We start from the raw sequence: 71437 nt of genomic DNA, 5'->3' as shown, positions 1-71437 counted from the left end.
TTGCTAAATTTTCAAAAGTTGATGAATGACTTAAAGTTTTAATACTGTTGTAGGAGTAGAATTAAAAGTACAAAGCTTGGGTGGAATGACTTACAGTTATAAATGCAATATTTGAGATAGGTAAAGTATCGAAATCTTCGCTATATGAACGGTTGTCAAGGTATTCAACCTGCTTTGCGGGGAAATTTATACATACACAACTATAGTGAGACGAACCACCTGATAACCCAGGAATGAAGACCTGAGGAAATTAAACATAAACCTATTAATAAAACTTACAATTAAGAATATTAAAATTATAAATCGAGATAATAATGGGTTTAAAAAGGTTACACATACCAAATCAGAATCTAGCTGAAATTGAGATACACAATCACTGACCCAAATGTCCCATGTTGTGAATATATCTTTAGTTAGGTCTAGCACTTCCCCCTTTTGTTTGGCTTCCCAAATTTGGAGTACAAGACTCTGTCATAAGATAGGGAACAAGTAAAAATTTGACACTTTGTTGTGAAAAGTAACTAACTGTGAAAAATGCGCACATACAAAGTGGCTAAGCCCAAAGAAACAATGGGAAGTTGGGACTGGGCGATTGTATCATCATGATCTTGTTGAGTAACATAGACCAAAGAATCGATAACATTGTTCGTGATCTCAAGATCGGGTTCTAACGACCGAATGTCCTCCCTCGGAATGAAGTACAGTCTTGTGTAGGATACGATTGTTTCCCTACAAAAAATGTGCAACTAGGAAGTCAATACAACAAAAGAAAGGGTATACAGTTCTTATAGGTAAAACAATATCAACTAATATAAAGTTCTTATAGGTGACTTACAGTTTACTATAGTTCTCATATTTATTGAAGATGTAATCCATTACATCCTTCCTCCTGCTAAAAACGGATGTGAATAGTCTGTTGTTGCGGCGTAAAACATCAGACACAAAAACCTGGCTCGGATCGGGTCCACCACAATCAAAAGAGCAACCGAGGTTCTCAGGGACAATGGACATGCAAGAAAGTTTGGTTTTTGAATGAAATAGGAATGGATGGTGAACACCATCAGTTTGAGGGACATATATTGCAGGAGCCTCTTTATTTGCCTCATCCAAACCTTGCACCATATCACATGAACGATGTTCAGGTACGTCTGCTGCAACCACATCCCCCGAAGAAAGCAACTCAATTGGAATCTCTTCTTCTCGCACCTCCTGGAGAATGGCATTTACTTCAGCAGTAGTATAAACCGGCGCAGAACCAATTAGTTGTGTAATAGACAAATCCGGTACTTTTTGTTGAATTCCTTGGACATCCCCAACAGCTTGTACATCCATCAAATCGATAGCATTATCCTTGTTTTGAATGGGTGTAGAAATTTCTATGTTGTTCAAGTGTTGGTCTGATGAGTTTTCAAGGAACTCACCATCAGCTTCACCTTCCATCGTATCAACCCCTTCCTCTACACTTGCAGAATGGTGTATGTCTTTATCTCCCGAAGTAGTATAATAGTCATTGGTGATCATATGAAGGGGCGATAATCTTTTTCAGCAGTAACAGACACTTCATCATTTTTGTCAGCAGAAAGTACAACAGCGAGGTCACATAAAACGCCACTAATCTGCTCCATTGATTTAGAAGCCTCATCTTGTCGATTTGGATTGGCCACAGGATCTTGCTTAAACACAGGTGCGTTGTCAAATACATCTTTCATTCGAACGGATATATCAGCTACCTCATCAACATGAAATTGAAGCTCATCATATTGGAAGAAGGCTTGTGTGGACTGTGAAGGAACAAGCTTGGTTGGATCAATCTCTGGAGTTGTTAGACGCTTAATCTTCGAAATCGCATCTAAGTACCATGCATGGAAGACGATTGAGTTACGCTGCATCTGTAGGTAAAGCTCATGTACAGCCTGCAATGCAACAATACAATCCAAATGTATTATTAGAATTGCAAAGTTAAGGTTTCAAATTCTGTATACTAGAATTTATGCCAAAGTGGTTTAAAGTTTCAGATAATGTTGTTAAAATTTCAAAGTACACCGTTAAACTTTCAGATAATGTTGTTAAAATTTCAAGTACACATTTAAACTTCAGTAGGAAGTTTGGGTGTTAAAATCAATGAAAATTGTTGAAGTTTCATATTGTGGTTATAACATTTCAAAGTTGACGGCTAAAGTTTCTAATGAATGCCCAAAGTTATCTGAAACTTTAAACCACCTGGCATAAATGAATGCACATAGTTTTAATGAATGCTCATCAGATTTACTCGGTTCTAATTAAACAGAATGATAGATTAACAATGTTGACTTACATCCACGGCTCTAGCATGCAACTCCTGGTCATCCTCAACACCAAGGTAGTTCGATCCAATGAACTTCTTCTCGTTATCAGGATGAGGTGTGGAAGCCAACAACAACGGACGGGTGGCATTACTTGAGATGAGATTATTATTATAGGTAGGGTCAAGGCAGCGAGGATAGACAATCGGGTGAAAATGTCACCACCCAAAGACCCACCAACCAGCTCACCATATAATCTAGAATTAATACTACTTTGATCTCAATATTTTATCAGTGGGAGCTCATGAGGTGAACTTTTGCCGCGGAAGACAAACCTCTGGAAATAGGTAATCATAAGAAAAGGAAGACAACCACGTAAGCAGGTCTTATTATTCCTGGACTCGAGACCGGCAGTGACAATGCCATCTAGCACATATGAACACCAGTCATATTGATTAATAAGACTAACATCTTCAACAGCTGAGAGAAGCTTCCAGTCGACACCGTTTGAGGTAGGGGCTAGGAATTCTGACATACTGAACAATACAAACAGTCTAATAAAGTCGTCCCCCCCGTCCTTGTCTGCCCTCATATCATCATATAGCTTACCTAAAGGGATGTATTGAGATGCAGTTGTCACATTATATCTTTTCCTCCATCGTTCCTTCAATTGCTTATTTAAAATCTCAGACGACTCCTTCTTACGACCAGTCACTACTAAATCAAGTTCCCTAGGACCTAATGGTAATAGGAAGCAGTCGTGTACATCATGCTTCGACACAACAAACTCTTTAGATTCACAAGCCCTAAACACATGTGAGCCGTCATTAAAAGCTTCTACAAACAGGTGCACATGATCAAGAGGGTACTTGTCAAGACGTAACTCGAGCAACCCACCAAACCCGACTCTCTTTACCGCTTCTCTTTGTGCATTAGTAAGCTTAGATATCAATTTCACAAGCCTCTTACCTCGACATTTTACGATTGTGGAGGGGGTAGGTTTAACAAATGGCTTCTACGACCTCACAATCACCTTCACCATCCATCTGAATAGAAATTAAAAAAAATGGGTTAAAGTTAAATTTCTTTACAAATTGGCCTGGTGTATTGAAGTTAGGTAATTGATGCTGATTGAAATCAAAAAATTCTAAAACTTTAAGCCTCAAATTTAAAATTTCAACACACTCAAGTTGAAACTTCAACTAAGCAGATGGTATATTCAATTATGAAACTTTGAAACTTTAAACCTCAATTTTGAAACTTTAATCCTTTAACTTTGAAATTTCAACTCACACACGTTCAAACTTCAACTAAGCAGATAATATTTAAATTGTAATTCAAACCCTTGAAACTTCAACTAACAAATTTAGAAACTTCAAACAATAATAAATCTATTTCAATACTTGATTAATAAATTCACAATAACAAAATCAATAGGGCATGAAAACTACGAATGCAGGTGAAGACAAAGATGGGCATGCGAGTTGAACCAAATGATGAAGAAGACAATAGAACTATGAAGGAGTTATGAAGATGAAACCTTTCAAGTTTTTGGCATGCAAAAATCGACTTTTGAAGATGAAGATGAAGACAAAAACAGAAAAAAAACAACTACGATAACAACAACAACAACAACAACAACAACAACAACAACAACAAAAACAACAACAATAAAACAAAAACGATAAAATAATAATACAAGGATGAGGATTAATATAGAGTTAATGCAATTAAAAATAGAAGAAATTGAAGAATGATTAAGTATACCTGAAATAGGATGATAATGAATTTGCAGAAGCCGAGTTGATTGGGAGTTCGCAGGATTAAACAGACGGATTTTTTTCAAATTAATCAGACGGTTTTTGGAAATGCAGAGGATGAAGAAGTTGAAACGTTGAAGAAAGTAAGAAAAAAAGAAAAAAAGAAAGAAAGAAGAAGAGTAAAAATTATCAACGGTTTTGGTAAAATTAAAATTTAGTAAAGTGTGAGGTAATGTTTATGGGGAAGAGGGTTATTTTGTTTTTCATCATTACTGCTGTGCATAGAAAATTGAGTTGGGTAATTATTTTGTTTTTCATCTCAGCCATTGATTTATTATGACCCAAGGGTGGGAAATAGGACTTAGGGACTCATCTAAGGTAAGTGGACTTAGATGAACCTAATTCTCTCTCTCTCTCTCTCTCTCTCTCTCTATATATATATATATATATATATATATATATTAGGGGAGTAGTTAATTAGAGAAATATACTAAGTACTGTAAGTAGTAGTTAGCGACGTGGGCGGAAAAAGTTTAAGATTTCTTATTTTTTGTAGTAAAAAGGAGATGCCAAGTGATTCTCTAAAATAATAATTATTGCATTATTGAAAATTTTTACAACTTTTAATTTATAATTTAATACTAACTTTATTTAATTTTAACGAAAAAATAATAATTATGAATTTAATAAAAAGATTAGAGTTATAATTATTAAAACATATTTATTGAAAAGATAATTTTATAATACTTATTTCCTAATTTAGGTAGATGCTTTTTGGAGAGAAAACTAAGAGAATTTCTATTCTCTTAATAGTAGGGGGATTTAAGTTTTTAACCCAACTTTTGGACTTTCAATTGAGTACGTCTTCCAACACACGGTAAGACCATTTTACATATTTCAAACAATGATGCTATGGATAATTAAATATGTAAACAAACTATGAATGAAAAAATTGATGGAACTTATTATGAAAATAGTAATTAAATTAACGTGTCAGTTTGGCGGCAATCAAAATATTCTAAAAGTACTACAAAAACGCGTAAAATGGTACAAAAGAATGGTTTCTCACTAATTTAGCGAGAGACCGCCGTTGCAACTTTTTCCGCACGAGATTCACGTCAAAGTCAAGTATTTAGGTTAAACTTTTAGTATATGGAAGTATACGAGTTATAGTCTAAACTTTTAGTATATGGAAGTATACGAGTTATAGTTTGACATCAACTAGATAGAAGTCAAACTAAACTCTTAATATGGATTTGAATTTTTTCAGCATGTGAAATAATATTTTATTGATTAAGTCTGGATCATGCTAGCGGGTACAATATTTTATAGCCAAGATTATAGCTATAATTAAAACTAAATAAAAAATTATTATATCTTAATTATGATTACCTTTACTGATTTACAATTGTAAAAACAGACCCGTGAATTTCACGGGTTTAAAACTAGTCTATTCATATAACTCTCCCCCTTTCATTTTCTTGAAACCTGTTAGGCCTGGAAATCCGCAGACCACCCTGATCAGCATTTCATCTAAACCTGACTGTCAGGCTCTCAGGGTGCCAGGCTCTCAGGAGACATGAAGTTAGGCGCCAGGCCATGAAGAGGACAACGGTCCAAATATCAGGACAATATTTGATCATATCCGCGTATATTAATGGAAATAAATACGCAGCATTAAGTATGAAAATTGTGCAGTAAACACGGTAATTAAGATGGAAATATTCAGCAATTATTACCAGCAATTATGGAGAATATTCAGCCTTCAATGCATGATCATGCAGCCGTTCAAGATGGGAAGCTATATAAAGAACACTTGAGAGATCTGAAGGGGGATCATTCGTACACAAGAAGAAGAACACATATTACATAGAAATACAAGCATTGTTGTTATCATAAGAATATTCTCTCAAATCATATAGTAAAATCCTCTCCTGGCTTGGTGCCCGTGGTTTTTTCCCATTCAAGGGTTTTCCACGTACAAAATTGTTTGTCTTGTTATTTTCGTTATCTTATTTACAGCTTAATATCGTACCCTGTCAACCTGACCAGAAATTTAATTAGAGCTAGTTAACCCTGCACGATATCACTCTGACCTGATTTCGCCTTGCGCAAAATCCACACAAAATAATTGGCGCCCACCGTGGGGCATCTAGCTCTTTAATCTTTTTTTTCTTATCTTACAAAAACTTAAAAACCTACAAAAATGGCCCAACCCACCGTTGAAGAACAATTGAATGCAGCTCTCCAAAAAATCGCTGAGTTGGAAAGCCTGAAAGAAAAAGTGGCCCAAATCAAGCGAGAAATCCCGCAAATCGAAAGAATCTGAGAGTCACCACAAGCAAAATTGGAAAAAACCCAAGGGGCAGGCTCTAGATTCCAACCAGGAACCCCATTTTTATCAATCATCAAAAACATTGATTTTTCCAGTTTTGGGAGCCCAAATACTCCTAAAATCACTAACGTAGATGGTGATGAAGAGCCGAAAAATGATGATAAACCTGATGAATCTGCAGCTATATCATGATGGCGTAGTTCAGAGATCAAGAAACTCAATGAAAAATTTGACAAGATACCAGGAGTACTTGCCAGTATGGAAGAAGCTGCCCCTGACAGCTATGCTGATTCACCCTTCATAGACGAAATAGCCAAAGTAGACCTACCAAAGAAGTTCATAATTCCATCCATGAGGGTCTATGATGGAACCACGGATCCACAAAATCACGTGGCTCTTTACAAGCAGAAGATGTTGGCTGCATCCATTCCTAGCGAGTTCGCAAGTTTGCATGTGCAAGGGGTTTGGAACGACCCCGACCGGCCCCGCCTGCCCGCAATGGTACATCAACCCGCCACCGGGCAGATCCATTCCTTTGCCAACCTGATTAACAGTTTCAACCAGCAGTTCGCAAGTAGCAGGGAGTTGGAGAAACGATCCAGTGACCTTTACCGAGTTACACAGAAGCCTGATGAAACTCTCAGGACATTCCTTGCAAGGTTCAACAAAGAAAAAGTATATATACCCGGATGTGACGTTGGAACAAAGGTGGAGCCATTTAGACAGGGGTTACTACCACATAGTGACTTATACAAAGAACTCACTTAGTATCCCCGCCACACCTTCGAAGATGTTCAGGCCAAGACCCTTGCCTTCATCAGCCGGGAAGAAGATAAAAGCTACAAGCTTGGATCACCCAAAGTGGACCAAGGGATCATGAAAAAGCAATAGAAAAAGAAACAGATGGAGCAATTACGGACCTACTCCATATTCCAGGCCGGATCGGTCGAGAAGTCAACCCGACTCATGAGTATCAAGGTAAGGCTAAGGTTTATCCACCTATCTCCGAACATAACTTTTGTGTTGATACTGCAGATTGATCCGAGGCTTGACAACATGGGAACAGGTGTTAGATGGCCCAGAAGGTAGAAAATCCAAATCCCGAATCGTACAATTCAAAATGGTGCGAATTCCACATGGATATTGGACACACCACGGACGATTGTTTCACTCGAGGAAGGAAGTGGCCTACCTGCAAATCGGGATACTTAAAAGACCCGATCAATTCAAAAGGCAGGAATGCAAACCAGGATAAAGAAAATCAGGAGCACAAGCAGGATCGCAGCCCCCCTCCACCACCACCACTCTATGAAGTAAAATTCATATTAGGCGGTTCAGAGATTTGTGGCCTGACAAGCTCGGCGGCAAAAAAGATAGCCAGGACACCGAGGACCGTGTCACCCTGCAAGCTGGATCCTGTTCCAACAATCACTTTCAATGATTGCGACCTGGTGGGCATCCCTGATGTTCATCATGATGGCCTGGTCATTTCTATGCAGATTGGAACAGCCACAGTAAGAAGGATCCTGGTAGATGGAGGCAGCTCAGTAAACCTGATCATGCTTGACGTACTGAAAGCCATGAAGATAAACGAGGATCAAATCACCAAAAAATCCAGCGTCCTAGTAGGGTTCAGTGGTGAAACCAAGAGCACTCTAGGAGAGATCCACCTCCCAACCTATGTGGAAGGAGTCTCATCCTATGAAAAGTTTGGAGTCCTTGACTGCTTGTCATCCTACAACGCCATCCTGGGCAGACCCTGGATTCACAATGTCAAGGCCGTACCATCAACCTATCACCAGTGTATCAAGATACCAACAGACTGAGGCATAGCCACAATCAAAGGGGATCACAAGACAGCCCAGGAGTGCTACACAGCACCCTTGAAGCCTTCCAAGGCAGGTAAGTCCCTGGCCTAGCAATTACAGTACCCTGTCAGGAGCACGTACGTAGCACCTACCAGAATGGAAACAGATCAGGTAATTCTAGACCCTAAGTACCCTGACAGGTATGTTTTAATAGGATCTGACGCGCCAGATAATGTCAGGCCTGAACTAGTAAAATTCCTTAAAAATAAATCATCTTGGTTTGCTTGGTCACATTTTGATATGACTGAATTAGTGCTTTGATATTATTACTCATAAGCTCAATGTTGACCCATCTTTTAAGCCTGTGCAGTGAGAAAAGGCGCAAATTTGCAAATGAAAGAAACACCATAATAAATGAAGAAGTAAAAAAACTCTTGGATATGGGGATGATCGGGGGAAGTAATGTACCCTGAGTGGTCAAGGCTAACGTAGTTGTTGTGCCGAAAAAGAATGGAAAGTGGAGAGTCCGTGTAGACTACACCGACCAACAAAGCTTGCCCTAAAAATCCATTCCCCCGCCTCATATTGATGCCATGGTAGACGCAACAAAGTCACGAAATGTTGACATTCATGGATGCTTCCAGCCGATTCAATCAAATAAAGATGCACCCCGCCGACCAGGAGAGTATCGCATTCATTACGGATCGAGGCATATCTTTGTTACACGCCATGCCTTTCGGCCTAAAGAATGCGGGGCAACGTACCAAATACCGGTCAACATGATGTTTAAAGACCAGATAGGTGACATCATGGAAGTATACATAGATGACATGGTGGTGAAATCCAAGAATGCATAAGATCATGTGAAGCACTTAGAAATAGCATTTGAGATATTAGAAAAATATAACATGAAGCTAAACCCTGCAAAGTGCCACTTTGGGGTCTCTGCGGGCAAATTTCTTGGATATATGGTCACAAAGAGAGGCATAGAAGCAAGCCCCGAATGGATAAAGGTCATCCTGAACTACGGTCACCCAAGTCTCAAGGATATCCAAAAATTGACAGTAGGGTAGCGACCAACCGCTTTATATCAAGATCTTTTGAAAGATGCAAAACATTCTATAACTTACTCAAGAAAAATAAACAATTCCAGTGGACGGACGAGCATGAGGCAACTTTCCAGGATCTAAAATCCTATTTATCATCTCCACCCTTATCAAGGCTAAACCGAAAAAGGAGAACCTTTGTCGATATACCTATCTCGTCCCGACACAAAGAATCGGTGCGATCCTGGTGAAGAACAGACGAGCAAAGAACATCCGATCTACTATGTAAGTAAAAGCCTGCTAGATCTTTGAGTTGAGGTATGGACTACTTGAAAAATATGTTTTAGCATTGATAATGTCCTGTACCAAGTCGAGACCTTATTTTGAAAGTCACCCAATTATAGTCGGGACCAATTTACCAATAAAATCATCCCGCGTAAACTCAACTTTCGGCAGGGATGGCCAAATGGTCGGTCAGATTAGCACATATGACATCTCCTTTGAACCCAGGGCAGCGATCAAATCGCAGACCTTAGCAGAGTTTGTGGCTGACTTCAGCCCTAACCTGGAACCAGACCTAATAAAAGAGGTCAACCAACTAGAAAATAAAACCCTAGACCAAGAATGGACCTTGTTCATAGATGGGGCATCCAATGCCAGGGGGACAGGGTTAGGATTAGTACTTAAATCACCCCAGGGAGATGTAATAGCTTAGGCTGTAAACTGTGAGTTCAAAGCTACCAACAACGAAGCAGAATATGAAGCCCTGATAGCAGGCTTAAAGGTATGTCTAGACCTCGGTGTTCAAAACCTAAAGGTAAAAACTGATTCACTCTTAATTGCCAATCAAATAAAGGGAATTTATACGGCTAAGGATGCAAAAATGATTTCGTATTTAGAATATGCAAAAAACCTTACCGCTAAATTTCCTTCATTTGATATCGATCAAATACCTAGAGACCTGAATACCCAGGCTGATGCTTTGGCCAGCCTAGGTTCGAACTTTACGCCCGCTGTTTTTGATAAAATACCAATTGTGCACTTATTAGAGCCGACCATCAAAAACCCGAACAGTCAACCCACAATCAGACAAAGAAACTCTTGGACTAAACCTTATTATGATTGGTTTCTCCGAGGTATACTACCTCAGGGAAGACATGAGGCAAGGGCCTTTAGAATTAGAGCGTCATCTTATGCTATCATCAATAACACCTTGTTCAAGAGATCGCAGGCTGTACCCTACCTGAGATGCTTGGAGCCTGACGAAGCCAAGCTAGTACTTCAAGAAATACATGATGGACACTGTGGCAATCATAAAGGAGGAAAGAGCCTAGCAAGCAAAGTTCTCGGGACAAAGCTACTCGGCCTACGCTGAGGGTCGATCGCTGGAATACTCTTCGAAATGCGAAGCTTGCCAAATCCATGCACCAATCATACATCAGCCATCTGAACTCCTTCATTCAATTTCCGCGCCCTTGCCATTTATAAAGTGGGGCATGGACATTGTGGGAAAACTGCCTGTAGCTCCAGGACAAAAAGTCTTCATGTTAGCCATGACTGATTACTTCTCCAAGTGGATAGAGGCTAACTCTTACAGGCAAGTAACCGAAAAAGAAGTAATATCCTTCATCAGGACAAACATTATTTGCAGATATGGAGTCCCATCAGAAATAGTATGTGACAACGGAACTCAGTTCGTGGGGAAAAGGACCCAAGCATTCTGCCAAGAATGGAATATTAACCTGGTAACATCAACCCCTGGATACCCAAAAGCTAATGGCTAGGCAGAGTCAAGCAACAAGGTAGTCATAAGCTGCCTAAAAAAGAAGCTGAAAAGAAGACGAGGCAGTACGAGTACCAACATCCAGATCCAGCCTGAACAACGTTGAAACAAACAAAGACCTGATGCAAGATAACTTAGTCCTGACAGAAGAACTAAGAGACGCTGCCAAAATCAGGATGGCATCATATCAACAAGCAGTTGCCAGGACTTACAATAAAAACGTCAGGGTCAGGGTCTTCAAAGAAGAAGACCTTGTCCTACGCAAAGTATTTCCAAATAAAAAGAAAAAATCAGCAGGCAAGCTAGCTCCCACATAGGAAGGCTCTTACTTAATTGATTCAATTGTTGGACAAGGAGCATACATGCTCCAAACACTAGAAGGGGAAATGATCCCAAGATCCTGGAATGTAACTCGTTTAAAACTATTCCATATGTAAAGATCAGATCAAAGCTACGATCAGTACAAATTCAATCACAACTCAACCTGATGTGCTATGTGATGAACTACATGCTTTATATGACTTGTCTGTATTTTATACCTGCTCAACTAACCCATCTATTTACTTTTTGAATCCTGAACAATTATACATAATAAAAGATTATACGCATAAATATTCAGGATTGAGGGCTACTCTACTATATATTCCTGAAACAAAAATTTTGCACTTAATCGTGCCTAACGAGTTGGTAACCACCACCGGATACGGTAAAAAGTCGGGACCAATCGGGCATGAAATAATTGCCTGACTGACTAGGTTTATCGCCACGGATAACAACCGGTTGGACGCAAAGAAGACGGTGCAAGGGTGTTTTATCCCGACCATCGATCTAAAATGCCCTCTCGACAAAGCCGAATACCAAGCCCTCCACCAGGCAGGGGACATAAGCCCTCCTAACAATGCCGGATTTCCCACCCTTCCAACCATTATAGCAAAAAAATATACTTGGTTGAAATACTTATGACAAAAAATTGAAACAAAAATGTGCGGTTATTTAGCCGAATCATGCAAACAAAATACTTGACAGTCCAACAGATGAAACTCACAAATCAAGCAAAAACAAAAGTAAAATCAGCCAAAAGAAGGCCATCATGCCTATATTAATAAACCTTTACCTCCTGGGGCAAAGGCGCCAAAATATTCATAAAAGCCGGGAGAGCCTCCCGACCCAAAACAGAAAATAAAGATAATGTCTCGTCCAGGACATCCCCCTAGATGGGCCAAAATACCAACCGAGAATTAAAAATATTATCGCTTCTCCTCGTAAGCGAACATCAACAACCCGCTCCCCACTCTTAGCCACTCACCAACGTTCTCGCTCCCCGGAGAGTCGACCTCCTGTTCATTTTCCAAATTATGCGAGTCGATATTTCGAGGCGGCAAAAAAAGCCATCTCACTGCAGGGTCCCATTTCTCCCCGGCCTCGACAGTTCGACATGGCAGCCGCCCTTCCCTTGATGTAGAAATAGAGGGAGGCATCATCCAACTTGAACTCCAAGTCATCCCTCTCCGGGTAAGCTCTTCATTCCTATCCAGGGCCTCCCGCAATGTACCGCGTGCTTGAAGCCGCCTTAGTCTTAGCAAAAGATCCCTCTCACCGCACCCTTGTCAAATCGGCAGTCTTGGCGGCCAAGTCGCCCTTGCAAATTCCAAATCGGACTTCAACCTATCATAATCTGATCTCATCAGATCGATCCTGGCTACCAAAGAAGTAGCATGATAGGCATTATGGAGACAGGTCGCGGCACCCTGACCAAAGACAAGAAAAGTATGAGTAACTTGTACCAACAATAGAAGACTACCAAAAACAAAACACATGGAAATGATTCCAACATACCTCCCTCACAAGAGCCAGGGCACCACCAAGAGGTCGATCAATGATCCACTCAAGCAAATCGCCGAGTAGCGGTCTCAACAGGGTCAAGGGTGAGCATGACATCTGATTTAGAAGCTGCATAGTCCCTGATTTTCACCCTAGCAGCCTCCATATTATCCAACCTGGCTCTCACCTCCCTGACCGAGGAAAAAACATCAACATCCTCAATTCTCCTTTTCCGGGTCTTGAACTTGTTCCAAAGGGACAAAAAAGTGCGATAGTGACCTTGGCAAAGATCGGACCGCTCTGTCAAGTCGATGACAGTTCAGTATCCCCGCTTCCCTGAGGACCTTCCTCCTTAATCTTAGCCAGCCTGGCTGAGAGGTCAGCCATACCAAACCTGGTAAGACGAATAGACGACCTGGTAGCTGCAACACGAAGTGCTATATCAGCAATATAAACCAAGTATCATCAGGAAGCCCAGGTAAAAAGAAAGGAAAAATGAAAATAGATTTACAGCCTGAAGTGCTGGCACCAGCAGCACCTGACACTTTAGCCACCCTGGGAGCCCCGTCAGCCTTCAAACAGCGAGGAAGATGACCAACCCCACAACAAAGAGGCCAGGACCTCTCCAAAGGAGGAATAGCAAGGAAAGCAGAGACATTGGGAGTAGGGTACTCGTTTGATAACCCGATCGTCAACGCACACATAAAAGGTATGACTTATTATTTTCTCATTCTTTCACTAACGAAAAAAGACATGCGGTCAAAGAAAGAAACCAAAAGACTCACCACCACACAGACCTCATGATTCAAGTACGCCGGTCGGACCCACGTAATTGGTCCTCGACAAACATATAGCCAAAGACCCGACCCTTATCATGGCCACTGTCTAAATTGCTCAGAAGAGAAGTAGTTGACGGCCTGACCTTAAAACTTATACGGCCAGGACTGTTTGTTTTAATAGCATAACAGGTCTTCAAATCATCAAGAGAAAAAGAAACATTGTGTTTTTTACAGAGGTTCTCAATAGAACATACAACCTTCCTTGCCATTGGCATCAATTGATAAGATGGAACACCGATCTCCTTAATAACCTCAACCATAAGAGGAGAAAAAGGAAGCTTACAGTCTGCCCTGAAGGCCGAGTCGTGGATGCAAAACCAACCAGGACAAGCCCAGTCAGCCCTGATGGGAGAATTCTTAGGGATCCAGACTTCAGCATCAGCAGGGATAATCCCCTTATCCTTCAAAATTTTCTCGAACTCAGGCTTCAAGCGGTTTGCAGGAGACTGATCCTCATTTAAAGCCTTGGTAGGCTTGAATTGAAAAGCGCCATGAGATATTGAAATCGTCTCCAATGGAGGATCACTTGACTTATCTACTGCAGGGGATGGAGCAGCAGAAGAAGCAGGTAGAGTTTCAGAAGAAACTTCCTCAGGATTCCGAGGAGGAGGAGTAGCAGGAACCGCTGCCTTGGTAGATTTTTTCTTTGCAGCCATTGTTTGAAGAATTATGGAAGATTGATTAAGAGATTTGGGAAGTTGAGAATTAAGAAAACTAAAGAGAAAGAAAGTTAAGAGAAAGAAGACGAAGAAATTATGTTGATGAGTTCAAATTAATGAAGCACCCGAGTATTTATAGCAAAGAAGATTAGGGTTTCAGCCGCAAAATAATTAAGGAAGTTGCAGTAAATAGACCACGCGTCAGCAGTTGCAGTAAAAGAGCCATTACAGGAAACTGATCAGGGAAAATTAACCGTTGGGTGAGTTTATCAAAATTAAAGTTATCTCCTCATTTTTTCGTCCTGGCACTACCAATGAGGAGATAAGGGGCAATTGTTAGGCCTGGAAATCCGCAGACCACCCTGATCAGCATTTCATCTAAACCTGACTGCCAGGCTCTCAGGGTGCCAGGCTCTCAGGGCACATGAAGTTAGGCGCCAGGCCATGGAGAGGACAATGGTCCAAATATCAGGACAATATTTGATCATATCCGCGTATATTAATGGAAATAAATACGCAGCATTAAGTATGAAAATTGTGCAGTAAATACGGTAATTAAGAGGGAAATATTCAACAATTATTACCAGCAATTATGGAGAATATTCAGCCTTCAATGCATGATCATGCAGCCGTTCAAGATGGGAAGCTATATAAAGAACACTTGAGAGATCTGAAGGGGGATCATTCGTACACAAGAAGAAGAACACATATTACATAGAAATACAAGCATTGTTGTTATCATAAGAATATTCTCTCAAATCATATAGTAAAATCCTCTCCTAGCTTGGTGCCCGTGGTTTTTTCCCATTCAAGGGTTTTCCACGTACAAAATTGTTTGTCTTGTTATTTTCGTTATCTTATTTACAGCTTAATATCGTACCTTGTCAACCTGACCAGAAATCTAATTAGAGCTAGTTAACCCTGCACGATATCACCCTGACCTGATTTCGCCTTGCGCAAAATCCACACAAAACAAAACCTTTTCTCTTATGAAATTACCAAACTATCCTCACTATTTTTCTATTATTACCAAACTAACCCACCTTAACCCATTTACTTAAAACACTAACCCAGCCCACTAACCTAACAATTAACCCTAAACTAACCAAGCCCACTAAACTGACCCCTCCCGCCATATATTTACAACACCCCCCCCCCCCCCCCCCCCCCCCCCCCCCCCCCCCCAAAAAAAAAAAAACTAACTCACTCATTCTCTCTCTTCCGCCTTCATCCCCTTTTATTATCTCTCTTCCGCCATTTCATTTCCCTTCTCATCTTCATTTTTTTCCGCCTCCATCTCCTCTCTTAACTAATAGGAAAAACAAATCTGAAGTTCCTGATATTGATTTTCTTTATTTGGAGAAGATTTATGAAGATGTTGGTTGATCTGGGTGATGGTGAGCATGAGGGTGAAGGTGAGGGTGAGATGGAGATGATAGTTGAAGAAGTTGTTGCATGTTTTTCAACTACTGCTCATGTGATATTTGTGGACGAGGAGAGAGAGAGCAGATTACAAGGCAAAATAGAGGCTGAGAGGTGGTTAGTCTGTCATCAAACACCATAAAATCGCAGAGTTTTTATGTAGATGCTTTGTAAATACCAGACTGATTTTGGGATTTTACTAGAGTACGAGGTCGAAGAAAGTGTTAGGGAAGGCAGATCTGATGTTACATGTCCGTCTATTGTTGATCTTCATCCAGAAGATGAATTATATGTGGTTAGCATTAGGAGAAACTCGTTGATTACCAGATGGTTTAGTGGGGAGATTTCTAAGTACTGGCCTAGTTTTGGTCTTATAGAGGAAGATTTCTAAGCATTTGCCGTAAGGGAGGTTGATTTCTTCTACTTTACCTTTTTTTATTGAATTTTTTATTAATTTTTTGTTACAAATGAACTAGTGATAATAAACCGCAGATGAAAATAATTTAAGTATTATCAAACTGAATCTTCCCAATGATGATGTTGTTGAGGGTAGTTGGTTGGCTTCAAAGTTGATGTACATGCACAATGCCACCACCATTGTTTTGTGAAGAGGTTGGGTATGTACAACAACCTTGACTGTATTGCTTAATAATGCTGCTTTGACTGAAATGATCATGTTTAATGTTAATATCCATACTGCCAAAGACGGAATACTACAAAAATTGTGCAAAGTTCTAAATAATATCTCATCACAGACTCTACAAAATGAAACACCCTGATCGTTTGCTCTTGTTTGTCTTTAGTTGATCTGTTGTGTATGTTGACAGTCATTAGATATCCAGTCTTTGATATGCTTGCATCATTAGATCATTCATCTGCACATAAATCAAGAAAATACTCAATAATGTGACCAACAGGGGCATTGTTCTCTATTGGGTCATTACTACCATTATCGTTTTCAGTTATGTGACCAATTGGGACATTGTCCTCTGTTGGGTCATAACTAGTTCCACTTGTGCTTGCAATATCCTCCGCACTCTCTGTTAAGTGATTAATTCATTAACCAATGAACTTATACTGCCTGCATCACCAACATTCTGTACATATTGTATGCATTCTTTGACCATTTCAATGTAAGCAGTAAGATACTCAGGCAGTAAACCAGCATTTGCTAGTTTGGACTTGTGCATATGTGGCACAGGATAATCTATGCCAACCCTTTCTTTTCATTATTTCAAGCATACATGCCTGCAATATTATCCATACATACTTGAGTTTTAGAGGATCTTGTTCTTCATATGCAGTGACAGTGTTTTCAATGACTTCATCCAACCTGATTGCTTTTTTTTTTTGGAGAGATTGGATTGACCTAAAAAACCCAAATCCAAGACATTCAAGTATGGTGAATTGGGTGTTTGATAAGCCAATTCAATTTGTCATTCATCTGCTGTAGCTTGTTTTTTGAATTCAGGATCATCATTGCTAAAATATGGACGAACATTGTCTTGTTGAATTATTATGTGTTTACTCTCATTAGAAGGCCATTTAGACTTTATTGCTGGCAAACACATGATTTATAATCATCTCTCTAATTACATGCTTATTTATAGACTTTATGCATTTTGTTTCTATTGTTCCTGCAACTCTATTTTTGGAGTTTCTTGTGCTGAAACTTGGTAAACAAATGGCCAAATTCCTATCTTGCCATAAAAAATAACTTCCTCATCTGACCAATACTTTGGTGTTGCAACTGCACACATGAATATAACCTTCTCTATGAAACTCTCAGATTGCACATGTCTATGAGGTTCAGCCTCACCTTTTTACCCAAGTAAAACCTTGTGGAAGGTTTAGTTTTAGAAAATCATTTCTCATTCAAATGAATGATATTGCTTTGATATTTGAAAACAACTTGTTTAGTTAATTCATGATACTAGTTTAGATCCCGCGCAATGCGCGGTATTTATAAATGTTTCACATTTTAATGTATTATTAATATAGACCTCGTGCAATTTATGCACGGTATATATATGAAGTTTTACTTTTTAGTTTATAACTTGACAATTCTTTAATTTTTTATGCGTTCGTCATCTGTATATTTTGATTTGAAAAAAAACTCAATATTGAAAAACTAATCAAGAGAATTGAGTAGGGTTAGAAATGTCTATTTTAATGAGATCATTTTTCATAATCATTTTATTTTAAAACATTTTATTTATTTTGTAATTTGATCCGCAATTTCTTATATTTTCACAGAAAATCAATGAATTGTTTATTATAAAACCCGTGGAGGCAAATCTTGCAGATTGTGAGCATTTCAATTTATGAATATATCCAATTAAAAGATTATATCAATTTATAGTTCAAGATACACCTATAAAATAGACTATATAATATTTGATTGCATATATTTTGTTGTCGTTTTTTTACGTTCTATCAAATAATAACTTATTATCTTGCCAAAGATAATAATATATGCAATCAAATAATATATGCAATCAAATATTTACAATAATCTGGCAATATTTTTACGTTATTCAGTACTTAGTAGAATAGATGGTTAATAAAAATATTTTTTTGGTATCATTTTTTATATTATACTAAGCCCATATTAGAATGCAAAAAAAAAAAAGCCCAATTAGTAGATAAAATTTTAGGCGGGAAAAAACGTAGATTGACCTATTCATTTAGTAAATAGGGGATTGTAATTGTTTTAGACTAAAAATTAATATAGCAAGTTTGTTTTTTTTCAGTCAAACCTGGTTTGAGTGCATTTGTATGACCCCTGATTTGCTTTGACATCACCCATCTTGAAACTGTGGATTGACTGACCCCTAAATTTTCAGCAACTCCATGTTGTGTGGCCCTTCTTCTAAACAACTTAATAGATTTGAGCTTCTCCTATCTAACTGCCCCTCCCCACTTTCTTGCAACCCATCTTTTTGCTTCTGACATTTACTGGTATGGATGTCAACCTCTGTGACTTTGATAGATTTCACAATACAGTAATTGTTTTTCTGCAAACTGAGAACTTTCTTGCTATTGTTAACATCACACCATATTAGACTTTCCATTTCTGCTGTTTTGTAAAAGAATCTCAAGAATTTTGATTTTTCTAAGTTTGTGAGATTCTTCATTGAATGAAACTGCTTGTTTTTGTTTGAAAGTGTTTATGAGAAAGGTATTTTTTGGACACTTGACCCTGATAAAGATCCCTTCTATTTATAGCATTAGAACTTTGCATACTTTTAAAATTTTGGTTAAGGCGGCAAAAATTAAACCTGTTTCATTTTTGGCTCCAAATTTGAATATTGGTGCCAAATTTCAGATTGATTGACAAGGATATGTAACATTTCATTGAATTTTTTTGGTTAAGTTGGCTTATGGGACAATTCTATTGGGCCAATCAAGTTAAGATGATGGAAATTAATGGTTAATCTGAAGTCCATCTTTCAGTTTTGTTTTTCACTTTGACGGAATTAATCTGAAGTCCGTCTTTCAGTTTTGTTCTAAGGGATGTGTAACTTTATCGTTTAGTTTTATTAAGGATGTAGAATTTGTAATAATTGTAAATTCATGTAATTTATTTTAAGAAAAAAATTTACGCAACAGTATGTGTTTGTTAGATGGGTGGGAAACGAAAAATTGTCTAAAAAGGGAGGGAGTAATTATCTTGTTAATTTTGCAATTAACTCTCTAATTCATAACATCCTTACTCCACTCTACTACATCTACTACATTACTTTACAATAAAACAACCCTCCCCTTAATTCTTGTGTCTTTTTGAAAGGAGAGAGTTATAATGAATATGAGGGACTGAGGGAGTATGTAATTTATTTTTTATTGTAATGTATTGTAATACTTCTATAAAAAATTAACTTATATAAAACGCAAAATTTTTGTAAGTACGGTTCGACTTCTATAATATAAGTTCAGCTCAACTCTTATATGTTTAGTTCTTACTCCCTCCTATTCTTCTTTTTCTTCCCCTTTGGATGGGGCACAATATTTAAGGAAGTGAATAAAATATGAATTGTGAATTGGGTGGGGTTTGGTGATAGGAGAGAGGAATGAATAAAATAAGGAATTGTGAGTTGGGTGGGGTTTGGTGATAGGAGAGATAAATGAATAATTATGAATTAAATAAGAAATTGTGAGTTGGGTGGGGTTTGGTGATAGGAGAGAGGAATGAATAAAATAAGATTAAAAGTTTCCAAAAAAGGAAAGGGGAAGAAAACCTGAATAATCCGTTTTAGGAAATAGGGAAGAAAATAGAGAATATGAGGGAGTATAAGTTTAGTTCGGCTTATATAAGTTCTGTTCAGCTTGTATAAGTTCAGTTCGTACGGCTCGACTTCTATAAGTTTAGCTCAGTTCTTATAAGTTCAGTTCAGCTTAAGTTCAATTCAGCTTGTATAAGTCCAGTTAAGTTCAGTTTGTATAAGTTCAATTGAGTCAGCTCTTATAAGTTCAATTCAGTTCAGCTCTTATAAATTCAATTCAGTTCAGCTCTTATAAATTTAGTTGAGCTCTATAAATTTAGTTGAGTCCATCTTAATTCAGTTCACCAATAACTTCAAAATAAAATAAAAAATAGGGCGAGTATTATTAACCCTTTGATTAGCGTCGATTAATCATCATCATTAACATTATTTGTGTGTTTTATACTTTTATGCAAAAACACTTGTATCCTTCATCCTTTCCAGAACTGCATCCTTATTTCTCTCTCCTAGGGTTTCAAAACCGCCGTTTTTGGGGATTTCAATCGATTTCCGATCTACTCTTCATCAGTTTATCCCTCTTCAATCCCTTGAATTCGCAGGTAATTCATCATCTACTTATTTTCACTTCGATTATCGTAATTTGCTCGTATATTGTTGATCTTATATCAAGGTTTTAGTCTTGATTATAATTTTTTGTTTAATTGATCGAATGCATATTTTTACCAGAAATTTACTTTAATCGATCGATCGATCTATCTATTAACTGTTAATAGAATTCTAGTGTTAGTTTGATTTGGGGATTTTTAATTAGTTTAGATGTAGCGTGATTAATGTGATTAAATCAGTTAATATTTGCTCAATGTACTTGTTTTAATTGGTCCGTACAGTATATTGAATTCTGTTTGACTTCAGAATTTGTTCGTACATGTCACAATTTGTTGTTGGTTTGATCTGGTTTGTGTACATAATCTATATGCACTTTTGCTGGATGGACTTCGAGTCGTCTCATTGTAGTGCATGAGTGTCAGATAGTCACTGCCATATTGGCGAGTGTTCAATTGGATGTTAGTCGGTCTCGCTTTAAATTATTAATACAGTTTTTTATTTAGTGATGAGTAATATAAACCACTTTTGGAGCATATCTATTGAACTTTTCAAAATGTCGCCGCTTCTATTTGGTTGATGATCCTCATAAGCTGTAAGGAGTTTGCCGAATATTTCTTTATAGTTAGTCGTTTCTTTAATCTTTCAACCCTGCAACTCCCCAATACATTTGCAGATAGGAGTCAGAGTATATTTTGTTTCTCGGCATGTTCCCTCTTGCAGCCTTGCTACATACTCACTGTTGTTCATTTGTCTTGGTGCTATCATTAGGATCTTGACAATTAGTGATATATAATTTGATGTAGGTGTGATTCGGTGATGGAAATCACTCAAATACTTTTAAACGCTCAATCAGTTGACGGGTCAGTCCGAAAGCATGCAGAAGAAACACTCAAGCAATTTCAGGATCAGAATCTTCCTAGTTTTTTGCTATCACTTGCTGGGGAGCTAGCCAATGAGGAAAAGCCAGCGGAGTCAAGGAAATTAGCAGGGCTTATTCTTAAAAATGCACTGGACGCAAAAGAACAACATAGGAAGTTTGAGCTTGTACAGAGGTGGTTGACACTGGATTTGGGAGTGAAAAACCAGATTAAGGCATTCTTGTTAAAGACTTTGACTTCTCATGTGCACGATGCTCGTTCAACGGCGTCTCAGGTGATTGCCAAGGTTGCAGGCATTGAGTTGCCTGAAAAACAATGGCCGGAATTGATAGCTTCGCTGTTAGCTAATATTCCCCAACTTCCACCTCATGCGAAACAAGCTACTTTAGAGACACTTGGATATTTGTGTGAGGAGGTATCTCCTGATGCAGTAGAGCAGGATCAAGTAAATAAAATTCTCACAGCTGTTGTTCAGGGTATGAATGCTAGTGAGGCTAGCAGTGAAGTTCGACTCGCTGCTACTCATGCGCTATATAATGCTTTGAGTTTTGCTCAGGCTAATTTTAACAATGATATGGAGCGAGATTATATAATGAGGGTTGTGTGTGAGGCAACATTGTCTTCTGATGTGAAGATTCGGCAGGCGGCCTTTGAATGTTTGGTTGCTATTTCATCTACATATTATGAAAAACTGGCTCCTTACATTCAGGACATTTTCAATATCACCGCAAAGGCTGTGAGGGAAGATGAAGAGCAGGTCGCTCTTCAAGCGGTGGAGTTCTGGAGCTCAATTTGTGATGAGGAGATTGACATTCTTGACGAATATAGAGGTGATTTTTCGGGTGACTCTGATATTCCTTGTTTTAATTTTATTAAACAAGCTCTTCCTGCTCTTGTGCCTATGTTGCTGGAAACACTCCTTAAGCAAGAGGAGGATCAAGACCAGGATGAGGGAGCTTGGAATATTGCTATGGCAGGGGGTACTTGTCTTGGCCTTGTTGCACGAACGGTGGCAGATGATATTGTTCCACTTGTGATGCCATTTATTGAAGAGAATATCACAAAACCTGATTGGAGACAGCGAGAGGCAGCCACCTATGCATTTGGTTCCATTCTGGAGGGACCCGCACCTGATAAGTTAACACCCATTGTCAACGTTGCTTTGAACTTTATGCTCACTGCATTGACCAAAGATCCAAACAGCCATGTAAAGGATACAACAGCCTGGACTCTTGGTCGAATATTCGAGTTTCTTCATGTTGCAACTGTGGATACTCCTATTATCACTCCCGCGAATTGCCAGCAAATTGTTACAGTTCTATTGCAGGCCATGAATGACACACCTAACGTTGCTGAAAAGGCTTGTGGGGCCCTCTATTTTCTAGCTCAAGGGTTTGAGGATGTGGGGCCATCTTCACCATTGACTCCTTACTTTCAGGAGATTGTTCAGTCCCTTCTGACTGTAAGTCACAGGGAAGATGCCGGGGAGTCACGATTGAGGACAGCTGCTTATGAAACACTGAATGAGGTGGTGAGGTGCTCAACCGATGAAACCGCTGCGTTGGTGGTACAGTTAGTTCCACTTATTATGATGGAGCTTCACAAAACTCTTGAGTCCCAGAATATTTCAGCGGATGGTAAACTGGGAGAACTACAAGGTCTTTTGTGTGGATGCTTACAAGTTATCATTCAGAAGCTTGGTTCATCGGAGCCTACCAGAGTTGTTCTTTTGCAGTATGCTGATCAAATCATGCAACTTTTTCTTGGTGTGTTTGCCTGTAGAAGTGCTACAGTGCATGAAGAGGCCATGTTAGGAATTGGTGCCCTTGCTTATGCGACGGGGCCAGAATTTTTGAAATACATGAATGAGTTCTATAAGTATTTGGAAATGGGTCTTCAAAATTTCGAAGAATACCAAGTTTGTGCTATTACTGTTGGCGTGGTGGGAGATTTATGTAGGGCTTTGGAAGATAAGATACTGCCTTATTGTGACGGAATTATGACTCAACTGCTCAAGGACTTGTCAAGCAATCAACTTCACCGATCAGTGAAGCCTCCTATATTTTCATGCTTTGGCGATATTGCTCTTGCTATTGGAGAGAATTTTGACAAATATTTGCTGTATGCTATGCCAATGCTTCAGAGTGCTGCTGAGCTTTCTGCTCACACTGCTGGTGCTGATGATGAAATGCTCGATTATACCAATCTTTTACGAAATGGTATTTTAGAAGCATACTCAGGAATTCTTCAAGGCTTCAAGAATACGGCAAAAACACAGCTTCTGCTACCTCATGCTGGTCACATACTCTCATTTATTGATAGTATCTACCAGGAAAAAGACATGTAAGTTGGTGCATTAAAATCTTTGCTGTTTACATTTATTTGACCAGTTTCGATGGCTTATCTTATCAATTGTTTTGTTGATCAAACTTGTTTAGGGATGATGCTGTCATGAAAACTGCCATTGGGCTCCTTGGTGACCTTGCAGACACGCTGGCGACTAGTGCAGGCTCTATAATTCAACAGTTCCCATCATGCAGGGAGTTTCTGAGTGAATGCTTGTCATCTGATGATGATTCAATCAAACAATCCGCCGAGTGGGCTAAGTTTGCCATCAGTCGAGTGGTTGCTGTGTGAGGCTTATATTTGTTTGGTACACTTTTTTACTTTAGAAGTCGCTGCATGCATAGAGTCTGTCGAGTTCGGGTCAGGGGTTCAGGTCTTTAGGGTTGCATACGAAAGTTTCCAGTCCCGCCAGTCAGGCAGCTGAAGTCATATTCAAGTTGTCACTAACTCTTGCATCATGCTATTTGTCTCTTTGGTCATGGAGGAGGTTTTGGATTATAGTCTTCAGAAACATGTAGAGGCATCCGCTTGATATTTTGTTAACCACCATCTCCGAGTCTCTGCTTCCTTTCTACAGTTTGAGTTCCCTAAGGGATTTTGAAAAAAGAATTCAGAGAATCGGATTACCATCGTCATTGCTGGAGACAAAAGATGGAAGACGGAGTCATGTCTATGTGTTTAACTTTTTATAACTGCGTGAAATCCCACCCAAGCTGCCATCGGTCCTTCCTCCCTCTGATGATAGCCAAAAAAACATCCCATGTTGATAACCTTGGTGGGTTCAGTCGTCTTTAGTCCTGAAGATAGATAAGCAGAGAGTCGGTGCAGATCATATGATATTAAAACGACAAGCAAAAGATTTTCCTCAACCAATTTCTGTCTAATATTTCCTCATATTTTTTTGTTTTTAAAATTCCAGTCTTGCATCGTGTCGTGCGTTATGTCCATTTGTGTCATATTTTCTTTCTTTTGTCTTTTCTATATACACATCATGTGTTTTTTCATCACCCCCATTATTCACATACCATGAAAGCTATCATATTATCATGATCAAATGATATATATTTTGGTTTTAATCATTATTTCTGTCAAGCGAATTCTTTTTTATTATTTATTCGATAGTCCATACTGTATGCGAACATGGAAACTCATGTATGCTACTTAAATCTTGCAGTGAAGTATGATAATTTTCTGTTTGATGAACCCTTTTTAATGGTTCTGTTTTGTCCAAAGTCGAAAGTTATGTTCAATTTGGGTACAATTCTCAGTTGTTGGGTTATAATCACTTTGGTACCTACCCGAGCCCTGTATTTTCTGCACACTGGGTATTTCCATGTCATGCTGTTTCGGTGTATTTCCCATTATACTGTTTCGGTTTACTTTGTGGGTATACAACTTGTGTCTCAACGGAACTTCTGAAAGATCTGGGTAAGCTCGACTTCTGGTTTGCGCCCAAGGATTTGCCACATATAGTTGGCTATTTTGAGATTTTGCTTCTATAGGTAGTCCTGAGTTTTATTTGGCTTGTGATTTCCGGTGTTGTTTGGTCGTCGTGTTTTTGTTGGTAGTTTTGGCTTCTTTTGTTCTTCTGGCCTAGTGTTTTGGCCGTTTTTGGAATGAAACTACTAATCGAAAATAGGTAGCTGCCATTGCTCCATAATCTTGCTTTGCGTAGGCTGCAATCATGTTGGGGTCGCTATTTACGGGTATGGTTGCTTTAACAGGTCCGTCACATCAAATATATCCCAACTAGTGCAGCAGATAGTGTTCATGTCGAAAGATCTTGTACTAAAACTCAACGACTTTACCTACTAAACTCCTATGACACCATCATTATCATGTTGCTCCACTGAAGTATAAGAGTTTTTGAGGTTCTTTGGCTAGTTTCTTTTCAATTTCAGGCTTTTTGAACATCATGTCTTAGGGTTTAAGGGAAATGTATTTTGGATGATCTGTTTTGGCTGAATCGCTTGATGTTTGAGACCGGTTATGGTTGAATTGATTTAGTGAAACATTTTCTTTATACTCGATAAAATTGATTGGATCCTGATACTAAATTGACCCATTCAGATAACTTAACTAGACCGATATCTCCAAAAATGAATCAAATTGGCCGATCAAAGTCAGTAGCCATGTTCAAGACGGGAAGGGGTTCTCTCCATCTCTCTAAAGCATTATATATTTCAATTTCAATCATTAATCTTTTTCTATTCCAAGGCATAATTAAATCCGCATCATTGAAAAGGTATATGACCTCCATTTTGTTTCTAAGAATTGAGAGGATCCTAACTCATTTAAGAAATGATTATTATTTAAATTTAAGATGCTCAAGAACGAAAGAGGATTCTCTCCATTTCTTTGTTGTCCATTTCATCTCTTAAAAGAGCATTGTATTATATACCCTCAAAAAAAATTATACTCCCTCTAATTCACTGTTTTCTTCCCTATTTCCTTAAACGGATTATTCAGGTTTTCTCCCCCTTTCTTATTTTGGAAACTTTTTACTCTTATTTTATTCATTCATTTCTCCATTATCAAACCCCACCTAACTTTTACTCTTATTTTATTCATCCCTCTCCCCTCTCACCATACCCCACATAACTCACAATTCCTTATTTAATTCCCAATTATTCATTCCTCTCTCCAATCTACAAACCCCACCATCTTTCTTTATTCATTTTTTAACTCCCTCCTTAATTCTTGTGCCCCAAAACAAAGGGAAGAAAACACTGAATTGGAGGGAGTATATCTCATTTTCACTCATTAACCTTTTCTTTCTCAAGTGTATTTACAACCACCCGATCTATCCAAAATTAGATCCGGACCATTGAAAAGATAAAGGAACTTTCACTTCTTTTGAGAAAATGGAGAGGATTTTACATAAAAAAACATGTCGTGTAACTGTCCAAGGACATCATTAGAGTTTGTTATGTGATTTTTGTACAATACTTTTGACAACTTTTAATAAATAATAAATACTTAGTACGTATGTATTTGATAGATACATTAAATAAAAGGTTACTTAGGTCTTGCATACTCGAAGTTCCTATATATTCAGTTAAAGTCAACTATTTTAACTTGTGCCTTTAATGAAATTTGTAACTTCTCTCTCTACCTTTTAGAGAGAGCCTTTTCTCTCTTTCTTTGAGAGCACGTGCCTTTTCCTTTCCAAGAAAAAACAATCATCATCACCTTTCTTCTTCAATTGGGTAGTTGCAAAATCCTAATCTTCCATCTGCAAAAAGCAGATTTATTTCTTCTAAATCTTTACATAATATTTAATCATTACTTTATCTGTTTAAGCATTGGGGGTATTTACTTTGGGGAATTCCAAGAGTCTCTTCCCCAATCGGTTTGAAGCCCCTTGTTTTTAATTGGGAAGCCTTAGGGTTAGAGTAACGGATTGAGGAATTCTTATGGGTTATTTAAACCCTGGTTTGTGTAGGGTTCCCTCATCATCTTCATCTTCGTTCTCTAAATCCTTTATTCATTTTACAAGATCAAAGTCTTTTCGAAAAAAATCAAAGTTTAAGTGCTCTTTGAGGTACCGTCTTTGTCAGACTGTCGAAATGGAATTTGAAGAACAGTTTGGACGTTTTGCTCGTGGGGTTGATCAACAGGATGATCAGGATGTTCACCAGAATTTTTATAATCATCAGCCGTTTCATCAACCGGCTTCAAATCCTGATTTTAATCCTGCTAATCCGGTGCATGCAAATGTCTGGCGTTATCCACGCAGTGGGGGGGTGGTAAATATTGATCCAGGGTATCTGGGTCAGTCTAGGGAATATTGGGGTAACTGTATACTGGGATTCCTTGTGGATTATCGTCTGTTTGAGGCGGCTATGGTAAGTGATGTCATTAGGGAGAAATGGAGTACAAAGGGGGATATTATTGTTCACAAGATGGGGGAAATTTATGTTCTGCATTGCTCTGATGTGGAAGATATGGAGGGACTGCCGAGGAGGAGCACTGCAACCATTGAGGGGGCACTGATGGTCTTTGCGCGATGGTTTCCAGATACTGTTCCTAGGACGGTCCGCTTTCCATATGCGGAGATGAAGGTAAGAGTTTGTGGTTTGCCTTTTGAGTATCTCTCCATGCATGTGGCTAGGGTGGCGGGTAAACTGTTGAGTCATTACTATCAAGTTGAGCCATTTGAGGTAGTTCCAAAAAATGACTATCTTCGTTTGAAGGTTTGTGTCAAGCTTAATGAGCCTTTGATGCCGGGGTTCTTCTTAGCTATGGATGGGGGTTACCTACTATGGATCCAATTTAAGTATGAGGAGGTGTTTAAGTATTGCATTAGGTGCGGTAAGGTGGGACACAGGGGTACTCAGTGCAGGGAAAGTTTAATGACAGTTGTGTCTAGCATTAATGGTATGCTTGATAAAACTTTGGAGAAAGGTTTTATGGTTTTTCAATCTAACAGTAATCATACCATGTTTAACATGGATTTGAGGGCCACACCTTCAACAACCAAGCACGTTTCTTCTAATGTTCGGTTGGCAAATGGAAGGCCAACTAGAAACAGGCAACGGGAACAACCTGAGAGACTAGTGGATTTCGAACTAGGGATCACTCCAGGGGGGAGGGTTTATCCAGGGATGAGATTTGCTGTTACTGACCGACCCTTTGCTGGTCCGGTCATTTATTCTGCTGGTTATGGTGGAGCAGGAGGGGTGGGCCCTAGTTCTATGCAACCTCAACCACCTATGGGAACTTCTCTTAATGTGGGTGTGGGTGCTCAGGGAGATGTTACCATGGAAGATGTGCATGGTCAGGGACTTGGGAGTAATTTGTTTAGAGGTTTTCATCAGGGATCTGGCTCTGAGGCTGCTGGAGACCAGGCTGCTGCTGGGGCTCAATATGTTCATGGACAACCGACACAGGTAGTAGGACATGATCGTGGGGTGGAGCAAGGGGTTTCTGGACATGGTGGGAATGGGTTAGGAGGCTGGATTCATGATGAGGGTGTTGGAGGTGCTGCTGGTGGTGGGTCTGGTACTGGGGTGGGTATCTCTGGTCTGGTGGGTGAGACTGGGAATGGGGTTGATGCTGATCAAGCTGGTGCTGCTGAGCAGGCCAATAATAATAATCAAACCAATTCTGATGAATATTATAATGCTACGGAAGAGTTGGATCAACAGCGAGCACCAGCACCTGGGCATGCAAGCTTCTTGCATCAGATACAAGCTGATGATCCATACTTGGTGTATATCTTGGTCCAGCGGTTCAAGGGTGTGCTTGACCGTGATGTGAGAATTCAGGAATCTATTTTATCCAGGGTGGAGGCAGATGTTGAGTGGGCTAGAATGGAGGATGAGTATCGTGGCTTAAATCAGACATTTGATCCTCCCCCTTTGGGCATTCCTATTATGTATCACTACCCTGAGGGTGTGGGTCCTCATCCAGGGGCTGGGGAGGAGGGCTCTGCTGACATGGAGATGGGTACACCACTTGAAGAATCGTCAGTTGAGATTATTAGTATTAGCTCTGATTCTGAACCTGTTACTGCTAGGGAGCCTGTCCCTTCATACTCTTGGTTGATTGACCCGGCTACGGTAGGCAACTCCTCTGATGAGTCGTCTGAGTTCCATCATAGCAGTGCTATCAACCTCATCTCTTCTTCTGAAGATGCAAATGGTGAGCACAATGAGGTGTGTAGTAGGCTTGTCAGGGAAAAACCCAATGCTAGAGGGCCTGACTTGAATGCTGATATCAGTCAGTCCCTATCCTCTAATGCCATTGAAAGGATGGGTGCTGATCTCCAGGCCCGTACTGATGCTCTGAAAGCTCGGGTTGCTGCTCTTCAATCAGTGGAAAGACAGAATCAAATCACTTCGGGGGTTTTTCTGGGTGAGTCATCTGCTGCTGCTGGGGCTGGTGGGAGGACTGGGTTTGCTGTGGATTCAAAGTGTGCTCCTTCAGCTAGGTTAATTGCAAATATGGATGTGGGCAGGAAGGTGTCAGGCTGCGTGTCTGATGGGTTTATGGGATTGGCAGACTTGTATCACTGTTCTGATATGCTGAAGAATAACAAGGAAGCTATTTCTGGAGCAAGAAAGAGGAAATGCTGTACTGAAGTTCAGGAAGAGTTGGTGCCTGAAGATGCTGTTGCTTCACTTGAGAATGCCAAAGAATATATTTTACAACTTGCTAAGCGTCCATGTGTGGGAAGAGGTATTTGTGATAGACAGAGTGCGTGTTCTGGTCCAGGTGCTGGGTTTCGTATGAATGTGGCTGAGTTTGACTTGAATGAGTCAACTGGTTCGTCTGTGGATGGTGATGATGCTGCTGAGGGCTTTGCGGAGGTTGGGCCTGCACAACCTCCTCTCTCACCATGATGGGTTTGGCTTGGAATTGTAGGGGACTTAGTAATGCGCTCTCCCCTACAATTCCCAAAATAAGAGCGCTAGTTAGTAGTAATTATTATGACTTTATTTTTATTATGGAAACAAAATGTAATGCTAGTAGTGTTAGCCCTATTTTTCGATCGTTTGGTTTTGATAAGACGGTGGGTGTGGATGCGTTAGGCGCTTCAGGAGGGCTTTGGGTTGGGTGGCGTAAACAAGCTAAGATGCGTCATGTGTTCTCTTGTATGCATTTTGTGATCCTCCTTGTCGAAAAATATAATGGGCTTTTATGGTATTTGGTTCTTTTTTATGGGGCTCCGAGTTCCTCTATGCGGGCTTCCGTCTTGAGCGATTTGGAGTGTCGGTTATCGTTTTTTCAGCATCCGTTTCTAATTATTGGTGACTTTAATCAAGTGGAATACTCTTGCGATAAATGGACTTTGAAGCCTACTACGATAAATGGAGCTTCCATGTTTAATAATTGGCGTATTAGAAATGAGTTAGTAGATATTCCTTTTAAGGGGCCCCAATTTACATGGTGCAATAATCGGAAGGGTCAAGATAGGGTATATGAGAGATTGGATAAAGCTATGGGGTCTAAGGATTGGTTTACTTTCTTTCCGAATACAGGATTAAAGCACTATCCAATTCAGATTTCTGATCACGCTCCGATTGAGTTGGATTTTAATCTTGTTAGCAACGGGTCGAGGAAACCTTACAAATTAGACTCATGGGCTCTCGAGCATGAGGATTGTAGAAAGGAGGTGAATGAGGCATGGTCGGTGAATTTTAAGGGTTCTCCGGCGTTTCAACTTAGTCGGAAACTAGCTTTGGTTAAACAAAGGGTGAAAATGTGGACTTTAGACAAGAGGATGGATTGGAGGCAGAAGTGGGAGGACTTTGATATCCGGCTTGAGAAAGGGATGGAATTGGCTATACACGAGGGGAAGGATGAGGAATACTCTAAGGTGAATGAGGAAGTGCGTGCTTTTGCGCGAGCTGCTGACTTGTTTTGGAAACAAAGGGCAAAAGTTCGATGGGCTATTGATGGGGATACCTGTACTAAATACTTCTTTAATTGGGTTAAAGGAAGGGCTGGAAGGAATTATATTCATGGAATCAAGGGGGATGGTGGTAGGTGGACGTATGATCCCAAGGATGTTGGCGGAGCTTTCCAACATTTTTTTACGGAGTTGTATAAGGCAAATGGGCCGTTGGAAGGGCCTGAGACTTGTGTGGTGGAGGAGGAGACCCTTCGGGGTATAACGAAGAGGCTACCGGATGATGATGTGGATCGTTTAGCAAAGTCTTTCACTGCAAAGGAAGTGCGGGCTGCTGTTTTTCAAATGGGAGCTTTGAAATCTCCAGGGCCGGATGGTATTCCGGCAATTTTTTTCCAGAAGTTCTGGGGACGTATTAACAAAGACTTTACCAAAGCCGCTCTCTCTGTGCTTAATTCGGGACGTGTGTTGCGTGAATTTAATCGTACCTTCATTGCGCTGATTCCGAAGACTGATAACCCTGAGGTTGTTAATGATTATCGACCTATTAGTCTTTGTAACGTTTTCATGAGAATTGTCTCTAAGTGTATTGCTAATAGGTTGGCTCGGGTCATGAGTTCGTTGACTGATGAGTTTCAAAATGCCTTTGTTCCGGGAAGACTTATTAGTGATAATATTCTTTTGGCCCATGAGGCTATTCATGAGATAAATGGTCATAAAAGTGGAAAGTTTGGGCGGTTGGCTTTTAAGGCGGATATGAGCAAAGCCTATGATAGGATTCGATGGAGTTTTCTAGCTAAGGCTATGGATAAGTTTGGTTTCCCGAAGAGGCTGATTGATTTAATCATGAATTGTGTTACGACGGTCTCGTATGAGATCCTGCTTAATGGATCGCCTCTTAATGCTTTCTTACCTAGATGTGGTCTTCGGCAGGGGGATCCTTTGTCCCCTTACTTATTTGTTCTTTGTATGGAAGTGTTATCGGGAATGGTTACCCAGGCTCAGGAGTGTGGGCGATTGCGGGGTATTCCGTTATGTAAGCAAGTTCCTCCTCTGACACATCTTTTCTTCGCGGACGATGCTGTCTTTTTTCTCCAAGATACGGGAGATTCTGCTACGCAGTTGAAGAGGATTCTAGATGCGTATTGTGGAGCTTCGGGACAAATAATAAATGATGCAAAATCTGGAATTCTGTTTAGTCCAAGTACGAGGCTGATGCAAGCTAAGCGGTGTCTTAAGATCTTTCGGATTAAAAACAACAAAGGAATTGGAAAATACCTTGGGATTCCAACGGAAATACATGGATCAAAACGGGACCTCTTCCGGACGATAATTGATGGTGTTATGAAGAGGATTTCCTCATGGAATGGAATTTTTCTATCATCAGCTGGTAGACTTACCCTTATTTCATCGGTTCTATCAAATCTTTCAAATTACTTTCTATCGGTCTTTAAAATTCCGGTAAGTGTGACTAATAAGATTAACTCTATGTTGTCACATTTTTGGTGGGCGGGATGTAAATCGGGTAAGGGTATTCACTGGTGTAGTAGGAATTTCATGAGTCTGTCTAAAAGTGCTGGAGGGCTGGGGATGCGGAACATTGAATGCTTGAACCAAGCCTTGTTAGCTAAACACGCATGGAGAATTGTGTCGGGTCAAGACTCTCTGTTTTGTAAAGTGTTTCGGGCAAGATTATTTGGTAAGAGAGGGATGAATGCCGAGTTAGATTATAAAAGGTCGGGAAATGTGTCATGGGGTATGAGAAGTATTCGGGTTGGTATGGACTTGCTCAAGCGTAATGTGGCTTGGAAACCAGGGATAAATTCAAAGTTAAATGTTTGGTCAACTTGTTGGGTAAATGGTGAAATGCCAGAACCGAGTGTTGAGGCTTTACATCTTGAAAATGTAGGCCTCAAAGACTTGAGAATTGGAAGCCTTTATAGGGCGAGTGGCGGGTGGGATGAGCCGCGGGTCGTATATTTTTGATAAGGAACTGTGGATCATGTTCTAGCAATTCCATCTGTGCTTCCCGGTTTCATGATCGCATTTATTGGAAGCATACGTCAAATGGTGATTATTCGGTGAAGAGTGGATATGGGGTTGCTTTTCATCAGTTTATGGTGAAACATGCAAGTGTGAAAGATAGGACACGGATGAGTGAGAAGGGGATAAGGTTTTGTAGAAAGATTTTGTGGAAGCTTCATGTTCCTCAAAACTGGAAGGTGTTCTTATGGCGGCTCATCTCTGATTCTCTTCCTATGGGGTCAAGTCTTGAAAGCCGGGGGATTCACGTTAATTCTTCCTGTAGGGTTTGTATGGATGAACCGGAGCTTGTGGAAACACGAGCGCACCTTTTTCGCGATTGTAATGTTGCGAAACGTGTTTGGGCATGCTTAGATTTGGGTATTCGGGTGAACTGTGATCCCTCTATGGATGTGGCGACTTGGATTATTAACTGGGTTTCGTATATGAGTAAGTTGGAAGATGCTGAGATTAAATTGATTAAATTTGTTGGTACTTTGTGGTGCTTATGGGTGGTCCGAAATAGGGTGATTTTCAGAGGAGAATGTTTTCATCCACAGATGTTTTATGGTATTTGGAGAACTATGGTAGATACGGTGGTGAAGGCTAGGGAGAAGGAGGTGGGTGAGAAGTCGCGGGTCGAGAGTAAAGAGGGAGGAGGGGGCGTGATATGTATGCCTAATGAATTACGGGAGGGTAATCCTTGGTATGTGATTGGGGCGACTCACTCGTGTACTCCGGTCAAGGTCAAGGTCGATGCAGGATGGAAGTCAGTTAAGGAAGCTGCAATTGGATGGGTTGCTTATGCGGCTGATGGCTCTATGATTTGCAGAAGAGGGAACATGGTCAAAGCTCAGTCGACAATGCAGGCAGAGGCTATTGGACTTAGAGATGTGATGATTTGGGCATCGGTTCAAGGGATTCGGCATCTTGACATTTCCACGGATTGTTTGAAGTTAGTGCTTCAAATATCTGGGGGAGAAATGAGCCATCATCTTACGCAAGGATTACTGGAGGATATGGGTGCTTTATTTCCGTTATTTCATTGTTTGAGCTTTTCTTTTATTCCTAGGTGTTTTAACATGATCGCTCATGACCTTGCTCAAAAGGCCATGAGAGGTTTGTAATTTGTCTACCTTTATGTATTGCTGCCAAAAAAAAAAAAAAAAAAAAAAAAAAAAAAAAAAAAAAAAAACTATTTTAACTTAGTTCATCTATCGATCTTTAACTTAGTTCATTTTTACCCTTTTACTCTAGGTCAGTGCATGTCCAATATATTCAGTTAAGGAGTCTCGGTAGAAATGCACGTGACCTTAGAGCATCCTTAGTGCTGGGTTAAATAAAGACATGCTCGGGTTAATGTGGACATGCTCCTTTCTCTAGTGAACGATACTAATTTTAAGCAAGCATATTCTTTACTCGCCAAGCATATGAAAATAAAAAAAGTACAAATGTGAATCGAACCGAACCGAACCGAATTGTATGTTCATGGGTGAATGATGAACATGTAGCTTATACAAGTACATTCGTTCGTGTAAGCTAGTTCATCCATTTTGTTTTTATGGTTAAGAAATTTGCCTACTTTTATAAGAGGGAAAATGACGAATTACTCTAATATTTCTTATGAATAATATTGATTAGTACACTAGTACTCTTAGTATATTAGCGTAGGATGATGCATGAATTTACATCAGGTTATAGTTTTATTATTCGTATGGTACTCCATATTCACAAGTTATCACGCTATTTTAAGTAAAATACAAGTAAAATAATCAAACTTAATATAATAATTTCTCAGCTAGTGCTAAAGATTTTTTTTTTGTGGGTACAAAAATGAGCCTACTTATATTAGGGGTGAGAATCGAACCCTCAACTTTATGGTTAGGATAAAAGAGTTCTTATCCACTTGAGTTAACTCTTATTCTCAGATATATCTCATAACAAAAGGTAATATTCTGTCTTATAAATCACCAATAACTATTACAAATTTCAAGTCATGCCAATAAAGAGGCTCGAACTCCATCACCAAATTAATTAAATACTCACCTTAATACTCGTACATTATTTCTAATTCGCCAACGAAATTAATACGTAGTTATTATGAGGTAATAGTACACATAATTTTTCATTCAATCATAGCTCATACCCAATTTACTCTTCCTTTATTGGACCTAACCGGCTAACATGAGAGAGTAGTATGTTCAATAGAATTCCATTGTAAATAAAATTCTAGAGGTGGTAGGCAATAGGCATGAAGTGGATGTGGTAACCCAGCTTATAAATATTGTTTACTCCGTAGTTTATAAATCGCATACATTTCTATTCAACAACACCATATCTCCAACCATGAATATTCTCTAGCGTTGACGTACAAATATTTGTTTTGATAGTCATTAGCCATTAGAACCACCATAACCACGAATTCCTTCGATTAGTAATTAGCACCAATATTACAACAAAATTCAACAACCTATATATCATAGTTTTGATATATTTTATCGGAGTATATTTCAAGGCTTATACTTTTTGGTGTCTACACAGCAAAACCGACAAATTCGACAACGGAAGCGAAATGATATTTTGAAACTTAAAGAACCCGATTTTGATCATCTTGAATTGGCAGGCTGTCGAAGCTAAGCTCCATATATTCGTGGAATAACGATGAAGATAATTTAGTGGTGAACATACATCTAATAAACAAAACAAAATAAAATCAATAAATGTGAGACTAATTTTTTTGAGGTAAGAAGTAGTATGTTAATCTCTATATATGAGTATAGAATTTGATCTTGAATAAATCACCCCACAAAAACTAAAAGTCAATAAGCTGACTCTACCATCCTGCAATGTATGCATACGCGATAAATCAATCTAAACACACGATTCAAAGTTATTAACGTTAACGCACTTCGTCGAAGATTAATATTAGTTCAAAGAAATAACGCTAGGTGACAAATCAATCAAACAAATAGATATTGGCAAAATAAAACATGCAAGTATATAGTCATTTAAAGTAATGGGCAATGATATGATAATATAATCTGTAAAAAAAGAGGTGAAAGACCGCTTGTGACTTGCGATCCTACGATCCTACGATGACATTGTCGCGGTTTCATCCTAGTCAAACTCTAATATCAATACAATATTCTTGTATTTGTTTACTTCTTCTGGTTATGTCCTTGTTTATGTACCAAATATTGTTACGGATTCATAGTCAAAATATATGCAACCATAGTATAACACAACAAATTTTTAAGAGACGGTCTCTCATTAATATTAGTGAGAGTATAATCTATTTTTAGATAAGAACAAAGTATATAATTTTTGTTGATTTGAATGTCTTGAATTCTGTCAACAATAAAATTTATCTTTATTTCTTTAAAAAAAACAATACACTCCAATATAAAATAAAAACTTTATTTGTTTTTAATAGTTATGAAGAGTATTTTAATCAAAGTTAAACAAAGTACATGAACAGTTCCGTTTATAAGAATTAGAATTAGATGCGCTTAGTAGCGGAGTTGGAATTTATGCTTACGATTAATGGAATAAGGTAAATCGATAAAAAGGTTCAAAACTTCAACTTAAAATCTCGAAATTTTTTCACTCTAATGGGAGTAAGTTCCCTTGTTAGGGCTTCTTTCTCCACCTCTTCATGCTCTAAAAATCAGAAATAATTGCATCAAAAATCGATAGACAAAGCACTATTTTTTTTCGAAAGTAAAATATATTCATTAATATAAGAGTTATACAACATGACTAAGAATCAAAACTAACCAAATCAAAATCTAACAAATACAAACCAAATCAAAATCTGAGATAATAATAGAAAATCCAACCTTAATGACGACGTAACTTTCTTTTAGCATCATCAATTTATTGTAGACCATAAAAACCTGTAATTAAACAACAAATTATGAGAATACTCATAAAGTATAATATAACATGCAATGTACATTGATACAATAGCTGTGAATAAAACTATAATGAACATATAATACTGCCTAACTAACTAAATAAGGAGTAAGAAGTAACGATATGCCATAATGTAAGGTATATATAATGAGATGATTATAATAGAATTGGAATAGAAGTTGGAGTTTGAGTTCAATTGTACGTCTAACATACTAATAAAACTATTTGAAACTATATCTTTTGTTAAATTTTATATTTATTTTAAATTTAAGAAGTTCAAAAAAGTTGGAGACGCTGTAATCACTCGGAAAAAGCTTCCTTTATTAATATAGATAGACTAGATTTAATGCCCGTGCGATGCACGGGCCTAATTGTAATTTTCTGTCATGTATAATGTAGTATCTAAAAAGTGTTTTCATGATCGCAACATGGTAGAAATCCATTATATCGATATATCTTACTCCCTCTGTCCCGGCCAATAGTTTACACTTATTTTACTTCCCTCTCATAAAATAAAGCAACTGCATACTATTCACTGGGAGAGAGGAAGTAATAAATTGACCATTTTTTGATAAATTGAAAAAATTGATGTTGAAAAGCTCAAAATATTGGGACGTGTACATACAATTTACGTCGTAGTTGTATTAGCATTCACGTTTTATAAATGCGTCACTAAAATTTAATCTAAGATGTACCTTGGGTCGTATCATGTTTTTGAGTCGTGTCATTATTCATAATTAAGCATGACATTAGCCTAAGTTTTCTAAAATTATTATATAATATACACTCGATATTCATAATTACCCATTATGTTATCTCTCTCTTTGGATTTTAATTCACTTATTGAACTGCTTATCTAAATAAAAGAAGTTACTGTTTTTTGTTATGTGCAATGGTATCTCGTATAACACCAATTCTCGTGTAGAACAATATCTCAATAATGTTTATCTTATCTTTTTTTTTTTTTAGTTATGTCCTTTATTGCTCACATATACTAAGTAATAATATCAAGTAGGGATGTATGTTAATGTCATGTAGGATTCTATCTAATCGTTAAATTCTAATTAAACTCTTGTAGTCAATAAGATATACGGAGTACTAAGATCCTATATGATGTACATACGTAGATTGAGATTCTATAACTTAATTGCTCTATTTTATACGAAAAGTTATACAATCTTTGTCGATTATGATCTTTAATCTATTTTTTATCTACTATTTGTAGTATAATAATAATAATAGTAAAGCAGTTCATAAAAGTTGGGGACTTTATTTTGCTCGAAGGTTTTTCGTAGAACTTGTTTACAAACGGCCTTGAATGTCATGGAAGGATTAACAACTTGAGGATAGATTATCTTTTCCATTAAGTCATCTTTTATCTCTATCCTATTAAAATCATATATTCCGTATAATTTTACTGAAATTCAGGCCGTACGCAATATAAACAATTAAACACCCAATTAAAATTTATCTTTAATTCTTAATCTGAACCAAGGTTATGAGCACCACCTTTCATAATTTTATCAATCAAGGCAAATGCTCATTAGTTTACGATTAGAAGATGTATATCATAGTTTTATTGAGATTTAAATATAGAAACCCCACGTTTTACGAAATACGTAATTATAGAATTAGAAAATCCGAATAAGTAATGATAGATAAATCTCTTAGAATAACAAAAGAAAAATAGAATCACTTTATCAATCTAATTTGATTACTAATGGGTTGCCTGACTACTACGTAGCTTCATGAGTACGAAGCATCTTTTGTTAAGTTTCAGTTTTGATAGTATTTCAATTGCATCAGGAGACGCTCATCGATCATAGCATTCATAAACCAACGTACACTATATTAACCGTATAATGTATCGTCCAGTCCTCGACAATCCCATATGGTAAATTTTCTTTAAAGCAGAATCTTATGATTTACCTATACTTAATTGGTACAAAAATATAATTAGATCAAAGTAGCGTAGCAGCTGAAATAAATACAAAAAAAAAAAAATCAGTGAGTAGATATATTGAAATTAGAGACCCAACAAATATGTACATGAAAAGCAATCAAACTAATCATTTATAAGATAGCAAAATATTTATAAAAATTATATAAATCAAAATAGAAAAGAATCAACTGTTAGAAATAGACAATCTAGACTACAACTACTCTGCATTTCAGGTATATGATAAAAACTAATCTCACGGGTTGCATATTACATGAAAAATAATGAGTATATATACACAGACAGATAGCAACATGAGTATCATTGTGAACATCTAACTCTTTCGGATAGAGTTAGCCTAACCGTCAAACTCCAATACCAGTACTATTAAAAATGGGTGTTGCTCTTTCATGGACATGATTTACTTAATCATGTACATAATTTCCTATTTTGCCCCTCCCATTGTAACATCTTTCCTTTTACCATTCATTTCAATTCTCTCTTTCAACTGCCTCCCTTCACGGCTCCACCCCCAACCACCACTTGTGCCATCACCACCCCTCCCCCACCGCACCATGCGTACCAATGACTTCGGTTTGCTCTAGAGGAGTTTGTGTGAATTGTGTTCGAATTAATCATACGTTTTGTTTTTCCTGATTGTATTTTATTATTATAATCAATAATTGCTTTAAATTACAATTTGAACTAAGTTTTGGAGAGCAATAATGGTTACACAATATCGACGCACAATCTGCTGCACTGAATCTTTTAATCTAAAGTTGGTCATCGAAAGTTGCTGCACATAAAGTGAATTTGACTGTAATTAACAATCTACGGTCGGAATATAACTTTGCGAAAACCCTAATTTGTATCCCTAGAATAGTTTTTAAACCCGGATTTCTTAATCGATACAATAATTGATGTGTAAAGATTGCAAATAAAATTATTACTTGATCAATAAGTGAATTCAGATGCATAATCGTTAAATTGTAAGAATTTTATTAATGTTTGCTGTTGCTGGGAATAGGAATTGGGAAAGAGAATTTTTTTCCTTGTTTTTTAGAAGAGGGGTAGTTGATGGAAAGATTATGGGAAAAAGTACGTGAAAGAGTAAAAATTGTACTTGAAAGAGCAACTACGTTAAAAATATTAGCTGAAGATATTTTTATTAAAAAAAATAATTTAGGTAGTTTAGAAAACCTGGACTCTTTGTGATCGCTCGAAAAATGCTTCCTTTATTAATATAGATAGATAGATTATTATTCCACCAAAAAATACTACTACCTCATATTCATATTCGTATTCGTATTCGTATTCGTATTCGTATTCGTATTCGTAGTATTCGTATTCGTATTTTAGCAACATTAATCAATCATTATTTGTGTGTTTCATGCAAATTTTGTATGATTGTATATTCCTCTTCTTAAGCTTTTTCTGGAATTGCATCCCTAATTTATCTCTCCTAGGGTTTCCAAGCTGCCGTTTTTTGAGGATTTCAATCGATTACTGATTTATACTTCATCACTTCTCCCCTCTTCAATTCCTTGAATTCGCAGGTATTTCATCAATCTACTCAATTTCACTTCAGTTCTCTTAATTTGCTTGTATTTTATTGATCTTGTATCAAAATTTTAGTCTTGATTATAAATTCAGTTTGTCTTTATTGATTGAATGCAGATTTTAGTGTATGATCACTTTAATCGATCGATCTATTAGCTAATTTGTATTTTGATTAGGGTTAGTTGAATTCTAGTGTTAGTTTGATTTGGGGATTTTTAATTAATTTAGATGTAGTATGAATAATGTGATCATATCAGCTAGTATTTGCTTAATGTACATGTTATAATTGGTCCGTAGAATTTATTGAATTGTGTTTGACTTCAGAATTAGTCCGTACATGTCACACTTTGTTGATGATTACATCTTGTTTGAGTCAAATGACAACTTAATAGCGCGATTCATGGTTCAATTTGCTCAATTTTATTTGTTGGAACTGTTCTGTACAATCTACTTAATTGTATTCGATTTTTGAAGTTGATCGTATATTCGTATGTGTCGAATTTTGTTGCTGGTTAGATCTGGTTTGATTGTTTTTGAGTTTGGTGGAGTCAAATGAGCATAAAATCTATGTTCTCTTTTTGCTGGATGAACTTTGAAACGTGTTGGTGTTGAGGATGGGTATCCAATAGTCACTGCTCCGTTGCCATTGATTGCCACTGGATGATAGTCGGTCCTCAAATGGCTCAATTAGTGACAAGTTCAGATATTTTATTGTGTACTTAGGAATTTTGGCTTCTGTGGATAAGAAGAGTCACTTATTGGCTTACGCCACCTTTTGGAACTATAGTAGTATTTATTAAATTTCAAAGTTCCTCCCCTCTAATTAGGTGACAATTCTCCTAGTTTGAAGGACTTTGCCAAATATCTCTCTATTATCAGTTTCTACTAGTCTCTTTAGTCCTTCAACCTTGCTATTAGTTGGATGCATTCATGCATACCTATGTTGCTCGGACTCTTCAATATGACCTCGCGTACCCGTGTCGGACACTGGACACTCGGACATGGGTAGGACACTCGGACACTTCATTTTAGACCAAAAACATGAATTTTTTCATAAAAATAGACGAATCCGACACTTGGATATGTATCCGTGTCGGATACTTCTAACCGAGTCCGAGCAACATAAATGCATACTCCCATGATCCCTCTGCAGATATTAAATGTGGTCAACTCGGATTGTATCTATTTTTTCTGACATATTAACTTTTGTTAAATGCTCACTGGCTGTCATCCATTTATGCAATCATATGTTCCACATAAAAGTAGTTTTATTGGTGCTAACTCAGTCATCTTGATATTTGGCCAATTTGATGTAGGTGTAATTTGGTGATGGAAATCACCCAAGTACTTTTAAACGCTCAATCAGTTGATGGGTCAGTCCGAAAACATGCTGAAGAAACACTCAAGCAATTTCAGGATCAGAATCTCCCTAGTTTCTTATTATCACTTGCTGGTGAACTAGCTAATGAAGAGAAGCCAGCGGAGTCGAGGAAATTAGCAGGGCTTATTCTTAAAAATGCACTGGATGCAAAAGAACAACATAGGAAGTTCGAGCTTGTACAGAGGTGGTTATCACTAGATTTGGGACTGAAAAACCAGATTAAGGCATTCTTGTTAAAGACCTTGACTTCTCATGTGCACGATGCTCGTTCAACGACATCACAGGTGATTGCCAAGGTTGCAGGCATTGAATTACCCGAAAAACAATGGCCCGAATTGATTGCTTCTCTATTGGCAAATATCCCCCAGCTTCCACCTCATGTGAAGCAAGCTACATTAGAGACACTTGGATATTTGTGTGAGGAGGTCTCTCCTGATGCCGTAGAGCAGGATCAAGTTAATAAAATTCTCACAGCTGTTGTTCAAGGAATGAATGCTAATGAGACAAGCACTGAAGTTAGACTAGCTGCTACTCATGCGCTATATAATGCTCTGAGTTTTGCTCAGGCTAATTTTAACAATGATATGGAGCGAGATTATATAATGAGGGTTGTGTGTGAGGCAACATTGTCTTCTGATGTGAAGATTCGGCAGGCGGCCTTTGAATGTTTGGTTGCTATTTCGTCTACATATTATGAGAAGCTGGCTCCTTACATTCAGGACATTTTTAACATCACCGCAAAAGCTGTGAAGGAAGATGAAGAGCAGGTCGCTCTTCAAGCGGTCGAGTTCTGGAGCTCAATTTGTGATGAGGAGATTGATATTCTTGACGAATATAGAGGTGATTTTTCGGGTGACTCTGATATTCCTTGTTTTAATTTTATAAAACAGGCTCTACCTGCTCTTGTACCTATGTTGTTGGAAACACTCCTTAAGCAAGAGGAGGATCAAGACCAGGATGAGGGAGCTTGGAATATTGCTATGGCGGGGGGTACTTGTCTTGGCCTTGTTGCACGAACAGTGGCAGATGATATTGTTCCACTTGTGATGCCATTTATTGAAGAGAATATCACAAAACTCGATTGGAGACAGCGAGAGGCAGCTACCTATGCCTTTGGTTCCATTCTGGAAGGCCCTGCACCTGATAAATTAACACCTATTGTCAATGTGGCTTTGAACTTCATGCTCACTGCATTGACCAAGGATCCAAACAGCCATGTAAAGGATACGACAGCCTGGACTCTTGGTCGAATTTTCGAGTTTCTGCACGTTGCAACTGTGGAAACTCCTATCATCACTCCTGCGAATTGCCAGCAGATTGTTACAGTTCTACTACAGGCCATGAATGACACACCTAACGTAGCTGAAAAGGCCTGTGGAGCCCTCTATTTTCTAGCTCAAGGGTTTGAGGAAGTGGGTCCATCATCACCATTGACTCCTTACTTTCAGGAGATTGTTCAGTCCCTTCTGACTGTTAGTCACCGGGAAGATGCTGGGGAGTCGCGATTGAGGACGGCTGCTTACGAAACACTGAATGAGGTGGTTAGGTGCTCAACTGATGAAACTGCCGCCTTGGTGGTACAGTTGGTTCCTCTTATTATGATGGAGCTTCACAAAACATTAGAATCCCAGAATATTTCCCCAGATGGTAAACAGGGAGAACTACAAGGTCTTTTGTGCGGATGCTTACAAGTTATCATTCAGAAGCTCGGTTCATCCGAGCCTACCAGAGTTGTTCTTTTGCAGTATGCTGATCAAATCATGCAACTTTTTTTGGGGGTGTTTTCCTGTAGAAGTGCTACAGTGCATGAAGAGGCTATGTTAGGAATTGGTGCCCTTGCTTATGCTACGGGGCCAGAATTTTTGAAATACATGAATGAGTTCTATAAGTATTTGGAAATGGGTCTTCAAAATTTTGAAGAGTATCAAGTTTGTGCTATTACTGTTGGCGTGGTTGGAGATTTATGTAGGGCATTAGAAGATAAGATACTGCCTTATTGTGATGGAATTATGACTCAACTGCTCAAGGACTTGTCCAGCAATCTGCTTCACCGATCAGTGAAGCCTCCTATTTTTTCATGCTTTGGTGATATTGCTCTTGCAATTGGAGAAAATTTCGACAAATATTTGCTGTATGCTATGCCAATGCTTCAGAGCGCTGCTGAGCTTTCTGCTCACACAGCTGGTGCTGATGATGAAATGCTCGATTATAGCAATATTTTACGAAATGGAATTTTAGAAGCGTACTCAGGAATTCTTCAAGGCTTCAAGAATACGGCAAAAACACAGCTTCTGCTACCTCATACCGGTCATATACTCTCATTTATTGATAACATCTACCAGGAAAAAGACATGTAAGTTGGTGCATTAAAATCTTTGTTGTTTACATTCATTTGACCAGTTTTGATGGCTCATTTTATCAATTGTTTTGTTGATCAAACTTGTTTAGGGATGATGCTGTCATGAAAACTGCCATTGGACTCCTTGGTGATCTGGCAGACACGCTGCCGACTAGTTCTATATTTCAACAGTTCCCATCATGCAGGAAATTTCTGAGTGAATGCTTGTCATCTGAGGACGATTCAATTAAACAATCTGCGGAATGGGCTAAGTTTGCTATCAGTCGAGTGGTTCCCATGTGAGGCATATGTTTTATTTGGTACATTCTTTTATTTATGAAGTCGCTGCATGCATAGAGTGTTTCGAGTTGCGGTCAGGGGTTCAGCTACGCGTAGGGAAGTGTTGGGTCCCGTCAGTCAGACAGCTGAAGTCGGTTGTCACTAACTCTTGCATTAGCACCATTGGTCTTCAGGTCATTCTTTGGTCACGGTGGAGATTTTGGATTGTGTTCTGCAGAAATATCTACATCTGGTTGACATTTTAATTAACTGCTCTCCAACTCTCTGCTTTTTAACACTTCTCGTGTTCGATTTGGGATTTTGAAGAAAATCATGAGAATTTTGAGAATCGGATCATCACCGTTATCATCCTTGGCGGCGACACAAGTCAAAACATGGGTATGTCTATAAGTCGGAGTAACATTTTTAACACAGCCAAATCCTGGCTGAGTTGCATCCGGTCGTTTGTCTGCTCTGATAATTGCATAAAAATCCCGTAGTCGTCTTCATCCTTGAATATTAAAGTGACAACCAAGAGAGTTTCCGCCACCATGTTCTATCATTTCCGCATTTTTGGTCTTTCAAATTCCAGTCCTGCATCTGGTCAAGCGTCTATGTCCATTTCCGCCTTATTTGTTGTTTTCTGTATACTCGTCATGTGGTATTTTTTTGCACCCTCACCATACACATACAATGAAAACATTGTATTATCATGATTGGTTGATATATATTTCGGTTTAATATCATTCTTGCTGTCTAGGGAAGTGTTTTTGGTTAATTTTCCGACGGTCCTCATACTGTATGCAAAACATGGAAAATTATGTACGCTGCTCAAATTTTGAAGTGCAGTGTAGAAGTTTTCGGTTTCATGATATACGGTTCTGTTTTCGAAAGTTGAAAATTGTGGTCGTAATGGGTTCAAATTTCTGCATTTGGGTTATATTTACCTTGTTAGCTACTCCAAAATCCGAACCCTGTATTTTTCACACCATTCACCATTCGGTTAATTTTTCTTATTAATCCGTATCTGTATTTTGTGGATGTACAATTTGTGCAACGACAAAAAATTTGAATGATTTGGGTATGCTCGAGTCTCGGCTTCTAGTTTGCGTCCCAGGATTTGCCATGTAATGTTATATTCCATTACTCCCTTGTGCTGATTGGAATTGCTACAAAATTGTCGACATTTTCACAAGGAAATGACGTCTGTAGCCGAGTACTACAGCAGTTGAAAGGTAACATTTGAGGATGAATGTACTCCTGCTAATATAATTAACTAAAATCGGTGGTCATATTTTGTCCGACTAACCACACGACCTGGCTCAAAATAACACACGGTAATCCAAACGACGACTAATTTGAAACAACAGATCAGGTTATCTACTGTCATAAAAATTCAATTGACCTTTGTTCTGTAACTTTTGGGATACTATAATCAGTTAATCACCCTCTTTCTTTCTGACAAAAAAAAAAAAAAAAAAAAAAAAAAAATCAATTGACCTAATGTGTAGCCAGTGACTTGACTTGAACATGAAAAGATGCCAGAACACCACATCTGAACGAGTCTATCCAAAATAACCGACCCAAATGACCTGTTTACCGGTCTACTACGGCGCCATAATAGAACGAATCTTTAGATTCCATTGGATATGGAGACAAGAGATGAGATGATACATATACAGCTATTTATATTTTTTTCTGTGGATTATCAAGCCAGTTTATATATACACAACTATAATCAGTATGATGATAACTACAAATTTAGAAAACAAGCTGTGAAGATAACCATAATCCAAGAGACACGGCGCTAACTGTGGCAAATGCTTGACCAAACTCGTACAGTACATTTTCTCGCTCTACTGGAAGACGCTGCCAGTTGGTTTTCCTGCAACACAAAGCATTTCTCGAAGTACTCAGTCTCCTAACACACGATCTCATATTAATATATAATGTGAGGCACCTTCAATCCAAATAAAATCTTACTAGTATACACATTAAGCCATTAAAACAAGAAGTTGAATGAATGCTAGAGAAAGTTGGAAGAACATACCCAAAATCTGCAATTATTATGCTTATATTATCTTGTGATCGCCGATCCTGAAACAATAATGTTGAGATCACATTATTCAGGAAAAGGAAGACTCCAAATAGTTTGAAGTTTTTTTTTTTTTTTTTTAAAAAAAATGATGAATAATTACCAAAGCAATGTTTGCCAATGATTCACAAGCTTGCTGAAACAACACAAGGAAAACAGAATCATCAGATTATTTTTCTCGGACCGAAAATGCACAATTGATTGGCTTAGTAAGTCTTAAGCCTTCAGGTCTCACACACTCTCACCTGAACATTTCCATGCTGTCTTAGCTGATTTCTGACAATGGATACTGCTTCCGAGCTGCATATAACACATAAATCCTTTGTAATTTTCTGCTAGTTTAAGCTTTTTGATGCAATCTCATTTTTTCAACTCAAAAACTGAACAAAAATGTACAAAAAGTACATGGATCCACCCCAATGGTACTCCATATGTCCGACCCCAAGTCTCCGGGACAGTGGGGTTTTAAAGTTGAATTGAAAGAAGAATCGACAAACCTGTTAACGTAATCCCATAATCCATCAGAGGCTAAAAGAACAAACTCAGCATCCGATGCAAGTGCTATTTGGAAAAAATCAGGACGCGCGACAACCAAATCACCATTGAATTTCACCCTGAGAAGAAACACTGCAATAGATTATGTAATTGAATCGACCAAGGGTTTCTTGGATTCCCTTCCATTCGCGATTAAGGACATTCAAAGTTTGAAACAGTATGATGCCATATTCAGAAAATAGACCAAAATGCATAAAAAAGGTGTTTTGAGGCATCGGTGTAATTTTGTCGCTGTTTGTTCCCAAGGCTATCAGTTTATTTATGCAGTCATCTATAAAACCACTCAAATTAGTGAGCTAAAATTTCAGAGCAGCTTGCTGATGATAAAAGTCGGAAGCTTTTACCTAGAAACAAACTTTTCCGTCCATCTTCCTTCCTTAACTCCTCTTTGAAGCATCCTAGTTAAGTATCACAAAATCAATCTATTGTCAAGATAGGAACATCAGAAGGGAAACTGTAAATATTCAGACTAAAGAAAAAATACAGGGAACAAACTCATTCTTCTTTGTCTTGAACCGAATGTCACCAAAAGCACGAGACACTGCAATATCTCCACATATTCTCCCATTTGAAATCTGCATATGATAGACATCTCATGTCACTCCTACAATTTTAGGTAAGTTCTAGATTAGCTATAAGGTACTCCCTCCGTCCCGGTCAATTGCTGTCCTTTGGTTTTGGCACAAAGACCAAGGAAAGAGGACGGGGCCAATTACTAAATGACAAGTGGACCAAATTGAGTGTGAATGATCAAATTGCTCATCAAGTTCATTCTTAAAATAGAAAGGACACCAATTGACTGAGATACCTCAAAATGGAAAAGGACAACAAATGAGCAGGGAATAAAAATAAAATGGATTGATCTTAGATGAGGAGAACACACCCATCCACCTGCTTCTCGGACTCTTTTTATTTCCTGAAGAGATGCTTTGTTGTTTCCATAAGGTCTATGAGGATCAGTCAAGACTTCTGCTTTCCCAGAACGCGACAACACCTGAATTTACAAAACAAATTTATCTATAAACAACCTATTGAGCAATAAAGTCACTGGGAGGTGATACTCATGGTTTGCCTCGAACCATAAGCATCAAAACAAAATTGTGCCCTTAACTCCTTATGCAGTCGATTAAAACAAAACAACTCTGAACACTATTTTCATACCATACATCATAAATCGAGAAAGTAAAGCTAAAAACTTCGTGAAAATGTTTGTTTCTGAGAGGAAAACTTTGAGGAGTTAAAGAGTGGCATACCACAGAGGAATCACCAACATGTGCAATGTAAAGCCTATCACTCCCAATGAACATGACTGTAGCTGTTGCCCCAGATTCATCCTCACCGCCTTTCGACTCTAGACTATAAGTCATGATACAGTCCAAATATCAGTTTTTGATAAGGAATTCTAAGTACATAATAACCAAAGAGTAACTAAGATCACAGAAGTCAGGTGAGTTGCAAATTATTCCTTACAAGTTCAATAATTTGGAGTCCACACTTTCGAAAGCCCCTATGATTGCTCTCTTAATTGCCTCAAAATCTTTCCCACTTAATAGCAACCCGCCTTGTAGCGCCGCAACACATTCTTTATATAACTCATCCCTGTTAGGTATGTATAACCCATGTCAAGCCGATCAAACCGAGAACACAAATTCTTGTTTCAGATGGACACTTTTCGTCTTATTTTTCAAACGGGCATATGTGACCATTTTATAGTTAAATGTTACCACACAGTGGTATAGGCAGTGTTACAGCTTATGGTAACTGGGTTTTCAATATTGGTCACATTTAACTGTAAAATGGTTACAAAATTCCGTCTTATTATTTCAGACCAAAAAGACCCGTGCAAGACGCACTAGACCGAGAAAAATCAACCTATTAATAGAGTAAGGTATACTAGAAAAAAAACTATTAATAGAGTAAGGTATACTAGAAAAAAACTTGGAAATTTTAGTTAAAAATGGAGGATTTTCCATTATCTAGAGGACAAGTGCCCCTACTAACCAAAATGGCGGAGCCAGGATTCCCCGTTAGGGGGGTGAAAAATCTCAGCTGGGGCGAACGAGTAATTTCATAAGGCAAATTTGAAAAAAGCTCGAAAATTTAACTAAAAACTACGGGTTTTTCAACTTCAGCGGGGGCGACCGCCCCTGCTAGTCCCTCCGTCGCTCCACCGCTGAGTCTAACCACATGATCCCATCACATAGGTGAGACCCCATCGCCCGAAAGTATTCATGCCATCTATTTTGTACTATGTACTAATTATTGAGGGAATTACAAATATCAAGGAAACTCTGAAATTATCTGATATACAAAACTGTATACCTTAAGAAGTTGACAGTAGAAAAACCAGCATGCCCATCAAAAACAGCAGCAAAAGAGAAACCACTGAAAGCATCAGACTGAATAACAAGAGCATCATCCTCCATCTCGTCACGAGCGCCTTGTAACTTGGTAACACCCCATCTAATTCCTCCAACACCTGTCAATGAAGATGGTGCCTCAATAGCAATAGCAGAACAGTTGAGTGATGATCTACTTTTCTGTCTAACAAATATATGTTTTCTGGTGTTGGGTTTTGCAGATAAGTAGTTAATATCAGTTCTAGTTAATAGACATTTCTGCAACTGTTGTGTTAAGGAAGCCATTAATGCAGTTTTTGACAGATTCAATTTCAGTAATCTGCCAAAAGATTTGAGGAAATTTGGGTGGTTGTTTTTATAGTAAGAGGATAAGACAGTAATGCTAAGATATTATTTGTTGGATTCTGTTGGCCACATGATCAGTTGGAGTAAAACTTATGTTTGTGGCTTTGGTTCACTGTTTCCTTTACTTGATGAATTTCCCATTACAATGGAAGGGAGGGGGGATTCGGACGTCGGACCTATTGTCTACAATACCTCCGTCTTAACTGCTAGACTAAGACATCTTCAGTTCCTTTACTCGATGATTGAGCAAGAAGTCAATATAATTCAACCTTTCAGGTAAATGATTATTGACAGTCTAATTAAGTCGGTCACGAAAATATCAAACAATTTTTTGGTAATGACGGTCTTATACAAGTTCATAAAAAGGGTCCAACTTTTCATTTAAAAAGATCATGATATTTGTACTAATAGTTCCGTTTTTACACTTTTTTGTTTGTAAGACGGTTTTACATAAGAATAATGGAGAAATTTAATCTTCTGAAGTTGATTTTTACACTAATAATAATAATAATAATAATAATAATAATAATAATAATCCTAGGAATGCAGATATCACCTTTCTGGTTGATCCGAAAAAGTCCCAAGAGTAATTTACCAACAAAGTAAGACTTAAACATCAAGATTCAAGATCCATTAAGACTTCATATTTACAGCATTGACATTGTCCAAATTACCCTACAATTTTGGTGTGACGGAGTCACGAGGATAATTTTTACCCTACAACACGATCTTCAAGGAATCAGAGACTTTTTTAAGCAATTAAGCTAGCTGACATTTGCAGAATTACATATCCCTACCATTCAAACAACACAATCCAATATGGTGCACAAGTCGTATGAGGAAGATCAGCAAAAAGCGATGATTGGAACTTCATACCTCAACGACAAATTGCATCGAAAATGATCATCATAACACACTTTCAAAGGATCATCACAATCTAAAAATGCAAGGCTCAGGGTACACAAATCAGGATATATATGGATCATTTTGCTTCTCTTTCACGATTCAAGATCGTACATTGACGTTTTTCTACATACATTGATACATGAACAAATTCTCACATTTCTTCATGGATACACATTTTTCACCATTCAGCTTCCTTAAGATAATCAGGGCCTGGCTTAAAAGGATCAGTCTCAAGGTATGCTTCTGAACGATAAAACCCAGCCTCATTCATACGGTTACTGAGCACATGAAGGATGGCTTTTTTGGTCCCATACTCATCTCGGTTGTTGTTAACATATGCTGTAGCCTCGGCCGCTATTTCGTTGACAAATTCAAACCGATTGTCCTGCGATTTCATCAGCCAATCAATGTCACCGGATAAAAGACCTCCACCTTCATTCGTTTTCCGTATTTGCTCCTCGAGAAATGGGACACGCTCCAATTTGGCTTCTAAAAAGGGGTCTTTCTTCGTCTTAAGAAAAGGCAAGGGCAATATAGTTGTTAGCATTTATATGTAATATATAGGTTCGTAGGTTGGTAGTTTATCACTATGCCGAACATCAAAAAATGTGCATGCCCCAAGAACCTAAGATTGAGAATGAAACAAATAATCCGAATAGAATTTGCTAGACATGGAGCTCATAAGATAAAGACGCAAGCGCACAGAAAGTAAAAGAAAAACTTCCAACTGACTTCAAATTATAGTTTTCAGTGGGAGCTAGCTTCAGATGTTTGCGGTTTATACCTCATTAAGAGTATCGTGAAACACATTACGAGAAAAATATTCCCTCCATTTCATCCACTTAGTCCCATTTGACTCTTTTTAGAGAGTTCGGTACCTTTAATTGTTAATCACCAATCTGAGTCAACTAGGCAATATTTAAAATCTCTCTCGCAAGTCGCAACACATTAAATCATTGATGCTTAAGAAACTTAATATAGACCAGCTGAAGTCATTTGATAAACTCCTACAGAGACTCTCTTAAACAACTAATAGCATCTAAGTTTCTAAATCCAACCTTCAAACATTAATATATATGACAATGACAATAATGTATCACGTCAGAAACTACTTTGACTTGTACCCATTCAGATCACAAGCTGAATCTAGTCGAGAACCATATGACATAAAGCAGTAAAAAGGTTAAACGACTTCAAAGTCCCCTAAAATCACACAAGATACCAAGATTTAGTCCTTTTTATACATTTTCCAAAGCTAAATGCAACAAAAAAAACCAATTCAATAAGTATATTAACACATCTCGCTATCAACATTGAGTATTGGCATATGACCACGACAGAGGTATTACCCAAGGTCTCGTGTTTGAATCAATATCCTACTTGTACCAAATCGACCGTATTCTTACACACATGGAAAGATTTGGAACGAAACTCTCTTGCTCCGTTCCCCTCTCCTCTTTTTGTAACCAAACAAAGGGTTACAACTTACAATGACCACGTTATTGGTCTAAAGAGCCATTTTTGCTAATACTCGGCATATATCAAGTATGAACTCAGTTGTATGCTAGATACAGGGTACACGAGAGGGGTTTTCACTTTTCATTGAATCATAGTATTTGAAAGTGGGAACAGACGGTACTCAGGAATATCTCACTCGTAAGTCGTACCTACCTAGTACTTACCATACTGGAACGCTCGTGCTTTAAATATTAGCGACTACATCTATGTAATGACTCAAAAACAGGATTATGGATGACTATCGTCTTGTCTTTTCAGTTGTCATGACTTTAGCTAAACGTGGTTGACAAGATCATTCAGATTGGGTTTGGACCCATCAGTTCGATGGTCTTATGTGCTCTGATTAATGTTGGAAAATTGAGATTACTCGATACTCGCTATCGTGTCAATTCGGGTTAGGCAGCTTCAACGGTACTCCGTATGGTTCTAGGCAGAATTAAAAGAATTGGGTCATTGAGCAGTCGAGTCACTCGAGTGTGATTCCTATGGTTTTCTCTAATTGTAATTATCTTGTCAAAATTTACATAATTTAACTAAGCATGCAACAAACAACAACAAAGGGGTGGTGCCACACAGTTGGCTAGCGCGAAGATCTCATAGCTATCTGAGTAATCCTGAGGTCGAGAGTTCGAGCCTCTCTCACCCCATTCCTTTTTTATTAAGTATGATAGGTTCGCTTTGGTTTACGAGACAATTACCAAGGTTTGAGGCAATTTCCGTCCATTGTTACTTACACTAACATAAACGTTACTCCGTAGTTTATAGCTAACAACATGAAGCTCAATTTTGCCTTATTAGAGAACTAAAATGTGAATAATTCTTCTTTGTGCCCACGAAAACGTAATCATTCCACCAATTAACAGCAAATGGCTAATTTTGTCATTGCCGACCCCAAATCATTTCGATAATACGGCTCAAATTTTGTTGTTGGCTAATCTATCATTTTCAAATTCCATTTCCATTTCGAAGAACACTCACTAATAAAACATACTTCATACAATAAAACTTAACAATGCAACAAACATACAATCATCATTCATGAAAATCATAATCATACCAATTTTCGACGGCGCCATACTTGACGATGACTTCCACCATCTTTTCTGGACTTGGAATTACCCTAAATTAAAATCATAAACCCAAATCAATTTCACAATTTAAATTAATTTAAAAAAAATACAAATTCAGCTAAAAAAAGAAGAAAAAGACTAATTTCACATACCTGAGAAACTATAAAGAAGCTCAAACACCTTGAATTTGATTGCCCAACTTGAAATTTCTACAAAAAAAAAAAAAAAAAAAAAAAACATAATTAATTAGTACATGGAATTAAAGGTTGGAAAATCAGTAAATTGAAGTTGTAAATTGATGATATAATTGAATAATTGAGAGAGAGATTAGTTATACTGAAGAAGAGGAGAGGTGTAACAATGGAGAGAAGGGAAGAGAAGAAAGGGAGAGTGACATGATAATGGTGGATTGGATTAGGGTTTCAGGATTTGTTGCTCATCACTTCTCACTTCACACTTGCTCAGTTGCTTGTGTAGTTGTGTAACTTGTGTTCATACATAATAGGGATATAAGACGGTTTTAGGCTCTGTTTGTTAAAACTAACTGAAAAGTAGCTGAAACCTGAAAAGGTAGCTGAAACCTGAAAAGTTAACTGAAACCCAAAAAGGTAACTGATAAGGTAGCTGAAAATCAGGAACTGATAAGGTAGCTGATTATATAAATGTTTGGCAAACTAACTGAAAAGGTAATTGATTTTGATGAAATAACGTAAAAGGATATCATAATTATTTAATAGTATAGATTTAAAGGGTAAAAACGGAAAATCAAACCAAATCAGGTACATGAAATCTCAAATGTTACTGTAGGTAGCATTTCATTTCAGGTAGCTTATTTGGTTAAATAAATAAATAAGCTATTTGCCAAACGCTCACAAAAAAATAAGGTACTTGAAATTTTGGTCAAATAATCTACTTTGACTAAATCAGGTACCTGAAATGTCTTGCCAAATAGAGTCTTACACAAAAAGTACTTTGAATTAGAGGCGGATAAAACTACGGACTAATCGGACTCAACTTGGCTCGTGCGTCAGGATAAACATGAGTCATCAACCAGCATTTCCAGCCTAGCTTCCCAGGTCCCACCCAGAATGGGGCCTAGCCACCCTTCTCTAACCTGACCCGCTCATGCCCGTAAGAAAGGCAAGTACAAGTCACAATGTGTCTATCTGGGTCGGGATTTGACCATATGTGAGGGAGCTCGCTCGCTTTCTCAAACCATGTTTAGCTATAGGTTTGCTTGACCATGGTCTAACATTTAAAAATTAATTTTTATTCATAATCCATTTTACTAAACCCATCTTAAATTTTGGACCTTTATCAAGACCCATCTTTCACCCATTTTAGCTTCGCCTCTATCTTACCCCACCGAAATTTAAAAGAAAACTATTTTAATTAACCACTAAGACCAATAAATATTTGACACATAAGAAGGTGAAAAAAGGATGAAGTGGGTGGAAATTGAAAGAGGACCCAAAAACATGGAAGGTGTACCAGTCAGTGGATTATCAATCTGATGTACTGTAGTATATTGGATCGTATGGTTTTTTAGCATTAAGATAAAGTTTTGGAGTTTTAATTTAAAATTTTTGAGTTTTATTATAAAGTTTTTGAGTTAATTTACTTAAATATTAATCTCAAAAAGTTACATTGTAACTCAAAAAAATTACATATAAGCTCAGGAAAATTTGATTTTTGACGCTATAAAACTAAAATGTAATTTACAAACTCTATAGAACTAAAAAAATACACAAAAACTCATTAAGTATGAGGTAGTACATCTTATGTACAATCTTTTTTCTCAAGGTGAACCTGAGTTTAATTTTTTTAATACTCCCTCGTGTTTAGCCTAATATTCCCTTTTTTTTCAGTATATGTGAGGAGTATTATAATAAAAAAGGAAACATTAAGCTGAATAGGAGGAATACTTCTTTTCCTTTCACCCTCTTTCTAAAGTTAATCCCCCACCCCCGATAAACATATATAGTCTCACATGTTGTTTGGGCAGTGTGGTCATATCAGGACCGATTCGTACTAGCATGATTCATTCTTTAGATATACTCAAAACCAACTTAGAATAACTTAAAGGTATCCATAAAATAAATGTGATGTGCAGACCATGTTGTTGTTTTTTTTTTTTTTTTTTTTTAAACTTGAGTTAAATGTCATTTTATCTACCAAAATGTAAGGAAACCATCTGAATAAGCAGTAAAATATGTTTCTAAAAAAATTATATTAGGTAGTACTTCAGTATGTAAAAGAATGTATATAATAGGTAGTAAATATAAGTACCAATTTTTCTTATAGCTATGGGAAACTATTTTTGAAATGTGACCTTGTATTTTTTTTCCTTATTTGTTCGCTATGACAACTTTGCTAAATAGCGCGTCAACGTCTTTATATTGTTCAGTGATAGATTGTGTGATCTTTTTTTTTTTTTGATGACGAGGGGTTTAATCCTTAAATTTATTAATATTGTGTGATCCTTAAATTTATTAAAATTGAACATTCTGCATTGTTAAATTGATAACTTTAATACTTTTAAGTCACTGGTTTTCTAAATTACCACTTAGTAAAGAATGTATCGGTATTCTAGTATATATTTATTGCAACAATGGTCATGCTCAATTGCTCATTACTAAAAGGTTCTAACCTCTAACTAATAGCGCTCTCCTCTCCGGCTCTCCTACAAATTTTACTTGAATTCTAATAAATTCTCATTAAATAACCGAAAGTTGTGTTATTAAAGGAACCTTGTAATCATTCAAAACCAATTCGTTTTTTTTTTAAATTATTTAGTTAATATAAATAAAGTGTTACTGTATTAATTAAGGGTAATGATAAATACAACCCACTGTATTTAAGCAACCAAAAATAGAAATAAATATTTAATACATGCATTAATTTCATTGAATTATGTGTAATTGATTCCCTAACTTCTAAATTAATACCAAATTTAAAAGGTTATTAATAAATGCTTAAATACAACCCAATGAGTTGTATTTATCATTTCTCATTAATTAATTAATCTATCTCATGAACAACAAAGATTTTCCCCTTAATTTACGCAGTCATTTTTTTCTCGATCATCAATCACTCAAATAGATTCAAGAAGATGCTTACTTCCCGTATCTCTTAAATCTTAATTATATTCAAAATCTCGTATCTAAAAGAGGACAAATCTATTAATAAGTTACTCCACATCACCACCACATGTTACAACACACATTACACATTCATTTGATTCACCACCAAGAACAGTAGATTTGAACCAGTCCCCCTGCAACAAAACGTGACACCCACACACACAGTCACACATGACAATACTTATCAGTTATCACACTTTCACCCTTTCAACTTTGTGTTTAGATTCTTCTGCCCAAATATATAGACTTTGTCCAGATTTAAAGGATCACTACTCTTCTCACTCTCTCTCTAACTTACCCTTTATCTCTCTACAATCCTACATTTCTAGGGTTTCTGTTCTTCAACAATCTAAATCCCCCATTTTCAGACATTTTCAGACACCAAAAGTTGCATTAAAACTGTAAAGATTCAAACTTTACCAGTTTTTACCAGTTTTCAGCAGCTCAGGAAGGTTTAAATCTCTCTAATGGAGTTCTGATGATGATTTGTTCACTGTTTTATGGTATATGATCCTTACCCATATAGCATTTCTGGGATCTGATTGTTACAGGACAAAACTTTGTTATTGGACTTTTTTGCTTCATATTTGTACTTGGTTTCGGACAAAACGAAAGAAATTTGAGGTGGGTAAGTAAGTGAGTTTATCATCCATGGACAGGTCAAGATCTAAGAGAAGTTATTACTATGATGATCATCACCATGACCATGACTACGACCCTGAACCTTATTCAAGGACTAGACCTAGGTACAACAGTTATAACTCTAGTCATCATGCTCAGAATCATTATTCTAGTAGTCGTCATCGCGGTGGCGGGTTTGGTGGTAGTGGTGGTGGTGTGAGGATGGGTGGAAAGTTGGCTGATTCGTCGATAATGGTTACGACAAGTTATAGGATACTTTGCCATGATTTGAAGGTGGGTGGAGTGATTGGCAAAGGGGGTAGTATTATAAAGGCGATTAGACAGCATACCGGAGCTTATATCAATGTCCATGAGCTATTGGAAGGTGATGAGGAGAGAATTATTGAGATTTCAGATACTAGGAGGAGGGACCCTGATGGGAGAATGCCTGCATTTTCGCCTGCGCAAGAGGCATTGTACTTGATCCATGAGAAGATACTTGAGAGTGAAGCTTTTGGGGAGGATGACGGTGGGTATGGCCGAGGTGGGAATAACAATGGGAGGGAAGTTAGTAGGTTGGTTGTGACTAAGACTCATATAGGTAGCTTGTTGGGGAAAGGAGGGAGGATTATTGAGCAAATGAGGATGGAAACCAAGACTCAAATTAGGATTCTACCTCGCGATCATAATGCACCTCGTTGTGTATCAATGGGGGAGGAGATTGTTCAGGTTAAATTTTAATGTTCCTATGACATATGATCAACTTATTTATGCTGTGTATTTTTAAATGCATTTGGACTGCCTCGGATAGTCGGATTTGAGCTTACTTGGACCGGCATTTTATGATTACTTGGCTTGTTCTTTTTCCGATTGACTTCAAAGCAGGCCTTGACATTCCCTTGCATTTCTGTGATGTACTGAAAGCCTTTGCTTGATGCCAGTGGAAGTTGTTACTTGACAAACCACATGTTGCTCATTGCGTCTCTGTCATAGACTATTTCTCTAGCCCGTTTAATGTCTTGAGCATAATTTTTTATCTCATTTGGACCATGCCTTGGTTTGACTTGGAATCATTGGGTTTTAGACAATCTTACCTTATCTGACATTGCTTAAAGATTCTGGATGATTTGCTTCAACTCGGTTTTGTGCTGTTATAAATGTCAAGTGGATAATCTTCAGATTGTTAAGAATTACGTATGTCATAATACTAGCTCTAGATGATGTTAGAATCTTAGATGTTTCTGTAGGAATTGTTTACATTTCACGTGGTTGGTAAAGGTGAAGTCGTAGAACCCTGTTACGTGTAGTGTTTGCATATCATGTGGTTGGTCAGGGAAAAAAATATTTGCTATGAGACTAATTTATTTGTGTATACGTAACTGAATCTTGTCCTGCTGAATATTGAACTAGCTTTTCTATCACAGATTGTTGGTGATATAGAGGCTGTGAAGGATGCCTTATCTGTCGTTGCATCACGCTTGAGAGAGAGTCAGCATCGTGATCGAAGTAATTTTCAAGGGCGGCATCACTCAGATGATCGTTATGAGGATGACGGTTATGAGGATGACTTTGGTCCATCTCGCAGAGATGGTTCTCCTTACCACTCGCGTTCTAATTCTTACCGTAACAGAAGCACCAGCTTTTCATCTCGATCTGGTGGTTATGCATATGAATCACAGACTGCCTCCCGTACTGCAAATGATCAAACCTCTTTTGGAGACCTTGTTTTTCGGATACTCTGTCCTAATGATAAGGTTGATAGTGTGGTAGGGTCGTCCAGTGGTATTCTGGATCTTCTTCAGAATGAAATTGGTGTTGATGTCAAAGTTTCTGATCCTGTTGATGGTTCCGAGGAACGTATAATCACTGTTTTTTCTGATGAGGTATCTCCTAGATAATGGTTGCTGTATTCTGGTCCAGTTTGTGTTGGGTTTATTAGGGTTAGGTCGTTTTGCCTTTTTCTTTTTCCTTCTCTTCTTCTTTTCTGTCATTTCCTGCTGATGTTTTGTTTTCTTGCTTCTTAATCTCACCTAGGGCCCTGAAGATGAACTATTTCCAGCTCAAGAAGCATTGCTGCATATTCAAACCTGCATTGTGGATCTGGTACCAGACAAGGACAGCAGTGTGACCACAAGGCTGCTAGTTGCCTCCCGGGATGCTAGATGCTTCGATGATGATGAATCGCTGTCTGAGATGAAGAAACTTACTGGTGCAGATATAGAAATCCTGCCCAGGGAAAATGTCCCTGCATTCATATCATCTAATGATGTGCTCGTCCAGGTGTGCATAGAATTCGTGTAGATGTAACTTGCATCCTTTAATGCTTTAGCAATGGCAGTTTTGATACCAAAGGGTCTTAACCTAGTTCACGAGTATCACGCTTCAACGACATTTGGCATGCAATTGCCATTGCTTTTCCTTTTATGGTACAGTACGCAATACACTTTAGTGTGCTAATCTTTCTCGTAAATGAGTATAGGTTCCCAAACTTGGAAAAACTTATTCCTTATGTAGCCAGGAAATGTTCCTAGCATTTGAATTTGTTTCCGATTAGATAACACGCGCTTATAGTAGGTTTCAGTTTATGTTTGTTCCCGTTTCTTTTTCACGTGTTCGTTATAAATGTTGGGGCTTTTTCTTAAGCATTAAATACTGTCAAATACTCCGTATGTTAAATGATCTCATCATGCATTGTTAAAACATTGAACATACTTTTGATTTGGAATTTTATGTGAAAACTGAGGATATGCTTTAAACTTTTAAAGACGGAAATTTATCTCTTGCTCTACTACCGTTTCTTTTCTCAGTTGCTTGCTTGTCATATCTGCAGATTGTAGGAGAGATAAAAGCAGCTCGTGAAGCTCTAGTAGAGGTGACTGCCAAACTAAGGAGTTACTTATACAAAGAGTTCTTGCAAAGAGATATGCTACCGCCGTCTAATTCCAGTCCACCTTATGTAAGAAATGGTCGCCATGGATCAGTTTCCGTAAAAGATCTCCCGCCAACCAATGAATCATTGGCGAATGGATCTCCTGCATTGGTATCTAACGGCACACGCACAGACGCACCTGTGAGACCAAATAAGGTAACTACTAGGCTCTAACTGTGTGAGACTGCACTCTACTCAATCTGAGTGTCTTTATACGAATAAAACCATCAACTCAGCAAGTAAAAAACCTCCCAACGTTGTTATCCGTAAGTACATTGTGATGTGTTGACAGATTTCCAAAGGTATAAATGCGATATGTCTTGTTCCTCAATGTTTTTTAAGGTAAAGACTTTATTTTAATAACGGTGGGAAGTTGGGAACCTGTGGCCGTTACCTCATGTGCGCATTTGGGTAAAACTAATTGCTCCCGGGAGGCTAAAATCTGATGAGTTATTATCTCATGCTTTTAACTAGAGCCGGCAAGTCTAACCCGACCCGAACCCGAGCAAATCCGACCCGACCCGAAAATATTGTGTCCCGAAACCGACCCGACCAGATGATGACCCGTAACCCGGCACGACCCGATTATTAGTGACCCGAACCCGACCCAGACCCGACCCGATACTGACCCGATTAAATTGATGACCCGATAATTATTAAGCTTAATTTTGATCAAAATGAAAGTGATTTTGTGTTTAGATTGATATGTTTGACTTAGTAATGAATTAATTAAACCAAATAATAGGTTAAAAACTAAATTTAATGGTAAAAAATTATAGTAATGCGATTAAGTTACCGGACCCGATAATGACCCAACCCAAACCCAACCCGACCCGAAATAACCCGACCCGACCCTGCACGGCTCGACCCGAAAGGGTATGCCGACCCGATATGACCCGAACCCGATATGACCCGTCCCGACCCAAACCCGACCCGACTGCCACCTCTACTTTTAACCCACATGCGCAAGGTAAAAACTAAAAACTATTGTGGTGTCCGGTAACATATAAATTTTTTGATTGAATAGAGCACGGAATTATTATTTTCTAAAGTTAGTTAAAAGATTATGTATTTATAAGTCTGATATGAGCCTGGGAATAAATTGCATAGTTTGAGTGAGGGAACTCTTCAGTGTGACTGTCTTGAGTCTTGAAAATAAAAATGAGTACAAAGCTGATGCGGCAGAGTCGAGAGTGAACTATGTTTATGTTTATGGAATAAAGATAGTTCTTGGGGATTTTCACCTCCAATAAGCCCTGTTTTCTCTTTTTACACTTTTTATTTAAAATTTCTGGATGCGGTAAAGCTACTGATGATCGCAACTTGCAGGACTTTGGTATTCATGCACTCTACTTTACACCTTCAAAAGGTTTTCAACCATGCCTTTCTATGCGTTCAAGTGTATATTGTCTGTCTATTTTTTTTTTTTTCATTTTATCTAATCTACAAATGCTAACAATATGAGATTTAGAATAGGGATTAAAGTGTGTAAAGTGTGAAACCAACTGTGTTTTCCATTTCATAATGCCATAATCATGAAGCTTCGACTATTTTTCTTTTTGATCCTTGTGTAAATCTTTCCTTGCAGGATGCTGGACTGTCAAGTGAAACTTCAAAGCAGAATGGAAATGACCGCCGTGAAGAAAGTGCCAGCAGTCGTCGTGAAGATAGTGCATCTAGTTTGAACAGGTCTTAATCTCCCTTTATTTCAATACTACAATTGAGTTTGGAAACAATCATGTTTTTTAATACTTCATAGCTAATTGAGAAGCAGGATAGATTTCCCGGTTAATGTTAACCATGTATTTTACGTCTGTTTCTACAATTCCAGGATCCAACTACCAATGGTCACAAGAAGCACTCTGGAAGTTGTCATACCAGAATATGCAATTTCAAGGCTTGTGGCAAAGTCCAAAATCAAGCTCGCTCAAATTAGTGAGGTAATATAAAATTCTATAGTTTTCGTTTATTGAGTGATTTTATTTACGACAGAGGTAAAGGAACCTCTGAAAAGCTATACTAAAAGATTGACAAAAAAAAAGCATGAAAAAATATTTCCTGTAGTTATTTTGTTCCTTGTTTTTGACTTCCTGTAATGTCGTTCACTGGTGCGTAAAACTATTTTCCCATCATCTCTGAGCAGTTATCAGGAGCTAAGGTTACACTGATCGACGATGAACCGAACTCTTCTGAAAAATTTCTTAGAATATCGGGCACACCAGAACAGGCAGAAAGAGCTCAAAGTTTACTTCAGGGTTTCTTCTTGAGCAGTAAGTTCCTCCTTTAACTAGCTAACAAATGGGTCATTCGGGCTGGGTCATTACTAGTTTGCGTTCAGACCGCTACCGGGGTCAGTGACTACTGGACGGCTCAATCCCATCATTTTTTTGGTGGTTGTTAATAAGGTTTTTCAAATTAGTCATTTTGATTTGGTTATTCAGTTGTGTCAGTTTTGCCATATTATACATCCTGCCCACCGTTTTTTACGTCTTTGGTTTCATGTGAGGGAATTTCCGTTTTACTAATTGGTGATTGTACTTTGACAGTTCAAGATGGCCCTTAAGCTGAGGCAGGGGAAAGTGACAAGAGCAGTGAATCAAGGAGCTAGCTAACGCGGAGCTCCAATTTTCTCAAGGCATGTGAAACTGTGTAAGTGATGAGTTTAACTTTACCAGGGAGCTAGCTAAAGCGGGCTCCATGTTGTTTTCAGACTTTTCTTTGTTAGATGTATTATAGGCTTCAGCCGGCTGCGCATCCTCCACATATGACAGGTTTGACTGTATCTGTGTTTGAATGCTCTCAGAATTATCAATTTTTTACTCTGCCTGTTGTATTAGTATGCTTGTTTAATGCAATTTTAGTCAACTGTTAGTGCTGTTTCTTAATGCAATCTAATATTGAAGACCAGAAAAAAACTGAAAAAAATCTGTAGGCCGGACTTCTCTTTGTTCATCTTATAGAAACGGACTTGTGTGTTTATATCTTCTGCAATGCGGAAGACAACTATCCTAGCTGGTATTCTGGTTTAAAACCCGCCAACATCAAAACCGCCCTTCAAACTCCCTTCACAAAAAAATAAAAATAAAGCTCATCTTTCAAAGCCTAGTAAGGATTACTAATGTTCCAGTCGCGGATTGATAGAATCACGCACAAGGCATAAACTACAGTAGCCCAAATGTACAGGACTATCAGTACATTATCTTTACTAATGACTGATATCGCATGATTGTATTACATTCTGATGCTGGGCCTGGTTTAAGCCTTAATCCGTACTGAATTAGCATCTGTGTGATGGTTACTCATCCACAAGTCGCTTCCATAGCAAGCCTCCTGATTGGGACGGCTGTGCAGCCAGTCGGTCCGAGGGTAGCCTCACTCACGTTGATCGTACACGTTGGCTTTCCTACACATGCCTGGCATCCATGAAATGTCAGAATTAAGGAAATTGGACATTATTTCCATTATTCTACTGTCATTTGTTTTCGTCCACAACAAAAATATTCATCTCAAAGTTTTTTGCATTGTTACCTTATTTATCGTACTAAATGCCGAAGTAGACTCACAAATGCCCTTTTTGTAGCCACCACAAACACCTGTAGGGTCACCGAAGCTAGCAACCTTGATTTCCTTGATAGTACTAGGACATGTTAGCACAATTGTGGCTCCTTCATATGGATTTGCACAAATTTTGTCTACACTGGAGGTTTGGATCTTAATGTAGGTTGGGTTTCCTCCATATTCTTCAAACATGATCAACGTGTTCTCACCCGATGGATTGAGGAACGATCGAGGGACATGGTACCTGAGTGTTTTGCATTATTTGTAGCACTGTTAGTGACTGCAGAGTTATGTTACGAGATGGCGAATGCACAATATGTCTAAAACACATAGAAGGGTTCTGTTACCATCTTTGGGTGGCATTTCCACAGTTTGTCCTGCACTTATCAGGTTTATAACCACCGCGATAATCACATTCCTGGCAGCCATCGGCATTAGTAAGAAAGCTTGGCCAATATCGGCCAATACTATTCCCGTTCACCCAAGCATGTCCTTTTCCCATACCAGCAAAGTCCATTACAACCGGATCTTTACCATATGGACTCTTGAAAGTCGTCTGAAAAATGTGCGGTATCCAACATATAGCATTAACAGCACAACCCTAGTACAATGCCCTATGCCTTACTGCATCGAAAACTGCATGAACTAATAGCTACTCTACAATATAGGAAACACAATATAAGGGTTGGGCACCGGTCCAAAACCGGACCGGACCCGGAATCGGCAAAAATCATAGACCGGAACCGGATCGGATTATAAAAATTCAGGTCCGGGACCGGACATGAAAAATTCCGGTCGAAGACCGGACCAGACCGGTTGGACCGGAAAATGTCATTACATGCCTACCTTTTCAAATTCCGGTCCAAAAATTCCGGTTCATTGGACCGGATCGGACCAGATTAAAAATATAAGTTTAAGAAAAAAAATGCAAATAGCAATAACTTCGGGCATTTCGGTCCAAACCTGTCCGGACCTGACCGGAAACCGGAATGTTAGAAAATGGTGGACCGGAGACCGGACCGGAATTTTTAATACCAGTTCCGGTCCATTTTTCCGGTCCGGACTGGAATTTTTAAAACCGGTACCGATCCATTTTTCCGGTCCGGACCGGATTATGCCCACCCGACATTCATTGTATCGGAGATTTTGGCTTGACTTCGAAATGAAATTGGGAGTATAAAAACTATGTACCTTATACCAAGTGAATTTTGAACCAAGTGCAAGGTTAGAACTATGCCACTGCATTTTCGCGCTAGTCTCGGCTTTAAACATCCCTCTTTTCTCACCGTCTAGACCGACCTTGTAGAACCATTGGTTAGTACTCAAATCCCTTGTAACTGTTTTGTTATCCTTAGTCCCTAGCAACTGAACTGTACCCACAATTCCTGCAGGTCCTTTATCAAAGAAGGGTCCATAGTTCTGTAAACCCACAAACAAGAATATGAGCAAGATAAAAAAAATTTTTTTAAAAAAAAAACCCGGGAAAGATTACCAATGAAACGTACTTGAAATCCGACTGTTATACTAAGAATCGCGATATTGTTTACGCCTTTGACCAATTGAAGAGGGGTATCAAAGATCAAGTGATAATTTCCTCTGGTAGCCAATTTATCCGCTGCAAGAATCAAGAGATTTACCTTCGATTTACTTAAGAATAGTTGCAAAACCAAATATATGATGAATTGGAATTTTCCTTTGCTATACACTGATGAGCTTTACCTTTGTATCTTCCATTGAGAAAAGAATGCAAAACATGGCCTCCTTTGGTGTCTACTCTGAGAGTCACTTTTGCACCAAATAGCGGATCCGTCTCGTCTATAGTTATGCTATTTAAAACAAATCAAGTAAATTTGCTTAGTCTAGACATATACTTTATTTGAATGACCCATAATGAGAATTGTGTCGAAAGCTGCATTAACGAGATGATTCTCTTGCCGTATAAAAAGCGTAGACGGTTTAGCGTAATGAATGCGAAAAGAGAGAATAATAGTGTTGTAGTACCTGGTCATGTACCATAAGTAATCACTGGTATCATTGGCTTCTTTTTGATCAATTAGCCTATTTAATGAGAAATCACCTTGTAATTGTGATGACTTGAGGTTCTTGAATGGCTCAACTCTCCATAGCCATTGCAAGCCTTGCTCTGCCTCACCACCCGACGATTTCATCACCATCACATTGGTTTGAGTGTTTACCTATCAGTTGAAATTGCCAAATAAACCTATTTAGCCATGACCGAGACAACGGTTCACTTTTTTTTTTTTTTTTTTTTTTTTTTTTTTTTTTTTCCTATCATGTGGTATATGCTGAAGTAAAATAAAATGACTCGATAAACTACATTCCCTGAACTTTGACGTAGACGTTTGTTGATAATTTTTTTTCATCTCGACAGTTCGATGCTATACTCAAATTCTGAGTAACACTTGGCAACGACTTTACTAACTAAACTAAATGACATCCGTATAGGGTGAAGTTATATATACCTTAGCAGTGTTGTAAACTTCTTGATTGCAGTCAGGGAGAACACTGACAGACCAAGCCGGGATTGAATACTGTTTGCCTTGGAAGCTTACGCTTGCATCATTTGCGCTATCATTGTTTGCGATGAAACAACTCGATTTTACCCCAGTTGAGTAAATTGTAGCCTTACATGTATAAATATACATAGTTTTAAATTTTTAATGAGTTGAAACAGATTCAAGTTATTAATGATAAAAACGCGATACTCACTTCAACATTGGTTCCCAAATCTTGTGTCCGAGGTTCACCTTGTAGTAAATTGTTTTCCATCGAATAAAGGAGCTCATGAAGTTGCTTCAGATGCCCCCATTTCGGCTGGTAAATATTACCTGGTGACACATTCCGAAAAACATCTCAGAAAACCATCAGTCGATGCAAGGGTAGGACTGTATACATCTCTGTTACCCGTTATGATCGATTTTTTTTTTTTTTTTTTTTTTTTTTTGTAAAAAAACTTTTAGTACGAGGTTGTTGGACTCACCATATTCATCAAGAGGCGCGTCATAATCATAGCTTGTAGCCATAAAAGGACCTCCGGCTGTTCGACCAAAGTCAGTACCACCATGGTACTTCAAGAAACAAGGGAGTGACAGTCATGTTAATCTTATGAGGAGAACAAGAGTATATAAACCAAGTACAATGAAGGTTGATTTGGTTTAGAAAGCTAACTACCATGTAGTAATTCTGTAATGAACCGCCTTTCTGGAAGAAGCGTGCGACTGCGTATGCAAGATCTTCGACTGGTCTATGAGGGTGTGATTCCCCCCATGCTTTGTACCTGTATTATATCACAGGATCAGAATATAGAGTACTACTTCCATCTTATTATCTTTGGTCCGCGGTCTTGAGATATACGGAATATTTTCTAAATAAAACCCTTTCCGTTGTAGAATAAGGTTGGAAACGCGGTTTTTAGAAGGGTTGATCTCGCTGAAATTTGAGAAAGACGTCGATATATTCCATATTTATCATTAAATTATCGTATTTGTTGGTTTACAAGGCAAAACTGCGACCTTATGGTCAAAGGTTCAAATTCTGACTAAATTAATTTAAAAAGTTATCAGACCGTCTTATTATTACAAAAGTGGGCCAAACTCACCAACCGGACCAATTTTCAGTCCAAAACTTAGGAGAGGTAAGTCTGTTTGGAATGAAGGAATCACAATAATAGCCATTACAGGTATTAATCTGCAATGAAATAAAACAATGTGAGATATAAGCTCCAGAAGTACAAGCTCAAGCTCAGGCTCGGGTTCAGACTCACCATTGGTTCGGGTGCATCGGCTTGTTGGCACATGATCCAGGGCTCTGCTATGTTCTGAGCTTGAGCTAATTGTGAGCACCATTTAATGTATTCCGTGCCCTCTTTTTTATATGGTTTCATAATGTCACCATACTCATTTTCGATCTGTCAAAAAATCATTCATGCATACAGTAAGTCTCTCTTATGACTATTACAAGTGTGAAACGGATTTAAAAATAGATCTCTAGCACCAATTAATGATCGGTACTAATTAACCGGCTAGATGAGCTGATTTAGATCCGTTTCACGCTTACAACCGTCTTAAATAAGAATTTGTATTCACCTGAGCAAGAATAATTGGACCACCCTGTGAGGCAAACAGGTTTTCCTTCTTACACATATCCACTATTAGTTTTGTAAAGGTTGCCATTTCATCCTGCAAATATCAAAATAATTATTGAGAGTAAGTCCTTAACAACTACTCCCTATGTCTCATTAAATAGTTTACATCTGCAGGGGAAATAAAGCAAATGTAACTATTGACTGGGAGCATGAGACGGAGGGAGTATGTCACCCAAACTAATCATATTACCTCACACTCGTTTCTTATTACACTCGAAACTCAGACATGGCTATGATATTTGACAAGTATATGTTACGTGGATGTACATCTGTGTCGAATACTTCTAATTGAATCCGTAATAACACAACTTTGATATTGGTTATTGGTTAATTACCTTGTAAACCTGATTGTTGGTCCTGAGTTTGATGCCTGGTAAGTTGTGAAGCCACATAGGAAAGCCACTGTAAGAATTCAAGTACAAGAATAACATCTTACGGAGTACTATATAATAATCCGTGACTCAATGCCAATCACTTACTTCGTAATTAGCCTAATGATTAAAACGGAGATACTAAAACCGTATCCTTTAATTTGATTCTCATACAAAAGCGTACTTCGTATCATTTTGAATGTACTACGTACTACTTCGTATGAAGTACTTTATTAACCAAACAATATTAACTTTAACCGATATTTTCTCATACAGTAGCTACGATTTTTGGATGTCTCACCCATAATTCCATTCAGCACAAACGTAAGGTCCAATTCTTAAAAATCCATAGAGTCCTAGACTTTGCATGGTTTTGAAAAATCTTACGAAGTCTTTACGTCCACTGAAATCATACTGCAACATAAATTAAGGAGAAATACAATTTATTATTAAGAATATAATTATATAACCATTAATTATATTTCAACAACATAAAAATGGGATTTTAGTTAACCTGACGGCGAATAGGCTCGTGTAAATCCCAAAATATGTATGTTTCGATGGTGTTAATCCCTCCTTCCTTGGCCTTCTTCATTAACTCCGGCCACATCTATTAAGAAACCAAATATAATGGCTTAAACCGTTTTACAATAAAATAGTGTAAAAGTTATTTAATTTATAATATCGTAGTTAATTACTAAATATAACACCTCAGGAGTACTACGAGGATAGTGAATAGCACCGGATATAATGAGTCTTCTTTCACCATTAATTTTGAGGGCTCTTGAATCGTAAGATACCTCAATTGAAATTGAAATGGTTGTATACACAAGACATGAAAAATGACATATAAAAAACCAGACAAAAAAGTGCAAAAAGTTCATATTATGGAGAATATGTTTAGAAATGTAAGCAAATTAGTAGGAAAGAAACAAATATGAGCAATATATAGAAGTGGACAAAGGAAAAAAAATGAAGAAATCTAAGTTTAGCATTGACTAGTTTATATATTTATAGTAGAATTACAATGGAAGAGAGTGAAAAAAGTGAGACTTTTTCTCCTACTAGTATGGTTATTCTTGGTAAATTGGATTGAATATGTTGCGAAGTCTGCAGACTTTACAGTAAGAGGATTATACATCTGATATATTATACATCTGATGTATTACCTCCAATTCTATAATTTATGAGCATTCAAATAAAGTTTTTGAGTTTTATTTTAAAGTTTATGAGTTTTACTATGAAGTTTATGAGTTTATTCATTTAAACACTATGCTCTAAAAAATTACAATAAAACTCAAAAATATTACTATAAGTTTAGTTAAATTTGAGTTTTGACGGAAAAAATATTAAAATCTAACTTATAAACTTTAATATGCTCAAAAAATACACATATATGCTCAAAAACAAATAAAGTTTGAGGGAATAAACTCAAAAAAAATACATATATGCTCAAAAAATAAAAAAGTTGGAGGTAGTACATGATGTATGTTCTTTTTTTCCAGACTTTAAGTAGGAACTTTGTACTATTCTACTTATATTATTATGTAAAAATTGTTATATAGAATCGTCTTATATTGTTGAGGCTGTCGCCATCACCACACCGCCACATTAATATGATATTGTCCGTTTTGGATTAAACCCGCACAGATTTTTTTCGGCAATATTCTTCTTCTTCTTCAATATGGAACTTGGGCTACCTCAACATTCATCCCCTCAAACCAAGGACCACATAACGGAACACGCCGCCTAATTACCACATTCCAATGTGGGACTTGAGTTGCTACACCAACAATCATCCCCTCAAACCAAGGACCACATAACGGGACTCGCCGCCTTATCACCACATTTTCAGGAAGACTTTCGACATAAGGCACCCACAGATCTCCAATCATGAGGTCACACCAAAGGCGCTCATCCACATTGACAAAGGCAGTCCACTACCTTTGGCTTCACCACGCACTAGACCCAGCCGAACCATCGACTCTGATATCACTTGTTGCCTTGTTGGGACTGCTGTCTCCACTATACCATCACGTTAGTATGATATTGTCCGTTTTGGGTCAATCTCGCACGGATTTGTTTTTGGACTCCTTCTCAAAAGGCCTCATACTAATGGAGTGATGAGTCTCTTATAAACCCGGCAATACTCATCTTATTCTCTAATGTGAGACTTGAATTGCTACCCCAACAAATACTCTTATCAATACTATATATTAATTCCAGAAACCAAGGGACTTCAATGTAATTAAAGAAAGTTATACAAATTAATTATATTATATAGTTTTAAATCACTAGCACCGTGTGATGGACCCGATTAAGGGATCTCAATGCAAATATTATAAAGTTTGGGTTAAAATTAAACTTTATAGAAGCTTGATAATTTCCTTAAAATAAAATAATTAATTAAGATGGTCAATTTTCTTAAAATGAAATAATTAATTAAGATGGTCAATTTCAAGGATACTAAAAGAAAGAAGATGCTTGGTAATTTTCCTAAATATTTATAGAAGACTAGAAGATGGTCAATTTTATCATCATAAAATTATGGTATTAATTATTAATCATCATAAAATTATATATTAAATTAAAATCTATTCAATTTTTTTAAACTTTATAGTTTATTAGATGTATAGAAATGTTAATTATTTAACATTTACGGCGGGAGTAGTGAATATAACAATGATTACCGGCAAGTAGTGAAATGTTATTACTATTGTTTCATTAATAAGAATAAAATATTAATAGCGGGAGTAGTAAATTTGTCTCAAAATTTATTTCATCTTAATTTTAGGATATGTTACAGAAAAATATATTAATGATAAATTTATGGGTTATGTAACTTTAAGTAATTTTATTTAATGAAAAAAAAAATTAATTGTAAGTAGAGGTAGTCCGGGCGAAGCCGGGCACCAATACTAGTACATTATAATATATCTGGATTCAACTAAAAAATACATGCATAAACACTTGTATTTATTTTAAACAATCCTACTTGATCCTACTACTAAAACGATTTAAATCAAATCTAATTTTATATGATCCGTCGATCTGGATCGTGATTCTAACAATTATTGATGTATACTCTTATTTGTTGAAATAATTTGTGTTCACTTTCTTTTTCTTAAAAGTTAGTAAACCTTTGGGTTTACCTAAATGAGGCCAACCAAGATGTTGCACATTACCTAGAAAAAAAATGTGA

At 37.8% G+C, this 71437-nt stretch overlaps 6 protein-coding genes across 6 annotated transcripts; 3 read left to right on the top strand and 3 right to left on the bottom strand.

Annotated features, from left to right (window-relative positions):
• The first annotated feature begins 20300 nt into the window (after positions 1 to 20300).
• Positions 20301 to 25058, top strand: LOC141618521 (importin subunit beta-1-like). The gene is made up of 3 exons (XM_074435628.1): positions 20301 to 20577; positions 21388 to 23805; positions 23901 to 25058. Exons 2-3 carry the CDS (start codon positions 21401 to 21403, stop codon positions 24097 to 24099), a joined length of 2604 nt encoding a protein of 867 aa, XP_074291729.1. The 5' UTR covers positions 20301 to 20577; positions 21388 to 21400; the 3' UTR covers positions 24100 to 25058.
• Positions 25059 to 40296: 15238 nt separating this feature from the next.
• On the top strand, positions 40297 to 45345 carry LOC141618520 (importin subunit beta-1-like). The gene is made up of 3 exons (XM_074435627.1): positions 40297 to 40597; positions 41918 to 44335; positions 44431 to 45345. The coding sequence occupies exons 2-3, from the start codon at positions 41931 to 41933 to the stop codon at positions 44621 to 44623; spliced, it is 2598 nt and encodes an 865-aa protein (XP_074291728.1). The 5' UTR covers positions 40297 to 40597; positions 41918 to 41930; the 3' UTR covers positions 44624 to 45345.
• An 872-nt stretch (positions 45346 to 46217) lies between these two features.
• Positions 46218 to 50054, bottom strand: LOC141618523 (protein phosphatase 2C 57-like). The gene is made up of 11 exons (XM_074435629.1): positions 49572 to 50054; positions 48720 to 48848; positions 48503 to 48605; positions 48133 to 48243; positions 47745 to 47824; positions 47594 to 47647; positions 47192 to 47308; positions 46940 to 46994; positions 46798 to 46830; positions 46650 to 46696; positions 46218 to 46484 (listed from the first exon to the last, which is right to left on the bottom strand). The coding sequence occupies exons 1-11, from the start codon at positions 49892 to 49894 to the stop codon at positions 46361 to 46363; spliced, it is 1176 nt and encodes a 391-aa protein (XP_074291730.1). The 5' UTR covers positions 49895 to 50054; the 3' UTR covers positions 46218 to 46360.
• Positions 50055 to 50842: 788 nt separating this feature from the next.
• On the bottom strand, positions 50843 to 53944 carry LOC141618519 (protein PLASTID TRANSCRIPTIONALLY ACTIVE 7). The gene is made up of 4 exons (XM_074435626.1): positions 53786 to 53944; positions 53601 to 53657; positions 53436 to 53498; positions 50843 to 51371 (listed from the first exon to the last, which is right to left on the bottom strand). The coding sequence occupies exons 1-4, from the start codon at positions 53843 to 53845 to the stop codon at positions 51039 to 51041; spliced, it is 513 nt and encodes a 170-aa protein (XP_074291727.1). The 5' UTR covers positions 53846 to 53944; the 3' UTR covers positions 50843 to 51038.
• Positions 53945 to 56730: 2786 nt separating this feature from the next.
• LOC141618518 (RNA-binding KH domain-containing protein RCF3-like) lies at positions 56731 to 62977 on the top strand. Its single transcript, XM_074435625.1, has 8 exons — positions 56731 to 57941; positions 58637 to 59095; positions 59247 to 59492; positions 60043 to 60297; positions 61730 to 61830; positions 61973 to 62081; positions 62285 to 62411; positions 62688 to 62977. The coding sequence occupies exons 1-8, from the start codon at positions 57243 to 57245 to the stop codon at positions 62702 to 62704; spliced, it is 2013 nt and encodes a 670-aa protein (XP_074291726.1). The 5' UTR covers positions 56731 to 57242; the 3' UTR covers positions 62705 to 62977.
• A 101-nt stretch (positions 62978 to 63078) lies between these two features.
• On the bottom strand, positions 63079 to 68261 carry LOC141618517 (beta-galactosidase 7-like). The gene is made up of 15 exons (XM_074435624.1): positions 68200 to 68261; positions 67806 to 67898; positions 67484 to 67627; positions 67319 to 67407; positions 66892 to 66997; positions 66701 to 66788; positions 66430 to 66548; positions 66183 to 66344; positions 65701 to 65894; positions 65419 to 65525; positions 65205 to 65314; positions 64891 to 65118; positions 64047 to 64255; positions 63670 to 63943; positions 63079 to 63554 (listed from the first exon to the last, which is right to left on the bottom strand). The coding sequence occupies exons 1-15, from the start codon at positions 68254 to 68256 to the stop codon at positions 63441 to 63443; spliced, it is 2094 nt and encodes a 697-aa protein (XP_074291725.1). The 5' UTR covers positions 68257 to 68261; the 3' UTR covers positions 63079 to 63440.
• Positions 68262 to 71437: the final 3176 nt, after the last annotated feature.

This window comes from Silene latifolia, chromosome X, assembly GCF_048544455.1.
Source record: "Silene latifolia isolate original U9 population chromosome X, ASM4854445v1, whole genome shotgun sequence".
Lineage (NCBI taxonomy): Eukaryota > Viridiplantae > Streptophyta > Magnoliopsida > Caryophyllales > Caryophyllaceae > Silene > Silene latifolia.
This window is presented reverse-complemented; position numbering and strand designations above follow the sequence as displayed.

Excerpts from the sequence above, each read along its gene's own strand:
- LOC141618519 (XM_074435626.1), bottom strand. The coding sequence starts at position 53,845 with ATGTCACTCTCCCTTTCTTCTCTTCCCTTCTCTCCATTGTTACACCTC. Across the intron at positions 53,658-53,785 it reads TACACCTCTCCTCTTCTTCA|AAATTTCAAGTTGGGCAATC; the intron begins GTATAACTAATC and ends TTTTTTTTGTAG. Across the intron at positions 53,499-53,600 it reads GCTTCTTTATAGTTTCTCAG|GGTAATTCCAAGTCCAGAAA; the intron begins GTATGTGAAATT and ends ATTTTAATTTAG.
- LOC141618520 (XM_074435627.1), top strand. The coding sequence starts at position 41,931 with ATGGAAATCACCCAAGTACTTTTAAACGCTCAATCAGTTGATGGGTCA. Across the intron at positions 44,336-44,430 it reads ATCTACCAGGAAAAAGACAT|GGATGATGCTGTCATGAAAA; the intron begins GTAAGTTGGTGC and ends AAACTTGTTTAG.
- LOC141618517 (XM_074435624.1), bottom strand. The coding sequence starts at position 68,256 with ATGTGGCTTCACAACTTACCAGGCATCAAACTCAGGACCAACAATCAG. Across the intron at positions 64,256-64,890 it reads CAAAATTCACTTGGTATAAG|ACGACTTTCAAGAGTCCATA; the intron begins GTACATAGTTTT and ends CACATTTTTCAG. Across the intron at positions 63,555-63,669 it reads CATTTAGTACGATAAATAAG|GCATGTGTAGGAAAGCCAAC; the intron begins GTAACAATGCAA and ends CATGGATGCCAG.
- LOC141618521 (XM_074435628.1), top strand. The coding sequence starts at position 21,401 with ATGGAAATCACTCAAATACTTTTAAACGCTCAATCAGTTGACGGGTCA. Across the intron at positions 23,806-23,900 it reads ATCTACCAGGAAAAAGACAT|GGATGATGCTGTCATGAAAA; the intron begins GTAAGTTGGTGC and ends AAACTTGTTTAG.
- LOC141618523 (XM_074435629.1), bottom strand. The coding sequence starts at position 49,894 with ATGGCTTCCTTAACACAACAGTTGCAGAAATGTCTATTAACTAGAACT. Across the intron at positions 48,606-48,719 it reads GACTCCAAATTATTGAACTT|TCTAGAGTCGAAAGGCGGTG; the intron begins GTAAGGAATAAT and ends CATGACTTATAG. Across the intron at positions 46,697-46,797 it reads CATTGGCAAACATTGCTTTG|GATCGGCGATCACAAGATAA; the intron begins GTAATTATTCAT and ends TTATTGTTTCAG.
- LOC141618518 (XM_074435625.1), top strand. The coding sequence starts at position 57,243 with ATGGACAGGTCAAGATCTAAGAGAAGTTATTACTATGATGATCATCAC. Across the intron at positions 59,096-59,246 it reads TCACTGTTTTTTCTGATGAG|GGCCCTGAAGATGAACTATT; the intron begins GTATCTCCTAGA and ends AATCTCACCTAG. Across the intron at positions 62,082-62,284 it reads AGCTCGCTCAAATTAGTGAG|TTATCAGGAGCTAAGGTTAC; the intron begins GTAATATAAAAT and ends ATCTCTGAGCAG.